General features: G+C 37.6%; 2 protein-coding genes across 8 annotated transcripts; one reads left to right on the forward strand and one right to left on the reverse strand.

The window, feature by feature from the left end:
- Positions 1 to 15,330: 15,330 nt before the first annotated feature.
- Positions 15,331 to 52,315, reverse strand: ZNF326 (zinc finger protein 326). Of its 7 annotated transcripts, none has more exons than XM_004263008.3 (12): positions 51,907 to 52,315; positions 49,935 to 49,979; positions 42,500 to 42,535; positions 42,293 to 42,404; positions 39,746 to 40,151; positions 37,189 to 37,387; positions 29,908 to 30,019; positions 27,563 to 27,710; positions 26,354 to 26,453; positions 22,337 to 22,467; positions 20,680 to 20,775; positions 15,331 to 16,394 (listed from the first exon to the last, which is right to left on the reverse strand). In XM_004263008.3, the coding sequence occupies exons 1-12, from the start codon at positions 51,920 to 51,922 to the stop codon at positions 16,035 to 16,037; spliced, it is 1,761 nt and encodes a 586-aa protein (XP_004263056.1). In that variant the 5' UTR covers positions 51,923 to 52,315; the 3' UTR covers positions 15,331 to 16,034. The 7 variants fall into 7 exon arrangements, with proteins under 7 accessions (XP_004263056.1, XP_033288279.1, XP_033288277.1 ...); XM_033432388.2 differs by having other exon boundaries at positions 39,746 to 39,887; positions 51,907 to 52,065; XM_033432386.2 differs by lacking the exon at positions 42,500 to 42,535 and having other exon boundaries at positions 51,907 to 52,066.
- Positions 52,316 to 55,309: 2,994 nt separating this feature from the next.
- LOC101288527 (THO complex subunit 5 homolog) lies at positions 55,310 to 58,980 on the forward strand. The gene is given in 4 exon segments (XM_049714504.1): positions 55,310 to 55,769; positions 55,772 to 55,919; positions 56,140 to 56,568; positions 56,570 to 58,980. Coding segments are annotated over 4 exon segments (1,863 nt in total). The 5' UTR covers positions 55,310 to 55,627; the 3' UTR covers positions 57,714 to 58,980.
- The last annotated feature ends 13,109 nt before the right edge of the window (positions 58,981 to 72,089 follow it).

Consider the following 72,089-nt stretch of genomic DNA (forward strand, 5'->3'; position numbering starts at 1 on the left):
CAAGAAATAGTATATCTTACTGTGAAAAGATATTTACTTTACTTGACGTTTGACAATTCCTTCAGTTTCACTTACTCTTTTTCTCTGATATATACAAATAAATTAAATATATTTTAAAAAGAAAAGAAAGAAAGTTTTCACACAGCAAAGGAAACCATAAACAAGATGAAAAGACAACCTACAGTATGGGAGAAAATATTTGCAAATGAAGCAATGGACAAAGGATCAATCTCCAAAATATACAAACAGCTCATGCAGCTCTATAGCAAAAAAACAAAGAACCCAATCAAAAAATGGGCAGAAGACCTAAAGACACATGTCACCAAAGAAGACATACAGATGGCCAAGAGGCACATGAAAAGATGCTCAACATCACTAATTACTAGAGAAATGCAAATCAAAACTACAATGAGGTATCACCTCACACTGGTCAGAATGGCCATCATCAAAAAATCTACAAGCAATAAATGCTGGAGAGGGTGTGGAGAAAAGGGAACCCTCTTGCACTGTTGGTGGGAATGTAAACTGATATAGCCACTATGGAGAACAGTATGGAGGTTCCTTAAAAAACTAAAAATAGAACTACCATATGACCCAGCAATCCCACTATTGGACATATACCCTGAGAAAACCATAATTCAAAAAGACACATGCACCCCAATGTTCACTGCAGCTCTATTTACAATAGCCAGGACATGGAAGCAACCTAAGTGTCCATCAACAGATGAATGGATAAAGAAGATGTGGTATATATATATATATATATATATATAATGGACTATTACTCAGCCATAAAAAGAAATGAAATTGGGTCATTAGAAGAGATGTAGGTGGACCTAGAGTCTGTCATACAGAGTGAAGTAAGTCAGAAAGAGAAAAACAAATATCGTATATTAACACATATATTTGGAATCTAGAAAAATGGCACAGATGAACCTATTTGCAGGGCAGGAATAGAAACGCAGACGTAGAGAATGGACATGTGGACACGGGGTGGGGGAAGGGGAGGGTGAGATGAATTGGGAGATTAGGTTTGACATAAATACATTACCATGTGTAAAATAGCTAGTGGGAACCTGCTATATAGCACAGGGAGCTCAGCTCGGTGCTCTGTGATGACCTAGCTGGGTGAGATGAGGGGGGAGGTCCTAGAGGGAGGGGATATATGTATACATATAGATGATACACTGCACAGCAGAAACTAATACAACATTGTAAAGCAATTATACTCCAATAAAAAAAATGCTTCTTGAATCTGTGTCTCTCAGGCTCAGAATCTGTCTTTCCAGTCCCGTTTGGCTCAAATAAACTCTTTTCTATTCCTATTATAGATTGTTTACTACTTCCATTGAAAAGAATAATGTAGAAATGTAGGTACAATTTCTGGGACCTGCTCTCAAACTGAAGATGTGTGACTTTCTTCTTTTCTTCCTCTCCACTGACTGGAATATAGACAGGATGATTGGAGATTAGAGATTGTGGAAGATGGCACAACAATATAGAGGGAGCCTCAGACCCTGACACCTGGAAGGGCACCACCAGCCTTGTATTGCCCACCTGAACTTCTACGAGAAAGACACTTCAATCTTAAGCTGCTGTTACATTTAATTTCTCTCACAGTCAACACTAAGTAATGAAACCCCACTGGGGTTTTAATTAATTTATGAATTCATTTGACGATAACTGACATCCGGACAATACTGAGTGTTTACAAACAACAACATAAACTATTTATTCAAATGTTTTACATCCTTCATTAAAATGCATAGTTTTCCTCATATGGATCTTACACTTTCCCACTGTTTATTCCTAAATAGTATATAGTTCAGATTTTTATTGCAAATAGGATTTTTTAAATTACATTTCCAATTGGCCCATACCAGTCAATAGAAAGCTACAGGTTTTTGGGGCTTCCCTGGTGGCGCAGTGGTTGAGAGTCCGCCTGCCAATACAGGGGACACGGGTTCGTGCCCCGGTTCGGGAAGATCCCACACGCCGCGGAGCGGCTAGGCCCGTGAGCCATGGCCGCTGAGCCTGCGCGTCCGGAGCCTGTGCTCCGCAACAGGAGAGACCACAACAGTGAGAGGCCCGCATACCGCAAAAAAAAAAAAAAGCAGTTTTTTGTATGTTGAACTATTAAGCAAAACTACCTCTTATTATTTCTAATAGCTTTTGACTTGAATCTCTTGGAGGTACAATCTCCACAATCACATTACCTGAAATAACGACTGCATTGTCTCTCCCTAATATTTCTAGTTCTTGTGGTTAAATGATTGTGAATGTGAACATCTGCTGAAAAGTTTCTGGTAGATGTCCTTAGTCAAGTTGAAAACGGTCTTTCTATTCCCAGCCTGACAACATTTAAATCTGGAATGAGCATTACATTTTAGGAAATATGTTTCCAGCATCTGTCAAGATTATCACATGATATTTTTTCTCATTTAATCTGCCTTTTATCAAAGTCACATTAATAGATTCCTAATGTATTGAGTTACATTAATAGATTATTTTGTATTCTTTGGATAAACCCTACTTTGCCACGACCACATTCTTTTGGATTTAATTTGCGAATGTTCTTTTCAACGATTACATTTGTTCCTAAGGGAGACTGATCTATCGTTATATTTGATAGACAACATTCTGGAATAAGGGTAATGCTAGTCTCGGAGACCAAGTTGAGAAGTGTTTCAGATTTCTGTATAATCTGGAACAGCTTAAATAAAACAGAAATTCTTTCTTGAAATTTCATTTTTCTTTTAATGAAAGCATCACAACAGTTTTCTTTTGTATCTGATTTTTACTGGTTGCTAAACCTGTTAATTTCTAGCTTATTGTGCTGTGATAATAGAATGGAGCCTATATGACTTCTTTGTGACCTGCTTTATAGTCATTTTTTCATGGTATTTGAAAATAAATTCTCTATAACGATTAAAGTTTTTGAATTGTATGATTCAAAAACTGTGTCCTCAATTTTGAACCCTTCATCTAATAATTTTTGAAAGAGCTGTGTTCAAATACTTAGCCATGACAGCAAATCTGTTTCTCCCTGTCAACAGTTTTTCATCACATAATTTGATTTCATGTTGCTGAGTGCATAGTATCTGACAGTTAATTCCCAAATCCTTCCATGTTCTAGAATTTCTAAAATGCCTTTATTGTGTACTCACTCTCAAATGATAGTTTAACTCAACATAGAATTCTGAATTCAAAACAATTTCTCTTCATAACTTTAAAAATAACAGTATCTTTTAGTATCCCAATGTACAGACAACAAGTCTGAGACCAATGTGATTTTCTGCTTGTAGGTAAATTGTTTCTCTTTAGATATTTTGAGATTATCTTTTTATCCTGGCATTACATAAATTTTGTCAGGAGTTATTTTTCAAATGTCTCCTTTTCCATTATTTTTTCTCAGTACTTAGGCTTTTTAATATGAGATCAGTCTTTCATCAGAATTTTTTTCCTATTATTTCTTTTCTTCAGCTTTTTCTGTTCTCACCTTCTGGAACTCATACACACATACACGCATTCATTCATTCATTTGAAAATATTGATCACTTACCACGCGCCTGGCACTGTGATGTATGCTGGATAGTCAATGGTGAATTCTCTCTCTCTATGGCTCCTAAACTCATCAAGCTTTATTTTAAATGGATGGTATTTACCTGGAGCGTCTATGTCTCTTAACTTTTCTCATTATTTCCACCTATTTGATCTCTTCTCATAAGATTCTGGAAGTACTCCTTAGCTCAAAATTCTAGGTCAGTAATTTGATTTTCAGTCATGTTTATTCAATTACTTGGCCTAAAACAGAGATTTTTACTTTAGCAACTATTTTTTATTTTCAAGATACTTCTTCATAAGTTTGCATTTTTTAAATTAGTGCAATCTCTCAAATCTCTTTGAAGATTATCATATATAACACTATCCAAGAATAACATATAAAACTAATTATTATAATTACTATTATTACATATAATACTAATTATGCTTACTCAAAGTTCTTTCTGTCTCCCCTGCATTACTTCCCTAGGAATTATTTCTGCTTGTTAAGGTTCCTGCCTATCTTTCATGTTGCTCTTTTCCTTCAATGTTTTTTGCTTCTAGGTTGTTGTCTAATATGAGAGCCTAGGGACCAGCAAACGTTTTCTGTAAAGGGCCAGTTAGCAAGGTATTTTAGGCTTTGAGAGACACATTAGGTATCTGTCATATATGCTTTGTTTTCGTTTTCTACAACCCTTTAAAAATGTAAAATTCATATGAAAACAGGCAGTGGGAGTCTTGCCAACTACTAGATTTTTCACTATTGTTACCTGAAGTTTATTTTCTCAGTCTGAGTGCAATTCCCTGGCAGTTTTTTATTACAAGGAACCTAGCATTCTAATTGTCAAGGAAGAGGGGAGGAAGTCAGTAGGGAAAATGGGAAATGGACAGCCACCAGGTTTTTGTTTGCGTGTTTTCTAAGTATGAGGAATCAAAGCTCCTTGTGGTACCCACAAAACACATAGGGCGTTGCCACACTTTGATGGCCCCTAGATATATCCTCTGGGAGTCTCCTGTATCAGAAGCCTCACTCCATTTGGCAAACGGCAAGCTGAGTTTGGCTTTCACTTGGAGGGAATCTATGAACCAACAGCTCTGAGCCAGAGACTAGTGTAACTACTGTCCTTTAAAAATCTGTCTTGTCGGTTGCGAGCCACGGCTATCAGTGCAGATCCCAGAGATGGGCATGGGACGCTAAGGCTGCTGCTGCCGCGACCAAAAAACCTGTGTGCAAGCACAGGTCACTCTCCACACCTCCCCTCCCAGGAGTCTGTGCAGCCCGTCACTGCCAGAGTCCCGTGACCCAGGGACAACTTCCCCGGAAGAACACACGGCGTGCCTCAGGCTGGTGCAACGTCACAGTGGCCTCTGCCGCCGCAGGCTTGCCCCGCATCCGTACCCCTCTCGCCCCGCGGCCTGAGTGAGGCAGAGTCCCCGAAGCAGCGACTCCTTTAACCCCGTCCTGTCTGAGCGAAGAACAGACGCCCTCCAGCGACCTACACGCGGAGGCGGGGCCAAATCCAAAGCTGAGCCCCGGGAGCTGTGAGAACAAAGAAGAGAAAGGGAAATCTCTCCCAGCAGCCTCAGGAGCAGCGGATTAAATCTCCACACTCAACTTGATGTACCCTGCATCGGTGGAATAACTGAACAGACAACAAATCATCCCAAATTGAGGAGGTGGACTTTGGGAGCAAAGGTATATTTTTTCCCCCTTTTTCTCTTCCTGTTAGTGTGTATGTGTATGCATCTCTGTGTGATTTTGTCTGTATAGCTTTACATTTACCATTTGTCCTAGGGTTCTGTCTGTCCGTATTTTTTTTTTTACTTAAAAATTGTTTTTTCTAAATAATTATTTTTTATTTTAATAAATTTATTTTATCTTCTTTCTCTTATTTTTTCTCCCTTTCATTCTGAGCCATGTGGATGAAAGGCTCTTGGTGCTTCAGCCAGGAGTGAGGGCTGTGCCTCTGAGGTGGGAGAGCCAACTTCAGGACACTGGTCCACAATAGACCTCCAGCTCCACGTACTATCAAACAGTGAAAATCTCCCAGAGATCTCCATCTCAACACCAAGACCCAGCTTCACTCAACGACCAGCAAGCTACAGTGCTGGACACCCTATGCCAAACAACTAGCAAGACAGGAACACAACCCCATGCATTACCAGAGAGGCTGCCTAAAATCATAATAAGGCCACAGACACCCCAAAACACACCACCAGACGTGGACCTGCCCACCAGAAAGACAAGATCCACCCTCATCCACCAGAACACAGGCACTAGTCCCCTCCACCAGGAAACCGACAAAACCCACTGAACCAACCTTAGCCACTGGGGACAGAAACCAAAAACAACGGGAACTATGAACCTGCAGTCTGCAAAAAGGAGACCCCAAACAGTAATATAAGCAAAATGAAAAGACAGAAAAACACACAGCAGGTGAAGGAGCAAGGTAAAAACCCACCAGGCCTAACAAATGAAGAGGAAATAGGCACTCTACCTGAAAAACAATTCAGAATAATGATAGTACAGATGATCCAAAATCTAGGAAATAGAATAGAGAAAATGCAAGAAACATTTAACAAGGACCTAGAAGAACTAAAGAGGAAACAAGCCAAGATGAACAACACAATAAATGAAATTTAAACTACTCTAGAAGGGATCAATAGCAGAATAACTGAGGCAGAAGAATGGATAAGTGACCTGGAAGATAAAATAGTGGAAATAACTACTGGCAGAGCAGAATAAAGAAAAAAGAATGAAAAGACCTGAGGACAGTCTCAGAGACCTCTGGAACAACATTAAATGCACCAACATTCGAATTATAGGGGTCCCAGAAGAAGAAGAGAAAAAGAAAGGGACTGAGAAAATATTTGAAGAGATTATAGTTGAAAACTTCCCTAACATGGGAAAGGAAATAGTTAATCAAGTCCAGGAAGCACAGAGAGTCCCAAACAGGATAAATCCAAGGAGAAACACGCCAAGACACATATTAATCAAACTATCAAAAATTACAAAGAACAAATATTAAAAGCAGCAAGGGAAAAACAACAAATAACATACAAGGGAATCCCCATAAGGTTAACAGCTGATCTTTCAGCAGAAACTCTGCAGGCCAGAAGGGAGTGGCAGCACATATTTAAAGTGATGAAGGGGAGAAACCTACAACCAAGATTACTCTACCCAGGAAGGATTTCATTCAGAATTGATGGAGAAATTAAAACCTTTACAGACAAGCAAAAGCTAAGAGAATTCAGCACCACCAAACCAGCTTTACAAAAAATGCTAAAGGAACTTCTCTAGGCAGGAAACACTAGAGAAGGAAAAGACCTACAATAACAAACCCAAAACAATTAAGAAAATGGGAATAGGAACATACATATCAATAATTACCTTAAATGTAAATGGATTAACTGCTCCCACCAAAAGACAGAGACTGGCTGAATGGATACAAAACCAAGACCCATATATATGCTGTCTACAAGAGACCCACTTCAGACCTAGGGACACATACAGACTGAAAGTGAGGGGATGGAAAAAGATATTTCATGCAAATGGAAATCAAAAGAAAGCTGGAGTAGCAATTCTCATATCAGACAAAATAGACTTTAAAATAAAGACTATTACAAGAGACAAAGAAAGACACTACATAATGACCAAGGGATCGATCGAAGAAGTTATAATAATTGTAAATATTTATGCACCCAACATAGGAGCACCTCAATACATAAGGCAAATACAAACAGCCATAAAAGGGGAAATTGAGAGTAACACAATCATAGTAGGGGACTTTTAACACCCCACTTTCATTAATGGACAGATCATCCAAAATGAAAATAAATAAGGAAATACAAGCTTTAAATGATACACTAAACAAGATGGACTTAATTGATACTTATAGGACATTCTATCCAAAACAACAGAATACACATTCTTTTCAAGTGCTCATGGAACATTCTCCAGGATAGATCATATCTTGGGTCACAAATCAAGCCTCGGTAAATTTAAGAAAATTGAAATTGTATCAAGTATCTTTTCCGACCACAACGCTATGAGACTAGATATCAATTACAGGAAAAAATCTGTAAAGTACACAAACAGGTGGAGGCTAAACAATACACTACCTAATAACCAAGAGCTCACTGAAGAAATCAAAGAGAAAATTTAAAAATACCTAGAAACAACTGACAATGAAAACACGATGACCCAAAACCTATGGGATGCAGCAACAGCAGTTCTAAGAGGGAAGTTTATAGCAATACAATCCTACCTTAAGAAACAAGAAACATCTCAAATAAACAACCTAACCTTACATCTAAAGCAATTAGAGAAAGAACCAAAAAAACCCCAAAGTTAGCAGAAGGAAAGAAATCATAAAGATCAGATCAGAAATAAATGTAAAAGAAATGAAGGAAACGATAGGAAAGATCAATAAAACTAAGAGCTGTTTTTTTGAGAAGATAAACAAAATTGATAAACCATTAGCAGGACTCATCAAGAAAAAAAGGGAGAAAACTGAAATCAATAGAATTAAAAATGAAAAAGGAGAAGTAACAACTGACACTGCAGAAATACAAAGGATCATGAGAGATTACGACAAGCAAGTCTATGCCAATAAAATGGACAACCTGGAAGGAATAGACAAATTCTTAGAAATGCATAACCTGCCAGACTGAACCAGGAAGAAACAAAAAATATGAACAGACCAATCACAAGCACTGAAATTGAAACTGTGATTAAAAATCTTCCAACAAAAAAAAGCCCAGGACCAGATGGCTTCACAGGCAAATTCTATCAAACATTTAGAGAAGAGCTAACACCTATCCTTCTCAAACTCTTCCAAAATATAGCAGAGGGAGGAACACTCCCAAACTCATTCTACGAAGGCACCATCACCCTGATACCAAAACCAGACAAAGATGTCACAAAGAAAGAAAACTACAGGCCAATATCACTGATGGACATAGATGCAAAAATCCTCAACAAAACACTAACAAACAGAACCCAACAGCACATTAAAACAATCATAAGCCATGATCGGGGGGGGGGGGGGGGCGTTTATCCCAGGAATGCAAGGATTCTTCAATATACGCAAATCAATCAATGTGATACACCATATTAACAAACTGAAGGAGAAAAACCATATGATCATCTTAATAGATGCAGAGAAAGCTTTTGACAAAATTCAACACCCATTTATGAGAAAAACCCTGCAGAAAATAGGCATAGAGGGAACTTTCCTCAACATAATAAAGTCCATATATGACAAACCCACAGCCAACATCGTCCTCAATGGTGGAAAACTGAAACCATTTCCACTAAGATCAGGAAAAAGACAAGGTTGCCCACTCTCACCACAATTATTCAACATAGTTTTGGAAGTCCTAGCCACAGCAATCAGAGAAGAAAAAGAAATAAAAGGAATCCAACTTGGAAAAGAAGAAGTAAAGCTGTCACTGTTTGCAGATGACATGATACTATACATAGAGAATCCTAAAGATGCTACCAGAGAACTACTAGAGCTAATCAATGAATTCGGTAAAGTAGCAGGATACAAAATTAATGCACATAAATCTCTGGCATTGCTATACACTAATGATGAAAAATCTGCAAGTGAAATTAAGAAAACACTCCCATTTACCACTGCAACAAAAAGAATAAAATATCTAGGAATAAACCTACCTAAGGAGACAAAAGACCTGTATGCAGAAAATTATAAGACACTGATGAAAGAAATTAAAGATGATACAAATAGATGGAGAGATATACCATGTTCTTGTATTGGAAGAATCAACATTGTGAAAATGACTCTACTACCCAAAAGCAATCTACAGATTCAATGCAATCCCTATGAAACTACCACTGGCATTTTTCACAGAACTAGAACAAAAAATTTCACAATTTGTATGGAAACACAAAAGACCCCGAATAGCCAAAGCAATCTTGAGAAAGAAAAACGGAGCTGGAGGAATCAGGCTCCCTGACTTCAGACTATACTACAAAGCTACAGTAATCAAGACAGTATGGTACTGGCACAAAAACAGAAATATGGATCAATGGAACAGGATAGAAAGCCCAGAGATAAACCCATACACATATGGTCACCTTATTTTTGTTTTGTTTTGTTTTTTTGTGGTACGTGGGCCTCTTACCGTTGTGGCCTCTCCCATTGCGGAGCACAGGCTCCGGACGCACAGGCTCAGCAGCCACGGCTCACGGGCCCAGCCGCTCTGCGGCATGTGGGATCTTCCCGGACCGGGGCACGAACCCGCGTCCCCTGCATCGGCAGGCGGACTCTCAACCACTGCGCCACCAGGGAAGCCCTGGTCACCTTATTTTTGATAAAGAAGGCAAAAATATACAATGGAAAAAAGACAGTGTCTTCAATACGTGGTGCTGGGAAAACTGGACAGCTACATGTAAAAGAATGAAATTAGAACACTCCCTAACACCACACACAAAAATAAACTCAAAATTGATTAAAGACCTAAATGTAAGGTCAGACACTATCAAACTCTTAGAGGAAAACAGAGGCAGAACACTCTATGACATAAATCACAGCAAGATCCTTTTTGACCCACCTCCTAGAGAAATGGAAATAAAAATTAAAAAATGGGACCTAATGAAATTTAAAAGCTTTTTGCACAGCAAAGGAAACCATAAACAAAACGAAAAGACAATCCTCAGAATGGGAATAAATACTTGCAAATGAAGCAACTGACAAAGCATTAATCTCCAAAATTTGCAAGCAGCTCATGCAGCTCAATATCAGAAAAACAAACAACCCAATCCAAAAATGGGCAGACGACCTAAATAGACATTTCTTCAAAGAAGATATACAGATTGCCAACAAACACAAGAAAGAATGCTCAACATCATTAATCATTAGAGAAATACAAATCAAAACTACAATGAGATATCATCTCACACCAGTCAGAATGGCCATTATCAAAAAATCTAGAAACAATAAATGCTGGAGAGGGTGTGGAGAAAAGGGAACCCTCTTGCACTGTTGGTGGGAATGTAAATTGATACAGCCACTATGGAGAACAGTATGGAGGTTCCTTAAAAAACTAAAAATAGAACTACCATACGACCCAGCAATCCCATTACTGGGCATATACCCTGAGAAAACCATCATTCAAAAAGAGTCATGTACCAAAATGTTCAATGCAGCTCTATTTACAATAGCCCGGAGATGGAAACAACCTAAGTGTCCATCAACAGATGAATGGATAAAGAAGATGGGGCACATATATACAACGGAATATTACTCAGCCATAAAAAGAGACAAAATTGAGTTACTTGTAGTGAGGTGGATGGACCTAGAGTCTGTCATACAGAATGAAGTAAGTCAGAAAGAGAAAAACAAATACCGTATGCTAACACATATATATGGAATCTAAGGGGAAAAAAAAGTCATGAAGAACCTAGGGGCAAGACGGGAATAAAGACACAGACCTAGTAGAGAATGGACTTGAGGATATGGGGAGGGGGAAGGGTAAGCTGTGACAAAGTGAGAGAGTGGCATGAACATATATACACTACCAAACATAAAATAGCTAGCTAGTGGGAAGCAGCCGCATAGCACAAGGAGATCAGCCTGGTGCTTTGTGACCACCTGGAAGGGTGGGATAGGGAGGGTGGGAGGGAGGGAGACGCAAGAGGGAAGAGATATGGGAACATATGTATAACTGATTCAGTTTGTTATAAAGCAGAAACTAACACACCATTGTAAAGCAATTATACTCCAATAAAGATTTTTTTTAAAAAAAATGTCTTGTCATACTATAGCCACCCACTCTCACAGCTGCCTCTAAAAATAAAGGTAATTCCTTAACTGTCATCTGTATGTGGCTGTAGCTCTCTTCTTTTCACCAAAATCTGGTTCCTTATATCTTCTAGAAATGCCTCACAGCACCCTAGTTGTGTTTCCAGTGTGTTTATGGATTTATCTTATTATAATTTTTTATCATTGTATATCTTCAGTAATTTTAATAAAACTTTACAAGACAGTAACTTAAATCCAGTATGCATTTTGATCTGGAACTCTACCCAAATTCATACTTTATATTCATCTAATAACGAAGCTACTTGTAGTTCCCTTCCATATTCCCAGTCACAGGGAGACCATCTCCCATCTCCATTAACACCGCCTCACCTCTACCCCAATATACTAACTTAAAAAAAATTTTTTTAACGGAAACAGATGAACAATAACTAGGAACATCAAGAGAGAAAAGTGGGAAGAGACTAGTATGACTGCTTCCAAGGAGCCCTCAAATGGTGGCAGCGCAGACTGAATTCACCACAGCCAAAATTGCCCCCAGCCTTGCACGCTCCCTGATTTTGTTTGCACGCCAAGTAGAGATCCAGCTATCAGGGTAGGAACTATAACTATCAAATAAAGTCAAATTATTAATTTATAACATGAACTGTAAGTCCCCCATGGACTGAAACATTTCTGCCAGCATGACTACTCCATTTTCTGTCCATCAGCATAATGACAATGGATGGCAAACTGTAATAAAAAGTTTGCTTGTCATTAATGCCCCTGAATTGTACACTCAAAAATGGTTAAAGTGGTAAATTTTATGGTATGTATATTTTACATATATAGAGAAAAAAGTCTGTATTCAAAGCAAGGACAATTTGGTAGGTGAAGCAAATGTTAAAGAATTTAAGTCTAATAACATGATAACTTGATACTATCTCTATAGTAAAAACAATCTGTCAATAAAAATAGAATTCTCAAGTATGTTTTAACATGTAATACTACCAATACTGCCTTTGTAGTTCTTTTATCTATATGTATGTCTGTGACTTTTGGGATACAAATTTCTGTAGATATTTTGTTATTTTTACCTCAATCTCATTCTTAGAAAGGATATTATATAATTATATATTATATATTATACTACTATAAAATATAAGATGTGAGTATATTTTATAATAGTGTGATATTATAAAATACAAATATAATATCTAGATGTTATAATATAGTCTTGGCAACTCTAAGAACCACTCCTGTCTCCTGAAGTAGGATCATAAATTAAAATGTTTATGGGAACAGGCAGTTAATATAAATATGTTAAGGCTGATATATAAGGCCGGAGAAGCAGACAAGGAACAAAACAAAACACGGATGCCACACTAAAAGGATTTGAATATTATACTAACTGGTAATGAAAGCCAATGAAGGATTTCAAGTAGGGGAATGAAACAAGAGAAAGCTTGTTATATGGGAGAACTACTATTCCTATGACTACAAAATGCTTGTAAGAATTAAATAATCCAGTAAGAGGGGAAAGAACAAAAACAAGACCCTTTTCTGACTCCTCAGAAGTCTATAACAGGTCATTCCAATGCTTTTGCAAAATATAATGGAGTCTCTCCCAAACTTATACCAGCTTATTAAAGGACAAAAGCTCCTGCTTTGATATGAGAGTTGCAGGCACTTAAATTTGTTTGAAGGCACTATAAATATTCTCAAATGCAATCACTGATCACTATCATCAGAATCACCTGGGATATTTGTTAAAAACATACCATCACCAAAGAATATGATCTAGTACATCTGGGACACAGATGGTCCCAAACTCTTTTACAAAAATCTAAGAACTAATATCCTTCTTTCCTCAGAAAAGCCTTTTCTAACATTTATGGTACCCATAAATGTTAGAAAGGATGAAGTGTCTGCTAAAGAAAGCTGACAGGTATAGGTTACAGAAAATGCAAAGGTCTGGAGATAGGCAAGAGTTTCATTAAAAACCAACAAAAAGCCATCGTACCTAGTGGGGAAAATGACATGATATTAAGTCGGAAAACTAAACCAGGCCTGAATGCCACGATAAGGAGTTTGGACTGACTGTACGGGAACCAAAAAAAAACCTCAGGAGACTAACGTTATCTGAATTAACATTTTTAAAAGACTATACTTCTGTGTGGAAAACTGAACCCTAGCAGGGTAAGAGTGGAAGCAAGATTAGTTAATAAGCTATTTCAATAGTTCAGGAAAGAGATGATGGTGACTTGGACTGGGGTTGGTAGCAGCAGAGGTAGAAGAGTGGGCAGATAAATTTTGGAAGTAGAAAACATAGACTTTCTTATAGATTGGAGGTAGACAGTGATAAAAAGAGAAGACTACAGGATAGTCCTTAGGCTTCTGGCTTAAACAACTGTGTGTGTTGTATATAAATTTCTTTGGTTATTAGAACTACATGTTTAGCCTTTTCATAAAGAAAACAAATAATACTTGGGTAAGAGAAGTTGAAAGGGTATTACAGATATTACATAAATCCTTATCACAAAAATATTGAAAATATAAACACTAAGGATCACAAAAATTAGTCTGCCAGCAAACTAAACTGCCCATGAATTATCTGATAAGATATATAAAATTTGAATCTCTGAATAAAGTACAATAACAAAGTACTTTATTAATACCCTGCAAATAAGCTAATCTGAATAAAGGTTTTTACATTTCTGACAAAAATTAATACTTAGATAGTCTTCATCTCTCATTCTAAAACATTTACTTAGAAGCTGTTACACAAATTCTTGTTATACAGAATTCCAAAAGTTTCACATATCAAATTACTTGGGATACTTTTTTTTTTTTAAAGCACTCCACTAGTTCCAAAACTGGTTCTATGACCCACACAGATACCAAAATCCACAGATGCTCAAGTCCGTTATATAAAATGGACATAGTATTTGCATATAACCTAAGCACATCCTTCCCTACACTTTAAATCCTCTAGATTACTTTAATGCCTAATTACAATGTGAGTGCTATATAAAATATAAATGCTATGTAAATTGTTGCCAGTGGTTGGCAAATTCAAGTTTTGCTTTTAGGAAGTTTCTGAAATTCTTTTTTCCCGAATATTTTCGATCTGCAGTTGGCTATATCTGGGGATGTGGAACCTGGGAATACAGAGGGCTGCCTGCAATTCTAATCTCAAAAGGATCTATTCTACTTTTACCTTAGCCCTTCCCCCAAATTTTAAAATAAAAGAGAAACAGGAAGGTCAACCAAATCCTATTAGCTTTAAAATCTGAACTCCTGAGCACAAAGGCTCTCTGCAGCCTATTTAAGTAAATACAGACTCCTAGATAGGATCCAAATTTCTCCCGCTTTCAACTAAACTTCTCTTGCTTGGCTCCAAATCCCTACAAGCAGATATAAATGCCTACTGGATTTTCCCAGCTTAAAGATAAGCAAATCTAGCCCACAACAATAAACCCAAATTGACCTCAAAAATCTATTTTTAAAAGCTTTGTTGTATGCAAAAAGAGAAATTATCTGTGAAATTCTACAAATGCCCATACATTCATCCCCTTAATGCCTTAAAATTACTTGATATACCCATATGTTCATCCATTCAATGCCTCAAAATTTTGAGAAGATAATTTCACTGGAAGAGTCCCCCTCTCAAAAGAGACCAGAGTAAAGATTCAAATAAGAGCACTACTTTTTTTAGTGACATAGATGGTCATTTGAAAATAGATAATCTATCAATCTTATTTTCTTTTAAGTATGAAGCATACAAGCTATAAAAAGGAGAGATTCAAGAGAGAAATAATTCTTTTTAAAAAAGTGATAGTTTGCTTCTTGCTTCTTCAGCCAAAAACAGGCATGACAAAACAACTAATAAAACTATGAAAAATTATTTGTATTCAAATGTATTTCCAAGAAGATTTCAAGATCTGACACAGGCACAGAGAAAAGGAATGAATTAAAACAAATATAGAAAGGTCAGTTACAGACTGACTTCTATTTGAAACATGTTTTAAAATATTTTAATCATACTTAAAAAAAAGTGAAGTACATTTTTTTAATTCAAGTCTTCCAATTATCTTAAAACACTTATAAGCTGAACTCATACATTAAGGCAAATCCTGATTTTATATATTCATTTAATTGATGAATTCTATTTCATTTTAAATTGCTAATCCAGGGGGAGAGTTTTTGTAAAAAACATTTTATTGCTACAAAGGGAAACATGGTCACAAAAAGGCTTCAAGCGTATCTTAACGCAAATTACTATATTCAATGTCCAATGCAGTAAAAAAATACACAGAGCACAAAATACTTGCCCAATTTATCTCTTCTAGGGTAAGTATTCAAAACATTAATGCACACTTGAATATACACTCCCAAGAGCAGCATTTAAGTTCAAATGATTAGAATAGATACACTAACAATACACATCTGTTATCCTCAACACCAATAAAGTAATAAAAATTAAGCTTAAAAATTATACAAACAATCTATGTTAGGTAGCTATAAAAACTAAACTAAAATAGTCTTACCTTCATTTTATTAAACAAATGCCAAACATTTAGAAATTATATAAAACAAATTGTAATCTGTGGAATGCATGCAACATGGGTGTTAACTCTCATTTTAAACTACTGATATTCTTACCCTTTTCCACATTGGGACAAAAATTTAAAGCTTCTTTTAAAACTGACTAATACCTTATATTTAATTTTCTTCTGGTTGGTCAACGGGGAAGCTGACAGGTTCTTCCTTTGCTTCTTCTTCCTCCACTTCCCCTACTCCCTCTCCTTCTCCCTCTCCTTCCTCCACTGCCCCTACTTCCCCCTCTCCCTCTACGTCCCCTCCTTCCTCTGTGTCCCCCACTCCTTCTACTCCTCCACCTTCTCCCACTTCCTCTACTTCCTCCACTTCTTCTACTTCCTCTACTTCCCCCACTTCCTCTTCTTCTTCCTCCTCTTCCTCTTCCTCTTCTTCAATAGGTTCATCAATCTTTTCCTCCTCCTCCTCATCTCCTTCTATTTGCTGATCTTGAGAATGATCTTGAATTTCAAAGGGATTCTCACCCTAAAAACATGAAAAACAATAGCTTTTAAAGTCAGCACATTCATTTTTTATCAGTGAAATTTTTATTTGCTATACCATTAAAAATAAACTATTTTAAACTTTTAATTTCAACTTATAACAAATTCATTTAATATTTGAGTACTTATTTCATACCAATGTGGGTATATAAATTCCTGAAGTCATTACTTTATACTCCATAAAACAAAGCAGATGAAGATTTATGTTCTACTTAATTACATCAATATTCAATGCACTACTGTTACAAGTTCTCTTTACAAAATTCAAATGAAAATCAAGCACTTTTAAAAACTCAAATGAAAATCAGAAACATATTAGGTATCATGACTTACTTTTTTAAAAAAACAGACATCTTTAATTCACTAAACGTTCACAGATACAATTTTAATATTTTAATTTATTTAAATACTTAAATTATGTATCTGGATGATGTCTCATAAATTGGAGCATATTAGAAGGCTGTATTAATGATGTAAGAAATGAAGAGGCAACGAAGGTTTTTAAAGCAGGAAAGTATAAGATGGTACTACACTTTAAGATATCCCAGGTAGGAAGATGCAGGATGAATGGAAGTAGCAAGAGAAGAAATACTAGTGAGGGGGCTACTCTAATAGCCCAGGAAAGGAAAGGGTAAAAGATGTAGTGACACTATTACCAGAATGGATAAATTAAGATGGGGAAAGAGAAGCAGGTATATGCTATATATAATTGGAATTTAAGATGTCTAAATGTCCAATAGGCAACGATAAATCTGCAACTAAAAAAGAGAAGAGACTTCAAAATAAGATATTTAGATTTGTGAATTGCCTGAACAGAGTGAATAGTGAAGCCAGGTCTTAAATAGGAAAGCCCAGGGTAGGGCTGAGGAAGTAAGTAGAAAAAAAGGGCTGAGAATAAAACCTATGGAAAAGGCTTGTACATGGGGACAGAAGTTAGAAAAGGAATACTCAATGCAGGAAGAAACCCAGGATAGTAAAATATCATCTGGCAAAACAAAGTTTCAAGAATAAGTCAACAGATCAACAGTGTCAAATGATTCAAACAGGTAACAGAAAAGAACTGAAAAGTTCACTAAAGCTGATAAATATTAAACTGAGTAAGGGTACTTAAAGGATTTATTATACTATTCCCTTTACTTTTGTATGTTTAAAATAATAAACAATAAAATGTTAAAATTTTTTATTTGAAAATTAAGTCACTGGTAATCTTAGAAAGAAGAGTTTCAAAAGTATGATGTAAATGGAAGTTGGACAGCAATGACTGCCCAAGAATGAATCTGCACAATTTCCTCCTAAGCTCTCAAAACATACAGGCCCAGACCCCATACTCCAATATTTTAATTTAATCAAGTACTGGAGCTCTTGCTAAAAGCACAAATTCCTGAATTAGTTTCAGACCTAAACTTTCTGAATCAAAGTGTCCAGGAAAGAAGTCTGGTAATCTGCATATTTAAGAAAGATTTAGGGAGATCTTTATCGGAGAAGTTTGAGAAACCCTAATTCAGAAGGTCTTTTATAAGGGGCCTGGGTAGCTTTTTTATTTGATTTTAGCTTCACAGGGAATTCTAATCACACATCTCCAATTGGGAAATACTAGATTAAAGAGTGAATAATATATAGGAAGCAAAGAGCATAATGCAGGTTAATTACCTTTTCAAATATGATAGTAAGAAAAGAGATAAGAAGGGCTAGAGTCTAGGAAAAGTCAAGTCACTTTTAGTTTAGGGAACTCATAAGCATGTCTCTTTGGGGAAGAACAGTAAGATAATAAACAGGAAAAAAAATCAGATGAAAGTAAGGAGAGAGATAACTGATGAAACAACAACATAGATGAAGGGCAAAAAAAGAGTGTTTTCCTTCACAGACAACAGTAAGGGTGAGAAAAAAGATACATAATTCTAAAGTAAAAAGGAGAAAAGTTACAGAGTTCACATCTAACGGTCCAACCTCCCTAAAGCAAGAGAAGAGATAAGAATATGGTAAGTGAAGGGAGTAAGAATGAAATCCGGATATGTGAAGAGTGGAAAGTTTGAAATAGTCACTACGGGAAGCACGTTACATTGACTGATAATAAGTAAAATTATTGTGAATTGCAGTGAAAATCTGGCAAACATAGTACTGGCATAATTCCATGATATTTTTAGCAAGAAAGACAGTAAAGCTAACCATAAATGGCAGAGTTAAGAACTGGTAAGTGGTAGAACAATTAAGTAAAGAATTTTAGAATGGCAGCACTGCATTGTCGTAAGGGCTAACCATGAGTGTCCAGGCCAGGGAGTGAAGGCAGAATAAGATGATATAGCTGGAGAAGTGGGAGAAATTGATGAACTGATTATTTCACGGGAAAAGATTAAAAAAGGTATTTTGTCATTCTGAGAGCACTTAAAGATGAAAGTGTTTTAAAGCCATGACCAGAGATGATTATGAGCAGAGGATTTCTGCAGACATCTAGAAACAGAGCAGACAGCAGGGAACAGAGCAGACAGGAATGCTGGACAAAAAATGCTGGACAAAGGACATCACTGAGTCATGTGACACCAGTGCGTCTTGAATTTTAACATGTATATAAATCAACTGCGATCTTGTTAAAATGAAGGTTCTTATTCAACAGGCCCGGATATGAACTGAAACTGTATTTCTAATGAGCTCCCAGGTGATGTCAATACTGCTGGATCCTTGGATCATATGGAGTAACAAGGTTCTAGAAGAGTTCTCCTCAGTTCTGGTACTTTCTCCACAAGATGCACGTGAGCAAGACACTCCCACTTAATAATGTCTCCCATTCCATGAAGTGACTCTAAAGTGTAGCCTGAAAACCCTACATAGAAATGCTAATTTGTATTCTTCTCTCATTAAAAATTACTTTCATACATCAATAGAAACCATTAACTTCTCAAAAGTTTGTGATAGAGCAGGATAAAAAATTTAATATTTCCTAATTTAGCTATGGTGCTTTAATCTTTCTGATGCCATATCTCCCACAAAATTGGATTTCAATTAGGGCTGCATTCACCTTTTAAAAGTGGTGTCAAGAGTGCAGTAAACAGTGCCAAATAGGACAAATCAGAAAACAGGGCCCTCAGGAACAAGCTGAAAGAACTGAGATTTATTCAGCTTGGAAGTCATCTGGTTGAGGAATAATTTAATGATCACTAAATATATATATTTATATTAGATATACATATATAACAATTTATACATACATATACAAGATATACATATATAACAATCAAATAGTACCTATTAATCACAAGAGCCAAAATAAAACTTCTTTAATTTATAAAATATTTAGTTACTAATGTAAATAACACTTTTGTAAATCTTCAACATAACAGGCTCACTTCAGTGCAGGATGATTTTAAATGAGGTATTATTTTATAAAGACTCAAAAACTAACCTTTAAAAATTTCTATTAACTTCCTGAATAATAAGTTTCTTATTTATACAATAAGTGCTCATAATATGTAAAGAAGGATTACTGGAATAATATATGTCAAAAATCCTGAGAAGCAGTAGGCCAGGTATACCTAACTGTTCACCTCTGATTTTCCTAACATGAGAAGCAAACCTCTTTCCTCCTGGCCTCCTGATTCTATGAGGGAGCTTTTTTCTGAAGCAACATATCTGATCTTCCTACTTCCCCTCCAACTTTTATCCAAGGAAGAGGAATGACTTATCTAATTGGTATGCTTAGAAAAAGAAATACAAATTGGATACATCATTCCTCTTTGGAATTTCTCTTTGCTCAGAAGACCCAAAAGAGGGGAAAGAAGGGATTGAGTTGGGCATCAAGACCCTCTTTTGCCTCTTCTTAGCAACAGAAAGGGTACATTCTACTCTGTTCTATGCCATGTGATAGACTAGGAGAACCCTGTTGCTGTCCAGCTGAACCAGTAACAGAAGTTGGGGGGAGGTGAGTCTGTCTAGGGGTGAAATACTAGACTATCTAAGACATATCCACCAAGTCACTCTTTTTTTTAAAAATCAAGGATAATATTGGGTCTGACATTTGGGTCTTCTATCAGACTCTTGTGTATCTCTCAAATGACCCAGAGCTAGAAAGGCGATGAGAAAGGAATGGCTTATTGCTCCCTCCCCCAATAAATCCCAATAATTAGGAAAAAAGGTATTTTTTTACCTATATGTACAATATTAAGTAAAATTCTCCTCATTTTGTACTATATTAAACATCACAAAGAGTTACCATATCATCATTTAACTATTACAATACTACAATATAACCTAAAGTTTTTGCACTAAAATCTTACCTTAATAAAACGTTCATATCGCGCCTTCACTATTGGATTATTTAAAATGCTTGTAGCAGTCAAGACACTCTCTCTTTTTATTTGTTCCTTATAAGCCTATGAAAAACAGAACACAGGGATACTTGAAAGCCATGCCATGAAAAATATTTCCTTAATTAAAATGACTGCATGCTCGAATCCTTAGTATTAAATGACTTATTTTCTGGCAAATTAAGCTATAAAGCAACAACAGCTACTGTGACCACAATCTAAATCATCTATGAATTAAAACAATGAAGATTCAAAAAGCCAATCAACTTCAGCAAAAAACACTTAGTCACCAAACACTCTAAGTCCGGGTCTACTAAACGGTTGCTTTCTCTCCTTTTCACTCTACATCCAACTCCCCCAGCCCCAGCTACTCCAACTATTCATTTTCATGCTATCAAAAAAAGAAAGACTAATTTTTCATACTGCTAGAGTCTTTCTCTGGGCTGTAAATAGTACAAGAATGTATTATACAAAGGAGGAAAGGTAATAAAATGGAATGTCTAATTGCCAAAAAGGTGTCAAGGGAATATCAAAAAAGAGAAAGGACAAAGATTTAAAAAAAGATTGTACGTGCTCAAAGTGGCTAAAAAAATCTGAGTTAAATGAGGTTCACGTCAATACAAAATATGAATTTAAGACTCAGGAATGCTCTATTTAAAACTTAAGTCTTTAATATTTGAATTTTTAAATTTGCTTTTCAAATAAACTAATTTCTCACAAAGTAAATATTTTTATTTGAAATAAATTTGACTAAATAAAACTAACACAGAAGCAGAAATATACTAATCAAGAAGAAAATAGTAAATTTTTCCTAGAAGTTTTGAGTAAATTCTACTAAAAACATAACAATACATAGTAACTGGTAATCCTACTTTTTAAATTTATTTTTCCCAGTCATCAAAATGTATGCTATAATCAAGTCTTTCTTTTTTGTTCTAAAATACACAAACACACACTCATAAAATCATTTTGTACCACGTTAAAAAAACGTTAACAAAAAAAAAACGTTCAACAGCTATGATTTCCTGAATACTTACTATGTGCCAGGCACTACTTTAAGTGCCTTTTATATATATATATATTTTTTTTTTTTTTTTTTTTTTTTGCGGTACGCAGGCCTCTCACTGTTGTGGCCTCTCCTGTTGCGGAGCACAGGCTCCAGACGCGCAGGCTCAGCGGCCATGGCTCACGGGCCCAGCCGCTCTGCGGTACGTGGGATCTTCCCAGACCGGGGCACGAACCCCTGTCCCCTGCATCGGCAGGCAGACTCTCAACCACTGCGCCACCAGGGAAGCCCTTATATTTTAATTAACCTAATCCTTAATCAGTCACATAAGAGAAGAGAGATTATCCATCCTCATTTTATAGATAAGGAAACTTAGACAAAGAAAAGTTTATTACTTGCTTAACACATGTATGTACTGAACCAGGATTCAGAGAAGTCTTGCTCCAGAGCCCACAATACTACACTTAACCACTATATTACACTAAGTACCTTTACAGTAATTCACTCATGAGATTAATTGGATTGTACACAAGTAGGTAGGTGTGAAAACAACAGCCTTTAAACAGCAATAAGGGATTAATGAACAATTCAATGCCTTCATTAAGACAAATTAAAACTTGCCTGCTTCCCTTTGATATGATCAGGAGATTTTAAGTGCTGCTGAACTGAGCTATGTAAAGCAGGGATATACACACTGCAAGCACTGCAGTGAACAGTCTCTACTTTCATCATGTGATCATCTGCAGTAACACCTACAAAAGAAATACAACTATTAATAAGAAAAGTATGATTCACATACTTCTGACAAATCAAGTTTTCACTATTTCATTTCCATGATTATTTATGCCCCTTATTCCAAAAAAAGGATCAGAGTATATAGGTAGAGTTCTTTTGCCGTATCTCATTCATCTACATATATAGATTGAAAACTATATGGATAAAAGATTAAAATTATAAAGTATAATTACATTATATTTCCTAATCATGTTATATACACTGATGCTCTGAGGTCTATAAGTCCAACCCCAAAAAATATAATATAAAAAAAAAAAGCTGATTTTCTAGTAAAATAAGAATTTCCATGCTTATGAATGTGGGTGGGTAGGGATCGTAAAAATATGTCAAAATTGTATTCATAAGGAACAAAAACATATGTTAGATCTTAAAAATGGTGACTGAGGCGTATTACAGGTGAAGGCTACTTTATATGTTTTTAACACCTATTTTATTTGTTGATTTCTGCACATCCCAATAGAGAGTAGCAGCTTTGGCTACCTGGCTTATCACTGTATGTTTGGCTCTTAGCAACAGTGCCTGACACATAATAGGACCTCAGTAAATATGTTAAATTAATAAGTTATATGTATATTCACAGGAATTTTCTTTAAATGCTGCACATGAAAAACTGTTGGGAACACACCAGTTTCCTTGGAATTATATCACTTTTAAAGAACCATGTATTTTTTTATGTTGAAAAAATTGACTTGGCTCTTCCTTTGGGCAACTGAACTTATCATGTCATTCGATTAAGAAAACAGTAGACAACATGTAGCTTCAATTCAATAAAAAGATCCCCATGATCTTATATTTCATTCTTGAAGTAACATTTTAAGGTACTAGTTACTGTGACCATCTGTATCTGCTGGTTGCACATCTGCAGATTCAACCAACCATGGCTGAATTTTTTTTTTTTTTTTGCGATATGCGGGCCTCTCACTGTTGTGGCCTCTCCCGTTGCGGAGCACAGGCTCCGGACGTGCAGGCTCAGCGGCTATGGCTCACGGGCCCAGCCGCTCCGCGGCATGTGGGATCTTCCAGGACCGGGGCACGAACCCATGTCCCCTGCATCGGCAGGCAGACTCTCAACCACTGCGCCACCAGGGAAGCCCCATGGCTGAATTTTTAAAATAGAAAATATTTAATACTCCAATAAAGATGTTAAAAAAATATATATATACATATATATATTTAAAAATAAAAAAGGTAGAAAATATTTTAAAAATTCCAGAAAGTTCCATAAAGCAGAATTCCATGCTGACAATTATTTACACAGCATTTATACTGTATTAAGTATCATAAGTAATCCAGAGATGATTTAAAGTATATAAGAGGACATGTATAGTTTATATGCAAATACTACACCCATTTTATATAAGGGACTTGAGCATGATGGGTTTTGTTATCTGCAGGGAAGTCCTAGAACCAATCTCCGTCAGATACATAAAGACAACTGTCTATACAAGGGAAGGATATAAGAGAAAATGGCACTTTCCAGGAATTACAAGTAATTCAATATGGCTGGGGCACAGACTATAAAGAAGGGATGACAGGGAAAAACAGCAGCGCCTAGATTATGAACAGCTTTGTGTGCCATGTCTAGGAATCTGAACTTTATTCTGTGGAGGATGGGGAAGCCACTGAAAATTCCTGAAGTAATAAAATCATGCAGTAAAATTAAAGATAAGAAAAACTAAAAGTAAGGAAACTGGTTAGAAAGATACTGTAACTGCCAAAAGAACAGATAAAGCTTTGAACAAATTCAATATTTAAAGAGGAAGTAAAGAACCAGACTTGGTACATATTTAAAAGATAGAACCGACAGAACACAATGCTACAGACATAGTAAAGGTGAGTACTAAGATTAACTTCAAAGTTCTGGTTTTGATGATGGGGCCACTTTCCAAGATGAATGAGGAGATATTTGTTAAGTTTTTGTTTTGTTTTCTTTTGGGGGTGGAGGACGCTCAAGGGGAGGATAAATTTTTTGGGTATGTTCACTTTGTGAGACTGCTAAAGAGAGATATCAGTAGGCAGTTGCATGTAGGAGATTGGAGTTAGAAGAGACCTGTACTTAAGATATAGGTCTATAAGTAATCAACATATAGATGTTGATTTAAACTCTGTATGTAAATTAATTCATCAGGAAGATATATAAGGAGAGATGATAATGGGACTGACAATACTGAAAAATATCAACTTCCAAAAGCTTAGTAGAGAAGGAAAAGCACAAAGAATAAAAATGACAAGGGGGGGCTTCCCTGGTGGTGCAGTGGTTGAGAGTCCGCCTGCCGATGCAGGGAACACGGGTTCGTGCCCCGGTCCGGGAAGATCCCACATGCCGCAGAGCAGCTGGGCCCGTGAGCCATGGCCGCTGAGCCTGCGCGTCCGGAGCCTGTGCTCCACAACGGGAGAGGCCACAACAGTGAGAGGCCCACGTACCGCAAAATAAAAACAAAAACAAAACAAAACAAAAATGACAAGGAAATAAAGAAAACATCAGGGCACTGAGATACCACAGAAACCAAGGGAGGAAACAGATTCACAAAGAATACAGTTATCAGTGGAAAATGTTGCAGAAGAAAGATAATGATTCAAAAGAACATACTGAAGTTGGTGTTGGTAACCTCTGTCATAGCAGTTTCAGTAGACTAATGGTAGCAGAAACTTGTCTGCTGTGAGTAAAGTAATAAATGAGAATGAAAAAAGAGAGACCAGTGTGGACTATGCTTAAAGAAGTGTGGTTGTTTAAACAGAAAGGCAGGTTTTAAAGGAACTAGTGTCTATGCTTTTTTCTTCTCCTTTGGGGCTTATGAGAAGGGATAAGAGAGACAGAGGACATACAGAAGTACAGGCGGCCCTCTGTATCCATGGCTTCTGCATCCATGGACACTGGAGAGCCAACTATGGGACTTGAGCATCTGCAGATTTTGGTACCCGAAGCAGGTCCTGAAACCAATCTCTCTTGGAACCTAGGGACAACTATATCTTCCATGTGGAGGCAAAGCTGAGTTTTCCTCTATGAAGGAAATGAAGTGAAAGACCTAAGGGCAGGTAGTGATAAATTTGTAAGCATGAGAACAGGAATCAAAGGATTCCATTTCTGATAACCCACTCAGGCCTACCACATATGACTATGTACTATATCACTCTATTGCAGCGGTCCCCAACCTTGTTGGCACCAGGGACCGGTTTTGTGGAAGGCAATTTTTCCATGGACGGGGTGGAGGGGGGATGGTTTTGGGATGTTTCATGTAATACATTTATTGTGCACTTTATTTCTATTACTATTACATTGTAATATATAATGAAATAATTATATAACTCACCATAATGCAGAAACAGTGGGAGCCCTAAGCTTGTTTTCGCTTGTCACTCACTGATAGGGTTTTGATATGTCTGTAAGCAATTGATTTATTATGGTCTCTGTACAAACCTCTCTGCCAATGATAATCGGTACTTGCAGCTGCTCCCCAGCACTAGCATCACCACCTCAGCTCCCCCTCAGATCATCAGGCATTAGATTCTCACAAGGAGCGTGCAACCTAGATCCCTCGCATGCGTAGTTCACTGTAGGGTTCGAGCTCCTATGAGAAATCTAATGCCGCTGCTGATCTAACAAGAGGAGGAGCTCAAGCGATAACGCAAGCGATAGGGAATGGCTGTAAATACAGATGAAACTTTGCTCACTTGCCCACCGCTCACCTCCTGTTATGCAACCTGGTTCCTAACAGGACACAGACCAGTACTGGTCCATGGCCCAGGGGTTGGGGACCCCTGCTCTAATGGGCATCATTTACACTGAAATAGGTATGTAAAATATATATGTAAATTTCTAAATTAATTTGTTTAAATACTTACCTTCCATGACATCTTTTTCAATTATTTTGACTACTTCTGTTTGATTATTTGTCTGTTGCTTACGAATAGATGTTTTCTTGAATTTATTTACCATACATTCCTAGAAAACAAAATAGAAAGAATCCAAAAAGTTTTCAGTGAGCACATAGTATAGGCCTAGCACCATGCTTGGCCTATGGAAGATAACAATACCTGTTATATAAGAACTAGTAAATGTTCTCAAGGAGCTTACAATTTAGTTGGAAAGACTAATACAAAGTCCCAGGAAACTACAAAAAGTATTTACTTTTCAAGATGTATTTTAGGTACATAGAGAGAGAGAGATCGAAGACAGCTGATAGGCAAGAGATCGTCTCAGGACAGGTGAATATGAAAGTCCTAAATAACAGTTAGGAACCCGTTAAACAAAATTACAGAAAGAAATTTTAATTAAGGTACACAATTCTGCAAGGATATAGAGGAGTAAATGATTCCTGTACTTCTAACCTTCTAACAGTTGCCCAAACTAATTGTATGTACAGTTAGCAGTCCAGATCCAGCCCTGGCCCCAACTATCCACCCTTTCTCCAAGCCACTTCTGCCTACACCATCACGCTGGGGCCTTCCACTCAATAGTGTCATCTGTTTAAGTGTGAGTGTGTTCAATTTCCAATTTTTGTTAGTTCACTGAGGGGAGTGTCTTTGTCTTCAGTGCCTGAACAGCACCTTTCGTAAGTATTCAAGAAAAACTGTTGAACTGATGATCACATTCTGATAATATAAAGGACACTAATCAAACACGAGGCTCTGGCTCTGAATTCAGACTTCCATTTATTGAAAGTCACTGAACTGCTCTGAGCATGATCTTTTAGGATAAAGAGGAGTTAGTATAAGGCTGAAATGAAATATGAAGAAAAGTACCCAACACAACACCAGGTACACAGAAGACTGTTAATAGATGATAGCTGATTCTGTATCAATAAACAGCTGTTAAAGGAATTTTTTCCTGACACCTCTGCCAGAAACTACTGTGAAAAATGTACTCTCAAATAACAAATCTAAAATCTATGAAAGAGGAATCCACGTCTACTTCTGAGCTAATTTTAAAACAACTCTTTCTTTAAGTGAATAGTAAATTAAATTCTTAGAAACATAAAATGGGAAACTATGAAAATATAAGAAATTCAAATGTCAGATAAAGTGCTTCTCACTTCAGAAACAGCTACTTACATGCAAAAATTCCATAACTACTTTATCGAATTTGGTTTGTTTTTGAATATGATCTAATGTTTCCTGGTGTGAAGAACTTTCCAGATGCAGTTCAATATCTTTTTCTTCAAATGTTCGAAATTTACAAAATGAACATGTGAATGCCATTCTGTAAGGGAAAAAAAAAGTTTTTCTTTAAATATTACCTTATTTACTTAGAAAGAGTTCATAAGACTATACCAATGAAATTAATTTTCCCAGCATAAATGATTTCCTCTCTTCCATTTAATGGTTGATTTAAATTTAGCTTAAGTCAGAAAAAGATAGTATCTAAGTACCTGTCTGGACACTGTTATTATACCAATTGGCATCGCTGGCCCACACTGGAGCTTCTGGGTATGAAAGATGGATCAATGAATCTACTTAATCTAATCCTAAACTATCCACTTCAAGTCTAGATCAGTTAGAAAGCCAGAGCAAACTTCAAGCAGTATCAAGTTCCGAAGTTCTACTACTTATTTTACACTCTGTTCCATCCTCAAGCTTCCAAACCACTGAAGTAGTGACAACAAAGCCAGGTGGAACATCAGACAACCATAATTCTCTCTGTTAGAGCTCTTGGATGATCAAAAGTCCTGCCCTGTAAAAATCACTTCAGGATAACTAATCAGCCTGGACTGGACAAATGCACTCATTTAGAAGCTCAGGAGGCACTCCAGAATGAATTTTCCCTTTTTCTGCCATTTAATTATTCCTACCTCATATATTCTTGTTACTTCCTCTTCCTCGAATTACAACACTAGTTTCCTAATTGGTTTCTTTGCCTCTAGTCTCCATTTTCCAACTAATTCCTTACAGTACTATTATACTTATTTTCCTGGGTAAGAGTATAGGATCTGATATCTACTGCTGGGTTTATTTCCTAGCACCCTTATGTGACCTCAGGCAACTTAACTTATCTGGGCCTTAGTTTTCTTATCTTAGTAAGATTAAAACCCTCATAGAGGTGTTTGAGCATCCTCAGATTTTGGTATTTGAGGGTCGGGTGGGGGTCGGGTAGGAGGGGTGGTGGTCCTAGAATCAATCCACTGTGCGATGACTGTAAATATCAAAAAATCATTCCTATATATCTTTTTTTTTTTTTTTTTTGGCTCTGTTGTGTCTTTGTTGCTGCGTGCGTGCTTTCTCTAGTTGCGGTGAGCAGGGGCTACTCTTCATTGTGGTGCGTGGGCTTCTCATTGTGGTGGCTTCTCTTGTTGCAGAGCACAGGGCTCTAGGCGTGCGGGCTTCAGTAGTTGTGGCACACGGGCTCAGTAGTTGTGGCACACGGGCTCAGTAGTCGTGGCACACAGGCTCAGTAGTTGTGGCTCGTGGGCTCTAGAGCACAGGCTCAGTAGTTGTGGCGCACAGGCCTAGTTGCTCCACGCCATGTGAGATCTTCCCAGACCAGGGTTCGAACCCGTGTCCCGCACACTGGCAGGCAGATTCTTAACCACTGTGCCACCAGGGAAGTCCCATTCCTATATATCTTTGATCAAACCTTTTCATTTGACTCTCAGGAATTTTTTCACATCCAAATTGATGTATCTGCCTTTTCAAGGAAACAGGTTTTTGTTTTTGTTTGCTTAAACACAATACTTTATCGATTCTAAGACATATTTTTCCTTATTGCATCTCGGAAATCAGTCTGTATCATAAAATTAATGACATATCACAATCTCTTTTGGCCAGATAGATTATTGCTTGTGCATGTAAAATATCAGGAATTCCAGTTTTAAAATCTGTAGAGTGATTGTCAGTGGCTTGAAAGTCCCAAGGACAATTATACAGCATTCTTTTAGATCCTGACAACCAAATAGCTATGGGAGAGGTGGAGAGTAGCAAATTGAATATGTCAATATCCTTGAGACAGGAATCAAACATAGGCTAACTATACACAACTACAGCACCAGCTTAAGACACCAATAACAGCTTTTTAAAAAATATCTTTTCTTTTTTTACTTTTTTCCAGTTTTATTGAGATTGACATATAACATTGTGTAAGTTTAAGATGCACAACGTAATTATTTGATACATGTATCTATTGTGAAATGATGAGCACAATGAGTTTAGTTAACGTCCAACACTTCACTAGTTATATTTTTTTTCTTGTGCTGAGAACTTTGAAGATCTACTCTCTTAGCAACTTCAAATATATATACAGTATTGTTAACAACAGTCACCATGCTGTACAATATATCCCCAGAACTTATTTATCTTATAATTGGAAGTTTGAACCTTTTGGCCATCTACTCAATTTTCCAACCCCCAAACCCCGGAAACAGTGTTTTTATGAGTCCAATTTGCAGACTCTACTAAGCACAAACCTGTATCCATCTCCATATTTCTCACTGTTTTTTTCTCTTCTGCGCCTTTGTTTCTCTCGCCGAGCCTCAATTCGTCGCTTTTCTTCTTCTTCATTTTTAGGATCTGTTTTTGCTAGGGGATCAGACAAAAGAGTTAAAAATAAAAATCATTTTTCCATTCTCCTTTTCCAGTCCCCAGTTCATAAACTATAGACATACAAGATTTACTTGACGGTCATTATCTAAATTGAACTCACCACAAAAATCAGAATTTGAGATTACCCAGCATTTCTGAAACTTCATTCATGTGAATAACATCATCATGAACTTTGCCTATTTATTTCTCACCTATGTTATTATCTGCTACATATTTTTCTGTAGATCTGCTCATTTTTTCTTATCCTCATTTTAAGCAATAATATCCACATCACCTAAAATAATTTTGAATACCACACTCTGGGAAACACGGAAATAACCTGACCTTGCATGAATGTGGAAAAACAATGAGCACTAGAAAGAGAGCCTTGGATACAAAAACTCATTTATTATAGCAGCTCTCCCAAAATTTCTTAAAATGTATAAACTCTAAAACAAAAGCAGATTCTTCCTCTTTTTCTCAAAACATGCCTTAATGCGAATACACAGTACAAAATGCACTATTTTAACCATTTCAAAGTGTACCATTTAGTGGCTTTAAGTGCATCACAATGTTGTGCAACCATCACCACTATTTAGTTCCAGAACTTTTTAATCACTCCAAAGAGAAACCCCATACCCATTAAGCAGTCACTAATGCACCTGGTAAAACTACCAATCTGCTTTCTGTCTCTACAGATTTTCCTATTCTGGATATTTTATATAAACAAAGGATACAATACGTGGCATTTTTTTGTCTGGCTTCTTTTATTTAGCATAATGTTTTCAAGGTTCACCCATGTGTTGTACCATGTATCAGTACCTCCTTCCTTTTTATGGCTGAATAATATTCCACTGTGCGAATACACCACATTTTTTTCATCCATTCATCTGCTGATGAACATTTGGATTCTTTCCACCTTTTAACACTTGTGAATGATGCTGCTATGAACATTTATATACAAGTTTTTGTTTGAATACTTCTTTTCAATTCTTTGAAGTATGTATCTAGGAGTGGAATTGTTGGTTCATATGGTAAGTCTACGTTTAATCATTTGAGGAACCATCAAACTGTTCCCCACAGCAGCTGCACCACTTTACATTCCCACCAGTACTGTATGAGGGTTCTAATTTCTCCACATCCTCATCAATACTTGTTATTTTCCTTTTTTTATATTTTTTTTGCGGTACACGGGCCTCTCACTGCTGTGGCCTCTCCCGTTGCAGAGCACAGGCTCCGGACGTGCAGGTTCAGCGGCCATGGCTCACTGGCCTAGCCGCTCCGTGGCATGTGGGATCTTCCCGGACCGGGGCACGAACCCGTGTCCCCTGCATCGGCAGGCGGACTCTCAATCACTGCGCCACCAGGGAAGCCCTCCTTTTGTTATTTTTAAGACCATCGACTTCACATGGTGTGAAGTGGTATCTCATTGTATTAAAAGAAAAAGGTTCTTTCTTATGATACAATTAACTTTAGACTTACAAAAAAAAAAACCTCATCTGCCCTCAAACTTTTCCTTTTATACATTGTTTATCCTTTTGGATTACCTTTGGAAAAATATCTAATACAAAATCATGAACACCTGGGGATTTCATAAACTTAACAGTAAGCAAATATTAAGTACTTGCTATGCATACAGTGGGATGTTTCAAAACTATATAAAATACCTTAAAATTAAATATCTAGATTATTTTTCATCTTTTTTTTTTCTTTTTTTTTTTTTGGTGGTACGCGGGCCTCTCACTGTTGTGGCCTCTCCCGTTGTGGAGTACAGGTTCCGGACGCGCAGGCTCAGCGGCCATGGCTCACGGGCCCAGCCGCTCCGCAGCATGTGGGATCTTCCTGGACCGGGGCACGAACCCACGTCCCCTGCATCGGCAGGCGGACTCTCAACCACTGCGCCACCAGGGAAGCCCTATTTTTCATCATTTTATAAGAGCTTAAATGTACATTATTATTTTATTAACCATTTTCAATATCCTCCTTCAGTTCCCCTCAAATCCTCACTCTGTATAAAATCCACTTGTACATGACCTTAAACTAGAAGCAGTTCCATTTCCCTTCATGTGCTAAAACTACGATATATGTTGTACCTCTATCCAAATGACTGAATACGGTTCCTTTCCTACTTCTTTTCGACAAATCATATAGTCTATATACTACAGTGTAGCAAGACTTCTTACTCCTAAATATTCAGCAGACATCTTTCAGAATGCCCACCTCATGCCTAAAAGTGAAAGCCTGATTTGACTACAGGATTTTGGCTTCATTGTTAGTTATACTACACTGCTCTCTCAAGTTTTGCTAAAAAGAAAAAAAAAGTTGGGTCACATATAGCCGCTTTAGTGGCAAATCAGTTTCTGATTCAAACTTTGCAATATTTATTTAACTATACCTGCAAAATATATCTTTGAAATCTATCCCAAGAGGATCAACTGAATTGCCTAGTCTAGAAATATTTAGAGTACACAATTCAGTAAATAGCAATCTATCAACTAAAACAGTATAAAAGTTATCCTTACTAACACACACTCTACCTATTAGCAGGTTTCCTGAATTCCAGAATATTGCTATTTTTTACTAAATAATACAGATGTCCCATGCAAAGCATGGCAGGAAAGTAGATTTAAGAATAGTATTTAAACCGTTCCTGAGTCTTGTATTAAAACTTATAATTTTAAGGAAAAAAATCCAACATTTGCAATATCAATTATTTTTTCAAATATGATACATTAAAATGTCTGTAATGTTGTAATTAGATTAAAAAAGACACTATCAAACTCTCAGAGGAAAACGTAAGCAGAACACTCTATGACGTAAATCACAGCAAGATCCTTTCTGACCCACCTCCTTGAGAAATGGAAATAAAAACAAAAATAAACAAATGGGACCTAATGAAACTTCAAAGCTTTTGCATAGCAAAGGAAACTATAAACAAGACGAAAAGACAACCCTCAGAATGGGAGAAAATATCTGCAAATGAAGCAACTGACAAAAGATTAATCTCCAAAATTTACAAGGAGCTCATGCAGCTCAATATCAAAAAAACAAACAACCCAATCCAAAAATGGGCAGAAGACCTAAACAGACATTTCTCCAAAGAAGATATACACACTGCCATCAAACACATGAAAGGATGCTCAACATCATTAATCATTAGAGAAATGCAAATCAAAACTACAATAAGGCATCACCTCACACAAGTCAGAATGGCCATCATCAAAAAAATCTACAAACAATAAATGCTGGAGAGGGTGTGGAGAAAAGGGAACCCTCTTGCACTGTTGGTGGGAATGTAAATTGGTACAGCCACTATGGAGAACAGTATGGAGGTTCCTTAAAAAACTAAAAATATAACTACCATACAACCCAGTAATCCCACTACTGGGCATATACCCTGAGAAAACCATCATTCAAAAAGAGTCATGTACCAAAATGTTCAATGCAGCTCTATTTACAATAGCCAGGACACGGAAGCAACCTAAGTGTCCATCAGTAGATGAATGGATAAAGAAGATGTGGCACACATATACAATGGAATATTACTCAGCCATAAAAGGAAATGAAATTGAGTTATCTGTAGTGAGGTGGATGGACCTAGAGTCTGTCATACAGAGTGAAGTAAGTCAGAAAGAGAAAAACAAACACCGTATGCCAACACATATATATGGAATCTAAGAAAAAAGAAAAAAGTTCATGAAGAACCTAGGGGCAAGACGGGAAAAAAGACACAGACCTACTAGAGAATGGACTTGAGGATATGGGGAGGGGGAAGGGTAAGCTGTGACTAAGTGAGAGAGTGGCATCGACATATATACACTACCAAACGTAAAATAGCTAGCTAGTGGGAAGCAGCCGCATAGCACAAGGAGATCAGCTCGGTGCTTTGTGACCACCTAGAGGGGTGGGACAGGGAGGGTGGGAGGGAGGGAGACACAAGAGGGAAGAGATATGGGAACATATGTATATGTATAACTGATTCACTTTGTTATAAAGCAGAAACTAACACATCATTGTAAAGCAATTATACACCAATAAAGACGTTAAAATATATATATATATATATATATATCTCTTAGTTTTAAAACTGGATGTAAAAAATTTGAAAAACTGGACTAGAAAAACTTGGAATATTCATTCATTACAATGATCTTAACCTCCTCCAGTCCCAACAAGATTAGGCAATCAAATATTAATTCTAAAGAAGAGAGTAATTTTTGCCCCCTTGCAATATCACCTAACTTGGAAAGATAAAATGCTTTTCAGTCATCAAGGCAAAAGTAAAATAAATATAAAAAGCAAAAAATAATTCAGTGTACAGTCAAAAACAGGCAAAGTATTTGTTGTATATTATTTTGTTATTATGTTTTCACAAAGAATGCTGAGAAAGACATTTCCTTACCTTTTATTTATGTATCCTCTTGACAATCTAATTTGGTCAAATGTACTTGATTTCATTTAGAGATACATTACAAAGTTAAGTAAAATACAATGACGGAGAAAAGAAACAGAGTAATCTGGCTCTGAACTTTTTTTTTTAAGATTTATTGAGATATAATTCAGTATAAACCATACGATCCACCCATTTAAAGTATGTAATCCAATGTTTTTTAGAACATTCACAGGTATGTGCAAACATTACCATAATCAATTCTAGAACATTTTCATCACCTTACAAAGAAATCTGGTACCCTGGTATTACTCCCTACACACCCCAGAGCCCAAAGCAACCACTAATCTACTTTCTATCCCTATAGACTTCTGTATTCTACACTTTCAAATGAAAAGAATCATATTATGTGGACTTTTGTGACTGGCTTCTTTCACTTCATTAATCTTTTCAAAGTTCATCCAAGTTGTAGCATGTATCAGTACTTCACTCCATTTTTATGGCTGGAAACTATTCTACCATTCTATTCTGTATGGACGTACCACATTTTGTTTATCCATTTATCCACTGATGAGCATTTGGGTTGTTTCTACCTTTTGGCTACTATGAACAATGATGTTATATGTATCCGTACACAAATTTCTGTGCAGACATATGTTTTCATTTTTCTTGGTATATACCTGGGAGTGGAACTGCTGGATCATATGGTAATTTGTTTAACCATTTGAGGAACTGTTTTCCAAAGTGCCTGGACCATTTTACATTCCCACCAGTGGTATAAGAAGGTTCTGATTTCTCCACATCCTCGCTAAGACTTGTTATTACCTTTTTGATTCTAGCCATCCAGGTGAGTATGAAGTGGTATCTCATCGTGGTCCTGATTTAAATTTCCCTGCTAACTAATTGTTGGGAACTTTTTCATGTGCTTATTGGCTATCTGTATATCTTTTTGGGGAAAATGTCTGTTCAGATGCTCTGCTCACTTTTTTCAATTGGGCTATTCGTCTTTTTATTGAGTTTAAAAATTCTATATATTCTAGACGCCAAGTCCCTTATCAGATATGTAATTTGCAAATATTTTCTCCTACTCTGTGAGCTGTCTTTTCACTCTCTTGATGGTGTCCTTTGAAGCACAGAAGTTTTTAATTTTGATAAAGTCCAATTTACCTATTTTTTATTTGGTTGCTCATTCTTTTAGTGTCATATTTAAGAATTCCTTGCCAAATCCAAAGCCATGAAGACTTACCCCTGTTTTCTTCTGAGAGTTTTATAGTTTCAGTCCTTGCATTTAGGTGTTGCATTTTAGCTTGTGCATGTAGCAATCCAGTTGGTTCCAGCACCATTTGTTGAAAAGACTATTCTCTCCTCATTGAATAATTTTAGCATTTTTGCTAAAATAAATTTGACCATAGATTTATGAGTTTATTTCTGGACTCTCAATTCTCTTCCACTGATCTATATGTCTGGCCTTGTGCCAGTACCACTCTGTCTTGATTACTGTGGCTTTGTAGTAAGTTTTGAAATCATGAAGTAATGAGTCTTTCTATTTTGTTCTTCTTTTTTTAGGATTGTTTTGGCTATTTTAGGTCCCTTGCAATTCCCTATGAATTTTAGAATCAACTTGTCAATTTTTGCGAAGAAGTTAGGTGGCATTCTGATAGGGATTGGGCTGAATCAGTAGATCAGTTTGGAGAGTATTACGATCTTAATAATGTTAAGTCTTCTGATCTATGAACATTTATTTAGTATTCCATTTATTTAGATCCTTAATTTCTTTCAACAATGTTTTATAGTTTTCAAAGTATAAGTTTTGCGGTTTTTTAAAATTTATTTATTTTATTTATTTATTTTTGGTTGTGTGGGGTCTTCATTGCTGCACATGGGCTTTCTCTAGTTGCAGCGAGAGGGGGCTACTCTTCATTGCAGCGTACGGGCTTCTCATTGTGGTGGCTTCTCTTGCTGTGGCGCACAGGCTCTAGGTGCGCAGGCTTCAGTAGTTGTGGCATGCGGGCTCAGTAGTCGTGGCTCGCGGGCTCTGGAGCGCAGGTTCAGTAGTTGTGGCGTACGGGCTTAGTTACTCCACGGCATGTGTGATCTTCCTGGACCAGGGCTCGAACCCGTGTCCCCTGCATTGGCAGGTGGATCCTTAACCACTGCACCACCAGGGAAGCCCTACACTTCTTTTGTTAAATTTATTTCTGAGTATTCAATTCTTCTTGATGCTAAATGAATTAAATTGTTTTCTTAATTTCATTTTCTGACTGGCTCTCAATTTCTAACACTGTAAAAATGGAAATGATTATCTCTAAGAATAATCATGTCCAGAAGATAATGAACAAATTAATTTTCTAGAAGAATGCACAGCTTTTCCTGGTACCAAGGACCATGAAAAATTTCTTGCCTTTGACCTCATGAAGGGGATTCTATGTAATGTAACATACCACTTCTTCAATAATATATCCAACAATAAATATAACACCCAAGAAAGGAGTCTGAATCAAAATCATGTGTGAGGTCTTTTTAAAAATATAGACATTCTGGCTCCACCCTAAATCAAGATGTAGCGAAGAGGGGTGAACCAGGGCATGTGAATTTAAAAAGTATCTTTTGGTAATTTTGATATCCATGACTGATTAGGGCATCTGCAGATCTGATTTCTACAACTGTAATTATTATACTGTTTCTCTATATAAATGTGAAAAATTATCTAAATGCACTGAGTTAAAAAAAATTAAAAGTACCTTGAACCATAGCAAGGTTATGTTTTCTTACTTACTGGGTGATTTGCTGAGGCTCATCTTCTCCACAGGTTTTGCTAGCTTGGGTTTCTTGATAAAGGTTCCACCAGGCTTATTAAATGGTTGCATCATTTTTCTCTTTATTCCTCTTGCAGCAGTAACTGTCACATTGGTGGGTTTGTTTTGATAGTCAACAACAATTCCAGGTCTATGAATGCTTCCAAAATCACTCATATGCTGCAAATTTGTGAAATCAAGAAATATTAGCACAATATCCAATGATAACGTATGAATTCATATATAATTTATGTTACCTATCTAAAATTTTTCACCTGAAAATTCCTCAGAATGTAACTAAATTTTACAAGTCCACTCTGAATAAATACATTGAAAAACTTTGTAAATTATTACATGAGCTCAAATCCATTGAATTAGTATTTTTATTTCCAGAAGAACATATATGAATATTTCCTGTTTTTTGATTCTTACAATTCAAAATTACTTGAGATCATAAACAACATATGTGCCTGTCAGAATATTACCACTTGTACAACTCTCTGACAACTCCTCTTCAGAGTTCCTAATCGATGTTTTCCCATGAAAAGACCTTAAAAGAAATCTTTATTTTACTAAAACCTGGCTTAAAACTAAGATACACAAAGCAGACCATATTTGAAGTTTGAAGTAAAAAAAGATCCAGAAATGATTTAGGATTTCTCCCTGTTGAAAAAGGGATGAGAAGGCGAGATGGAACATTAGTATGAAATAGGAGAGTTAAAGCATAACCATGCATCAACTTCCAAGACACACTTCAGATAAAGAATTGCATCTGACGTTCCATTCACATTCTTACCTAGAGAAACATATTCTGACCCAGAAGCCCAAGAAGCAAAAGTTTACAGACGAAGAGTCATGCAACCAAACGACTCTTTGTGTCCCTTCCTCTTCTCCTGTCGTTAACAAAATCCACTACACCAAAAGGCCACATGTTCATAGAAATTTACTCTACTAACCCTACTTTTAGAAGATAAAGATTGAGGAGTAATCTGAAGAGAAGGATCCAATGGGAATTGTACAAGTGAAGATTAAAAAAGAAAGCCCTATTGGTTCATCTATGTCATTAACAGGAAGAAAGAAAGAAAAGTCCATTCCGACTAGAATGGTGGAAACAAAGAACAGGAATACCTGTTTTTCTATCATGAAAACAAAATTGATATTTGAAGTCTCATTGAGAAAAAAATCATTTGCCTAATGGAAAACGTTAAGAGTTTTCCAAATTTTCCAACTGGAATAGATTTTCAATTTCAAAACCCAAAGCCTATTATCCCAACTATTTTCAATTAATCTACAATCATGAAGCATGGTAGAATAGCAACATATCAGTTGCTTACATTTGTATATTATGCTTAGGAATACCTATCTAACCTAGTAGACTTGAATAAATTAGTGTTTCCAGGTAATTTACATAGTCACATCAGAAAAATCTTCATCAATTATCCATTAAAGGTGCAATGCATTTTACATAAGTAAAGAGTAACTGTTATAAATGCAAAATTTCTACACAAGTATGACAAACTACACTGATGTACCAAAGGCTAGTGAGCAGTTAAAAATATGTGCCCTACAGCATTTTTTATCAGAAGTACTTTCCTCTGCAAACAGAATATTAAGAGCAACTGACTTAAAAAAAATAAAACACTCCTCATGTTATAGCAAAAATACAATATTCTTTATAGGATCAAAGTGCATAGTAACTCCACAATCTACATACCCTTACTAGGTAAAATTTCATGTCAGTCAAGTTACCTGAGAATGTAAGGCATAATCTTTATACTATATATCCTGAAATTAAATACTTGAAGACTAGTATATTTACTCATTTAAGCAGTAATTTACAAAATATTACTTCCTAGGAAGAAGCCGTAGACATGTTTATACAGGGAGGAAATTATTTCTCAATAGTAAAACTAGTGACACAGGTAAAACAGAACACCCAGCAATAGGACATACTGTAAGACACTAAGTTAGCAAAATTATACTGACCACAAATCATCTACAACCTATTATACATATCAACTTCTTCACCATGTAAACATGGCTAAGCTACCCTCAACTATCACCGATTTTTAGTCTCTTGTGTTTAATGTGAAATATGAAGCTTTGAAGAAATTCTACGTGCTAGAGTTTAGCAGCAAAGTATACACATTTTATCATACATTGCACCTTTAACCTACTCAAAAACTCCAGAAGGGTTCATTACCTTTACATAATCCAAGAACTGTCCCACTAGCAAAATTGCTAGTGTTTACAAGGAAAAATGCAACTCCTTTTAACCCCTTTTAGACCAAACCTAATATCCTCACCTTTTTAATAAAGGGAGATTTGGCAAAACTTTATGAACAGTCATCTCACACTGCCACGTATTTTCTGAGGTGGAAAACTTTTATAGGCAACCTAAAAATTATGCTTAGGACTCAGCTTTTCTTCAAAATACACTGGGATGAACAGTGTTTATTCTAGTTGAAAACCATGGTCTTGAAAGGGTTTAAAAGAGTGACTAGTGAAAAGAATCTGAAAAGATTCTGTTGTACTTACTCCTCGGCCTCGGCCTCTGCCTGTTGATGGTCCTCCAAAAGCATCATAGTTTCTGCTTCCAAACGTACTTTCAGGATAAGCAGGCGTTCCTCTCCCCCGAGAGCCTACAGGTGCAGGCTTCATATGGGGTGAAGAAAAACTGCTGTAGGAAGAGTAATTCTCTCTTCCTCTGTCCTCCATAAACCCAGGCCTCAATTTTGAACGGGAGTAAGGTGCTTCCCAGCTAGACCCGCCCTGGTTTCTACCTCCGAAAGAGTCAAGGCTATTCCGGTAGGAGCTCTCAAATCGACCACCATAACTACCTCCGAAGCGGCTTTGTTCGGGTTCATTAAAACCATAGCCAGATCTGTACAGATCTCGCCCACCCAGAGAAGACCTGGAGTCGTAAGACTCATAAGGTCCAAACCTGGAAGAGTTGCACAGTGAGGGAAAAAACAAAAGTAAGCTTACTAATGTTAGACAATTCAAAAGACAAATTATCAGATGACATTTATCAACTAAAATTCATTTATACCATACTGGTTTGCACAGTTCTACTTTTGTTCACACCTGATTAGGGCTGGGCAGTTCAACATGAGACCAGATAGAAAGCTATCTGAGTCAGTGTTTAAATATGAATTGAGTTAAGTAAACCTTAGCTTAAAAATCTGCTTTTTGGCAGCTTTCTATTTTATTAGAAAGAAAAGATTTGTCTGTCATTATTTAAGCCCAGCCCTAGTCTTGGGAAAAGTCATTTGTTAAAGTTCACAAACTACTCAAAACTTTCTTTGAATCCATCCCTAATACTGGAAAATACAAAATATTTACAACATTTTGGCTTTCAATGGGGACACAAATTGAAGACTACACAGATGTAGGCTACTTGTGACACAGAAGAGATCCATTTGCACCCCCAATAATCTATATGACAAAACTGCTTCATTGTGTCTACAGCAGTCAAAATTGGGAGAGTTATCTGGTTATGAAGTTTGGCAACCTGCCAAACTTTGGTTAAGGTCAATAATCAATCCTCAGTCACTTTTTACTTGTAGACTAATAAATCTAACAAATCTAGAAGGATAAGCACATAAAATAGAACATAAAAGTAAAAGACCACCAACATATACCCTCTGCATATGAATTTTCAAGGCAGATTAGAAAGAATACATTTTATAAGGTCTTCAATTGTTTGAAAAATTATTCCCTATTATCAAAAAATTATTCCCTAGTATCACATAAAATTATCACATAAAGCTACTCTAAAAAAGGGAGTGTACAGTCTCCTCAAGGTTTTAATAGAGTCAACAGAAGAAACAAATCATCTTACTTCTCACCGAAGCATGGATTACAGAAGTCGCTTATCTTACAGCATAGTTTTATAAAGGCCCACAATTACACGAGATAAATGATAACATCTACATAGTTTACGCACATTACATTTACAATGTAATAGGGCAGGAAGAGATATGGTAAAACATTTAAATGTGTTACATTACTTCAATTATTTACAGATCACTAAATAGAAGGTACTAGTTACTTCTGAATCCTAGTAACCATATAAAAATTATTCCTCTTTTCAACTACATTTTTCAAAACATCTATCACGTAAGCAAAATTGTTGTAACTATTTTCTTGATTTTTCTCTACTATAAACCATAATGGCACACTTGAAGCAGAAAAAAGAAAAGTAAGCATCATTCAGTCCATCCTTAAGGAATCCAGATCCTTCAATTTATGAAGAAGGACAATACTTTCTAATGTTTCCTAACTAGTTTTACTTATATCTAGTAGGAATCTTTGTGCCTCAAAAAGTAGACCCCCCTTGACCTGAAATGTGGTCAACCCTAAAGCCTGTAGGAGTTCAACTAGGTTTAAGCTTTACACAGCATTGACAGTGAAACGTAAGTACAACCTAAATTCTACTGCATTAAAATAAGAAAAGGTATCATACTCATGGCTTTAATATAATGTTCCTAGTCTAGAGCACAAGTGTTTCTGGTATAAGCAGTACCTGCCAATAAATAATCTAGACATGATTTAAAGAACACTTTTATTATTACAATATGCTCTTGTAACTTACTTTAAAATTAAAAGAATAACTATTTTAAATGTTTCTTAGAAACTGAATGTTGCTAGACTGGTTCAGTTAAACCCATTCTAGTCAAAGACTGCTTTGCTGCTTTATAGAGTACCCCACCGTAGTAAAGATTTTTGGAAATTCATAAGAAAAAGCTTCACAAATAATATTTCCAATAACATTTTTATATCATTTGTTCAGGACATTCTGATTGATAAGCAGTTAAAAGTAAAAGAAGAAAAAAAAATGCTCACTGCTAAAGACAGAAAATCTTACTCTATTATAATGAAATGATAAAGGTTTTCCTGAGATTTTCCTAATGTCTGCCAGTGATGCTGAGATAATTTTTAGAACCATTAACACCTTTCAACATTTAAGGTGATTCTAAATAGCAAAGTTCAAGTAGCGCCACATGCCTAAGGAATAGGAAATTAGAATATCCAGAATCTTACAGTCATCTAATTATTTGGCCAAGTGATGAAGCAATTTACCTGCTACCCCCACCACCACCACTGTGACTGTCCATGCCATATGACTGGTTTAGGTAGGAGTCCATGGATCTTTGACCCCCACAGGATCCATGGCCATAGTCACGATCCATCCCTACAAAGAGTTTAAAAAGAAAAAAATTAAATGACGCTCACCTTTACTGGCACTCAAAAGAAGTATTTTTAGATAAATATCCTTGAATGTCAGACCTCCATAAGATCCGGGGCCATAATCACGATCCATTCCTAAAAGAGTCAATAGCAAAAGGTCAGTAAGATACCATTCTCTTCAGGAATCTTTGCATAAAACACAAGATATTCATATCAATCATCTGAGATGATAATTCATCATTAACATTTAAGCTAAAGTCACAACAGACACTGAAGGAAAAAACACACAGATTATAATCTACTGAAAAATCAGATTTGCTAATGAAACCTAATTTTTCAAAGAAAAACATTATCAACTAAAAAGTTCTATATTAAAATTATCTTCAATATAGCCAATGTTTATTTGACTAGGGTACTACCATAAGGCCCTGTGTTAGGTGCTACATGGTACATAATTAATAATTCCTATTCTTAAGAAAAGCCAGTATTTAATAACATCAAAAGGAAAAATTTTTGTTACAAGTATAGTCTTCTACATCTAACTCCTCTCAAAATGTCTAAAAACTCAGAAGCAGCCACATTTTAAATTAGCCCAATTGAAATTAGTTCATACAGTAACTGAAATAGGTATCTTTAAAAAGTAAAATCAGAGTAGGGCCAATCTGTGGTACTGTGCCTATAAATATTTAAATCCTCAAATACTTTGAATAAAGGGAATGAATGTGAATTCTAGCAATACAGACACTAAAAAAATTATGATACAATCGAGGCACTTAAGTATATTTTATTACACTGTAATTCCACTTACATCCCAACCTCTGACATGAAAAACAAATACAACAAAAGAGGTAATAAAATGAATTTACTATGATTATAAAATTGAAAAAATTTAAAAACCATTCAGAATGTGTTTCCTATAAAGTCCTTTAAGATCCTTCATTTATCACCCTCTCCAAGTTTTATGCACTAATAAATGTAAGAATATACACGGAGCAAATACATTAATTTTTATTTTTTAAAAACGCTGAATTTTAATTATAATCATATAAATATGATTTCAGGTCCTAATTACAAAATCTTGCAACTTTAAACCTGAAAGCAACCTAAATGATCAAATTTAATCATTTCATTTTATAGATTATGGAACTAAAAAGTCCAAAGAGATGAAATGATTTTCCTAAAGTCTCATAAATAACCACCCCTCTAGTTTCGTGCTGTCGCTTCTACATGAAACACTCTCTTCTACCACCCCAAATATCAGCTTGTTGAAATTTTCTAATCTTTTAAAGTCCATTTCAAATACTAATCCTTTCAAGAACATTTTTACTGATGTTGTCTCAGTTGATTATCATCTTTCTTTTGAATGTCTACAAAACTCTGTAGCTCTTACATGGTATTTATGATACTCTGCCTTATACAGTATTCTGCTATTTGTGGCCTCATTTTTTTTTTTTTTTGGCTGCGCCACACAGCATATGGAGATCTTAGTTCCCCAACCAGGGATGGAACCTGTGTCCCCTGGAAGCGTGAAGTCTTAACAACTGGACTGCCAGGGAAGTCCTGTGGCCGCATTTTAAATGTACACTAGACTTGTGGTCAGGGTCTGATTTTTCACAAATTTTTTATGCACCCTAGGACAGCAGTTTTCAATAGCCTGTTGATTACTGAGAGTTGCCAGGACCCCTTCAGAGGGTCCACAAGGTCAAACTATTTTTATAAATAGTACTAAGATATTATCTGCCTTTTTTCACAGTGTTGAAAATTTTTTTGCACTGAAGATGCAAAAGCACTGGTGGATAAAACTGTTGGTGCTATAGCACAAATCAAGGCAGTGACACCAGACCACACTAGTAGTTGTACTGCACACTTGCAGTAAAAAATAATAAAAATGCCATCATTGCTTAAAGAATGTCCTTGATGAAGCAGTAAGAGTTATTAATTTTATTAAATCATGACCTTTGAGTACACTCTCTTTATGATATTCTGCGCAGTAAAATGGAAAGTATACGTAAAGCAATTTTGCTGCATATCAGTGCATAAAGTTCCATTAAGTGCCATAGTTCTCTCCAGGAAAAGCCACTGAATTAGCCACTTTTTACAAGGAATACTATTTTTACTAAAAGGAAAGACTGACATTCAAAAACTATGGCTTTCAGACTTGAGCATCTGGCAGACACTTTCTCAAAAATGAAGTGAAACTCACTTCAAAGAAAATAGGTAACAATATTTGTTGCCAAAGATGAAATTCAAGCTCTCACGTGAAAATCAGAATTTTATAAAACTTGAGCTTGACAGCTTCCCAATACTTAAAGGTTTTTCTGATAAAGTTGATACTAGTATTACTGAATATGACTTTTTACACTGTACAATAAAATCTGTCAATATCTGGAAAATCTGAATAACTCAATAAACCAGTACTTTTCAAATAACTAATGCCTGATATTACAGGATCATAAATCGTAAAAAGATCCATTCAAAGTGCAAGGCATACAAATGCATTTTAATATAACAAAAAGTTTATCAATATACAGAAAGTACTGAGATATTTTACATTGTTTTTTGTTCATACTAAGACTTCAAGTCAAGTTCATACTAAGACTAAGACAGCATACCTCAATACAGACTCTCCACACTGCAAGCGCTCAATAGTCATACATGGTTAGTGTCTACCATATCAGATAACACAGTTCTAAACTGATAAAATAGTTATCTGTCTTTAAAGTTGGTAATTATACAATATAATTTGCTCATATCTCATATAGGGGACAATTTCAACATTAAAATAAAGTTTTCAAAATAAAAAGCTTTCCTCTAAAGGCCTCTTATTAAAATGTAATTTTAGAGTTAGGTTCAGTTAGGTACACAAAACAAAAAAACTTGTATTTTGTTATTTCTGCTCATTTCTATTTTGAGTCAGCAGAGGCTGCCTTTGGATACTAAATCTTTCAGTTTTTTGATTCTGTGTGTTTTTATTTCACTACAGAGTCATAAATTACTAACATTTATTGCACACTCACCTTGTGCCAGGCACTGTGGAGTACACAAAAATTAATAGAGCTACCCTTATACAGCAATGACTTGGGCTTACTGTTCATACTACTGTTACTATTCAGTTAATTAAAAAGGAAAAGAGGAAAAGTATACGTATTGCATATAATCAGTGTGATTATAGGGATATAGATTCTATAAGATGACCATTTATATATAAACGATATTCTTCCAGGTTACCAAAGGAATTTAAAAATCACTTTAAAAATAAAGTTGTAAGACTATAACATACCTTTACTATTAATATTAAATAAGAACAAGGATATACTGTACAACACAGGGAATACAGCCAGTATTTTACAATACCTATAAATGGAATATAACCTTTAAAAATTGTGAATCACTATGTTATACACCTGAAACATATAGTATTCCATCAACTATTTCTGAATAAAGAAATACATTAAATGAAAGTAACTCACTCAAAAATTAAACGGACATATTTTAAATCAAATCTGTTCTATTGCTTTGATTATCATATAAATGATAAGCTCAACAAATGTTAAAACTCATGTATAATTAAATCAAAAGATAAGAGCTGTGGAGTAGTATGAAAAAACAACTGACTTATGATCAAAATAACTAACAAGTTGTATGACACTAAGTCATGAATGAGACCACTTTTTACCACCTCCACACTACTAGCATCATGATGCAGGCCACCAGCATCTCTCACCTACATTATTGCAACAGCCTCCCAACTGGTTTTCCTGCTTCCACTTTTGCTCCCTTTCTGTTTATTGTGAAGAAAATAGCTAGAAGAATTCTGTTAAAATGTAAGTCAAATTGTTCAATGCTCAGTACTTTCCAATGGCTTCCCATCTTACTCCAAGTAAAAGCTAAAGCCTTAAGATAATCTATAAGGCCCTACACCAGTGGCCCTTACTCACGGGCAATTTTGCCCCCCAGAGGACATTTAGTAATGTCTGAAAACATTTTTGGCTGTCACCAAAATGGGTAGTGGGTGCTACCTGCATCAAATGACACAGGCCAAGGATGCTGCTAAAACATTCCACAATGCACAGCACATTCCCCCAACAACGAAAAATTATCTAGTCCAAAATGCCAACAGTGCCAAAGTTGAGAAATCCTGCCCATTACCTCTTAACTTTATCTACCCCATTGCCTCTTAATTTCATCATCTATGGTCTCCCCTTACTCCACTCTAGCTATACTAGGTCCCTTGCTGTTCCTAGACTACAACAGGCATATATCCATTTTTGCACCTGCTATTCCCTCTGCATGGAATGCTCTTCTTCTGTATCTGTGTTGCTCACACCCTCAACTCTTTCAGGTCTTCACTTTCTATTGCTTCCTAGATATAAGCAAATTGTCTTTGACTTTCAATGCCTTCTGGCTACACCTCACTATTCTAACCTTGTTTTAAGATTACTCAGCAAAAATCATCTGCTGTAGTCAAGCTCATCTTCTTAAGTCTCTCTGAAGCACAGTGTACTCAGCCTTACCTTTGTTCCTGCTTTCCCTCTACCCAAAATGCTTTCCCTTTTTTTGTCTGCTATTTATATAAAAAGAATTATTTTAAAGCAAGAAGGAAATATGAAGACACTGGAAATACAACTTCCTTCCAAGAAATTTGTAGCTTGACATGTTTTCCAGTGTCTTCTACTTCATTTCAGTCGCTGGAAAATACAACACTAACAATCAATGCATTGTTGGCTTCAACTGGTAACTACTACACACCTTTTATTTCCTAAAGTCTACAGCATTCTTCCCCTAGATAGCTTCATGGCTTGCATCCTCACCTCCCTCAAATCTATGCTCAAAAGTTACCCTTTTAGTGAGGCTTTCCCTAGCTTATCTCTTTAAAATTGTAACACATGCGCGCGCGCGCGCACACACACACACACACACACACACACACACACACACACACACACACACACACCCTGCCCTGTGTTATTATTCTCCTAGCAATTGCAATAGTACAATATATATTACTTCTTGTTTACTGTCTATTTCACCCCACTAGACTGTACACTTCACAAAGGCAGGAATATTTGTCCATTTTGTTCACTGCTATATTGATAGCTCCAAGAACAATATCTGATACATAGCACTCAATAAATATCTGTTGAAGTCAAATTACATCCCTGAAATTAAGTTCCTCATTTATAAAATGTAGATAACTCAGACCTCAAAGTGGTGTCAAGCAGTGGTGTTTACCTAAAGCTGCATTCCAAAATCATTCAAAGTAGTTCTTTAAAACCTACATAGTTGGGACCATTTACCCTAAAAATTAAGATTCAAGGGGACTAGAGTATGACCTAAACAGATACACTTTGAGACAGCTCCACAGGGAAGTCTAACAATCACCCTTAAATGAGAACCACTGTTGGAACTAAAATTAAGAGAAAAATAAGTCATAACATTAGTAAAAAACTAATTTGGAAAGATATATACACCCCCATTTTCACTGCAGTATTATTTACAATAGCTAAGATATGGAATAACCCAAGTGCCCATCTATAGATTAATGGATAAGATAATGTGATGTGATATATATGTATGTATATACATGAAATATTACTTAGCCATGAAAAAGAATGGAATCTTGCCATTTGCAACACGGATAGACCTTGAGGGCATATGCTAAGTGAAATAAATCAGACAAAGAAAGATAAATATTGTATGATTTCACTTATATGTAGAATCTAAAAAAACCAAATCAAATCAAAACAAAACAAACAAAAAAGCCAAGCTTGTGGATATAACAGATTGGTGGTTGCCAGGGAAGGGGGGTAGGTATAGGAGTGGGTGAAATGGGTGAAGGGAGTCAGAAGGTACAAACTTCCAGTTATAAAATAAACAAGTCATGGGGATGTAATGTATAGCACAGTGACTATAGTTAGTAATAGTGTATTGCATATTTGACAGTTGCTAAGAAAGTAAATCTTAAAAGTTCTCATTACAGGAAAACTATGTATGGTGATAGATGGTAACTAGACTTATTGTGATCATTTCACAATGTATACAAATATGGGATCATGATGTTGTACACCTGAAATATAATGTTATATGTCAATTACACTTCAATTAAAAATAAAGTGCATGTTTTAAAAAGAAGGTCATAACAGTAGTAACAGAAATTTCTGAAACTCTTTTTGCAACACTGTACATTAAGAAAATAAACTTCTGGCCCTCTATGATTCTGCATCTCAAAGCCCTATATTTAGGCATTAAATTCAACTCTCTCTTACATCCTACTGGAGATCATGGCCTTCTATTATTCCAAACCTCTTTGCTGAAAGTAGTAGTCCTACTGACTCCAGTTTAAAATCCTGGATTCATTTTTATTCATCCTTCTCAATTTTCTACTCACTACTAGGCAGCCTGAAAGTTCTGCTAATTTTCTCAAGAAATAGATTAATATTTTTTAAATTACTATCATCACCTCCCAAGTTCAAGGTCTAAAATCCTTACAACTGAATTTACGAAACAGCCTTCTTGATAATTTTCCAGTTTTCAATCTGACCTACATGTGGATGCAAATTAAACTTCTTCTGGTAATTTTATTATATCACTCTGCTGCTCGAAAATATATTTTTCAGCACTCAATATACATTGACTACTTCCTATATGTTTAACCTTTTTAGTCAACATCAAATTCAAAGTTTCTCTAAATTCTTAGAGACGATAAATAGAAATTAACTGAATGCTAATTATTCCCATAAAATGACATGGTCTTCTTTACGTAGTAGTACATTTACTTCAGTTTTATTTAGTGAATATATTACATCCTGTACAACAGTTGAATTTTACATTTCTCTGGCAATTAGGATATTTAATTCCACTCCCTGGTGTCATTCATATAATGCTTTTTAACCTCTTTGAATTGTTCCATGTTCTTTTTGTGTTATTATCCTGACTGGTAAAGCCTTAACTCTAATAACTATCAAAACACCACCCCAATTGTATGCTGCATACCTCTTATGATTTTACCTAGCTCTGTAGTCACAACTCTTATGTCAATAAACAATCAGGCTTCTTTATGTGCTCCTCTAGACAGTTCTTTATATACTAACACATTTGGACACATTAAAGCAAATGACCTCAAAAACAAGGTCAAAATGTTACAAAAGAAGCAGTATAAAACAAAGCCAATAATCCACTTAATCTACTTTACTCAATACCAAAACCTCTAATTCAACAAAAATAACTCAGCTAGCTGCTTGTTAAGTCCTCACTCAGTTGCAGTCAGGGCCTTTTGGAATAAATTAAAGGATTCATAATTCAAATAAAACAGAGTCAAATTAATCTCAATAGCCCTAAGTTTTTCTGATCCCAAATTATCTAACTCAAATAATATATATATTATAACAACATTAACGCTGATACATGAAGAGACCAAACAATGCCTGAAACAAGGCACAATTCCCTTTTTACACTGGTACTTTATATGGATGAAGAGAAAAACTGAAATGCATTCCCTTAACTTATTTCAGAGCAAATGAAAGAGGATACTCACCATTAAAGCTCTGATAAGTATTTCTGCAAGCAGAGTGAGTGTAATCTATGAAGACACATTTAACAGAAAGGAATTAGTTCAATATTAGCAAAAATCTGAAATTATATACCCATCTACTAAAAACAAACACAATTTTTAAAATGCCATTAATGCAATTATCTGCAAAATAGGGTGTAAATAATTATAAATATTTCATATGGGAAAATACATATCCCTTTCTTTTCACTATCTCCCCAAATGGCAAGTTTATCATCCAAATAAATCATGGTAATGTAAAAATTAGTTTATAAAACCTGATATATAATAACATCCAAAAAAGGGGATCCAGTACTGATTTATATGGAGTAACAAAAAGGAAGGCAAATATGTATCAAATAATGCAAAAAGCAGGGACATCTGAGAATTGATTCTATGTAATATATAATTTTTTCCAAGTTAATATTTCTTTTAGCACTTAATTTGCTCTCTAAAGATTTCAAGATCTTATCTGAGAAATGTATATACATATATGTATATATGTGTGGTGCTACATCTACCCAGGATGTGGCATCACCACCAAAAAATCATATTGATAATTTCTCTGTCAAAACGAATTCGGCAATTGTTAAATCCTTTAGTTAATTTTACTAATAAATACTGAAAGAAAAGAATTTAACAGACTGGTCATTTGGATACAACAGAATCCAACTACACTACACAGGATTAGTCAAAGTCCAACTAAAACAAAAAAAACACCAGTGTGCTACTGTTAATATCTAAACTTCCTGTTTCAAAGTAACTTAAAACTATCCACAAAAAGGTTATTCCAATCCCCTTTCATATACTTAGATTTGATATCTTTAACTCTTTGTGGCATGAAATCAAATCAAAGATCAAAAGATCATTTAGTCGGACTCACAGCACATTCAAAGATAATTCTGGGGGTTGGGTTAGAGGCTTAGAACTAGGTAGTGAACTGATTTTATTTAGAAATGCCTGGTTACTCAGGACTAAATTCAGTTTATTCACACCCCTTCTCATGTCTCCCTAAAGCTGTCATTACGTACTCATTTTACCTTGACACCCGTTCCTATAAAGTTGGCCAAGATTTGAAGACAAGTTGAAAACCAAATTAATTTTACTTCGTGAGCCTATGAAAATGCTTTAAAGAACTGGCCTGAGAGACGACTGAAAGGTACTGCTAAAATACGGTTTATTTAAACAGCAAGTCCAACACAGGCGGTTGTGCACAGGTCTGAATTTGAAGGGCATGTGATGCTGTGCCAGAATTCTGACTAACTTAAGTCCCATCCATACACCGTCCAGAGAAAAATGCTTTGGTTCACAGACATATTTCAAATTAGGGATTAAGGCCCAGGCAATGTTTGTTGGTGGATAAATATCCCAGTTTGCTAACCAGAAATACCTTACTTTCCATTCTGGATAGAGATCTACTTATACTTATCACTTACAGATGCCCTTTAAACTCATCTTAAACTAAGACAACCAGGCACACGACCGTGAACAAGCCTCTGAAAATCCTATCTGGTGAGAAGTAACCTGGGTTTGGGCATTGACTAAAAGGACGATCTGGGTCGCTGCCCACGTCGCGAGTGCGAGCCGCGGCAAAGGAGGCCCGCTTGCCGCTTAGCCCGAGACCGGGAAGTTGGAAGCGTCCGGGCAATTTCCACGCAGCGGGGCGGGGACCAGTCTGGGGCCGAGTCCGGAGGCCGCGGCGCTTTAGGCGCGTCCTTACCCACACCGAGGCCGGCGCGGAACTCCAGGGTCGCGGGCCACAGCGGGCGCCGGGCCGGGGGATCGGGCGCGCGGGTCCCCACAGAGGCCGACTCCGGGCACCGGGCCCGCGGCGGGCGGGCGGCCTCCGGGCCCGCAGAACAAAGCCCACACGGCCATCTTGAGACGGTAAACAGACCCCCGGGGCAGGCCACCCCGCCTCCCGCCGCCGCGGCGACCAGCCAGAGGCCGCGCTTACCGTCCTCGAAGTCCATGGCGGAGGCTCGGGGCCGACGGCCTCGGCGGCGCTGGGCTGAGCTGTAGCGGAAGGAGAGCGCCCGTGACCCGCGGTTACACACAGCCAGTAAACGCGACCAAGAGCGGCGCTACCGGCCCGGGAGCCGCAGGCCACAGCGAGGCTGGGAGGCGGGGCCGGCCGGCGCTGCCGGCCGTCGCAGCGCGGCCTGCGATTGGCTGGCGCGGGCTGGTGGGCGGGCCCTGGAGTGGGGGCGGGAAGCAGGTCTGCTGTCACGCTCCCAGGTGCTGACCCTTTAGGAGCGGACGAGAGGTAAGGAAGGTGGAAAAAAAAGGAGCCCCACAGACTGCCCGGGGTCGTGGGAAAGAGAGCTGGGTGTTCTGGAAGGTCTGGCTGCGGCCCGCCATGTTTGATTCTGGCAAGAGCGAAAGGATCTGGTTGGAATACCTTCCTCCAGCCCGAACTAATGTATTATACCACGTGCCGACATTTTGCTTTTTATTGGCTGGTGATGACTGATCGGAAAATGTTAAAATCCTTATGGAGTTTCTGTCGTGGAGACGCAGAAGTCCAGGACGTTTTTAGAACTCTGTGAGCAGAGGAGAACAGATTGCTAAATAGGAAACAATTATGAGTATGATCCAAGACAGGCCATGATCAAGTTCTGAGTTTCAAGGTGCAAAATAAAAGTAAAAGTTAACAGACAGGGAAGATTTGTGGCAGTAGTCATCCAGAACTGGAAGAACAACAACGGGCAAACACACATACTTATTAACATTGTATTATTGTCACTTTGGAAATAGAGTTGCGGACAGTGGGCAAAGTCATTCACCCACAAGGCAATGTGGAAAAAGACAACTGTTAGGTCATTCTAACCCTGGAGCAGCTTGAACTCCAGGTTAGAAAACATTTTTTTAATAGCGCAAATGGTGTTAACAATGAGTTGATCACAGGATAGGAAATCATGAATCAAGCCCTTTGCCCTTCTTTGGGGTCCAAGCAATTGTGGGAACCAAGTTCCGAGAAAGCAGCCCCTAGAAACAGGACTTAAGGAAAAACTCACAGGTATACTATGTTGCATTACTGTAGCCCCAAATCTGGGCAGGGCACTGTTTCTTCCTCATCACTTTCCTTCTCCACCCTGATTGATTCACCCAGTTCTCCACCCTTTTATTGTTTTCTTCTTTTTTTTTTTTTTTCCTCCTATACATGTTTTCTATTCACCGGAGTAGAACATGTTGAAAACTGAACTCATGATTTCCTTCCTCAAACCTGTTCATCCTCCTTTATTCTTTCATCTGTGTTAGTGGCGTCATGAGCAACCACCCACTACTAATCCCAGCCAGAAGCCAGCAACTCATCCAGGCTACTCCCCTTCTCCCATCCTCAATCCGTACTGAAGTCTCTCATCTGCTTACTACCTCCTAAAATGTCTTAAATTTGCCCCCTGCTCTCCAGCTCACTGCACTACCTGAGTTAGACTCTCATTATCTCTCTCCCAAACTATTGCCATAGCTTCCTAAGTAATTTCTCTGCCTTTCCACCTTGACCTTCTCAGGCTCCTCAGGGCCACGGTGATCTAAAGGCAAATCTGAACATATCATGCGTCTCTATCATGGATTAGGTGAAGGCAAAGCTCCTTAACATAGAGCACATCCAGCAGGATCTAGCCACTGCCTGACCTGCCATCTTCCTACATTTCTCCCTCCTCCACTCTCCCCTACTCTTTCCGTTTTGATTGGCAATTTTAAGCTACTTGCAGTTCCCAAAACACCCCAATGCTTTTTTTTTTTTTTTTTCGGTACGCGGGCCTCTCTGTTGTGACCTCTCCCGTTGCGGAGCACAGGCTCCAGACGCAGGCTCAGCGGCCATGGCTCACGGGCCCAGCCGCTCCGCGGCACGTGGGATCTTCCCAGACCGGGGCACGAACCCGTGTCCCCTGCATCGGCAGGCGGACTCTCAACCACTGTGCCACCAGGGAAGCCCCCAATGCTTTTCATGTCACTGAACTTTTGCTTAGGTTTTTCTCTCTGTTTGGAACACTCCCTAGTTAACCCTTCTCATCCTCAAAACACAGTTCAGAATTTATTTCCTTTAAAAAAACGCTCCCACATCCCACCCCCACCCCCTAGACCAGTACTTCTCAAATATTAATGAGCATATGATTCACATTCAGTCAGTCTGTGTTGGAGTCGGAGAGTCTGCATTTCTCACAAGTTTCCAAGAGATGTTGCTGCTGGCCGTCGAACTAGACTTGGAATAGCAAGGCCCTGGGCCCTGGGCTCTATTAAAAGCCCCTCCTCTGAGTTCCCTGGACCAACCTCTGCTCCAGCACTATCTTCCTTGCATCAGATACTGTTTGGCTTTATGTCTCTCCACGTTAAAAGTCTTTTGAGATTAGACCTAAGTCTTCTTTGTATCCTAAGTGCCAAGCACATAAGTTTAACAATTAAAACTGAGCTCTCCCTGAGGTTTTCAACTTTTTTTCTTGTTATCAAGGCAAAGGAATGATTTTGTAATCTGAGGTCTTCAGGTCTTGGCATAAGTGAAAGGAAATAAACATTGGGTCACTATTTATATTTGTGTATCATGTGCACACACGCATATGTACGTGCTCACACACACACACACACACACACACACACACCTTACTCCCCTGAAAGAGAAAACTGCCAGACAAGGAACTCCTAACTCCAGAAGAAACCTGACCTCAGCACAAACGCCTGGAGAGCCAGAATACATGTGTCTCTTCCCTCCTTCCTTCCTCCTTCCCAAATAGGAAGTGTTCTTGAAGAGGCAGATGGCAGTGCCTGAGACACCCCATAATACTTGAGAGACTATCACATCATCCCCTAATTCACTTATGGAACAAATATTGGATAAGCACCAACTATGTGCCAAACATCCTTTTCTTCATTGTTGTCTCTTTCCTTCCTCCCAGGGTCTGTACTTTGCTAGGCTCAGATTTTTACCCTGAGGGGCCAATGTTTTGTACAAAGTCTTATATCATTTCATCCTCCACATATTTCGCAAGAGGTAGAAGGTTGGTAAACGCCAGACTGGCAGAGTCCCTTGGAAAATAAAAGAGAACAGGGTGTGTAAGACAAATTAAAAAGAAAGTTACTCATCCAAGAACACATAATGAGTAATTGCTGGTTCCATATTTTTAAAAAAAATTTTTTGAGGTATAGTTGATGACAATATTATATAAACTGGTTTCATATTCAGGATAAATATTATATAGTCATGCTTGGGTCTATTGGTGTATGGATTCAACCTTGTAGACCCAGCATCATCATCAGGGTCCTCAGGTTAAAAAGGGGGCATGGGAAGGGGTTTGCTAACCTATCATTTGCATAATTGCACATAATGTGGTAAAAGAAACTGCATACCAAAAGAAGTGATCAAGAAGGCTTTAGAGATTCCTCACTTTGTTCTATGTTTTAGGCCTTCCTCAGATTAGAAAAACTCCATTAGTTTCATATGCATTTCCTCCCCCCAAAATGGAGGTAAAATTTAAAATGCAAAGTGCTTTCAAAACGTAATAATTGCTCTGTGGTGCGCGAGCCGCGGGAAGTGGCTCGCTGGCCGGGACAGGTCGGGGTGCAGTGTGCCCTGCTCTCAGATCATCTTCATTGCCTGCCCCAGTGGAGCACCTCCTGCATTAATGTTCACAGCCACCTCTGAGGTCTCTGCTGTTTCCTCCTGACTTCACCAAACAACCATGTCATCGGAATCGAGCAAAAATCGAAAGCCCAAAGTGATCCGAAGTGATGGAGCTCCAGCTGAAGGGAAGCATAATCGTTCTGACACTGAACAGGAAGGTAAATACTACAGCGAGGAGGCTGAGGTGGACCTGTGGGACCCTGCAGAGACTATGAGCTGTACAAGTACACGTGCCAGGAGTTGCAGAGGCTCATGGCCGAGATCCAGGACCTGAGGAGCAGGGGAGACAAGGATGCGGCAGTTGAGATCGAAGATCGGAGGATCCAGAGCTGTGTGCATTTCATGACTCTAAAAAAGCTTAACCGGGGCCTTCCCTGGTGGCGCAGTGGTTGAGAGTCCACCTGCCGATGCAGGGGACACGGGTTCGTGCCCCGGTCCGGGAAGATCCCACATGCCGCGGGGTGGCTAGGCCCGTGAGCCATGGCCGCTGAGCCTGCACATCCGGAGCCTGTGCTCCGCAACGGGAGAGGCCACAACAGTGAGAGGCCCGCGTACCACAAAAAAAAAAAAAAAAAAGCTTAACCGATTAGCCCACATCAGGTTGAAGAAAGGAAGAGATCAGACTCATGAGGCTGAGCAGAAAGTGGACGCCTATCACCTGCAGCTCCAGAACCTGTTGTATGAGGTGATGCACCTGCAGAAGGAGATCACCAAATGTCTGGAGTTTAAGTCAAATCACGAAGAAATCGATCGGGTCAGCTTAGAGGAGGCTCCTCCAGATATCAGCAAGGCGGAAGTCACCATGGGAGACCCTCACCAGCAGACCCTTGCACGTCTGGACTGGGAGCTGGAGCAGCGGAAAAGCCTGGTGGAGAAGTACCGAGAGTGCCTGTCCAACAAGGAGAAGATCCTTAAGGAGACTGAAGTAAAGAAGGAGTACCTGAGTAGCCTCCAGCCTCGTCTCAACAGCATCATGCAGGCTTCCCTACCGGTGCAGGAGTAACTTTATGCCCTTCGACCAAGCTCACAAGCAGTATGAGACAGCCCGACACCTACCTCCTCCCCTCTATGTCCAGGCCACTGTGTATGGGCAAGACAAGCGCAAGGAGATGCTGAAGAGGCACCCGCTGTCCGTCATGCTGGACCTGAGGTGCAAAGATGACAGTGAACTGCACCTGACTTTCTACTACCTCATGAACCTCAACATCATGACGGTAAAAGCCAAAGTGACAACCGCCACAGAACTGATCACCCCCATCAGTGCAGGTGACTTGCTGTCTCCTGACTCAGTCCTGAGCTGTTTGTATCCTGGGGATCATGGAAAGAAAACTCCAAATCCAGCCAATCAGTATCAGTTTGATAAAGTTGGCATCCTGACTTTGAGGGACTACATACTTGACTTAGGGCATCCCTATTTGTGGGTGCAGAAGCTGGGTGACCTCCACTTCCCCAAAGAGCAGCCCCAGCACACTGTGATCGCTGACCACTCTCTGAGCGCCAGCCACAAGGAGACCACCATGAAACCGCTGAAGACCAGGGCGCAGTCCCGCCTGGCCCGCCACAAGTGGTTTGCCTCCCTGGAACACGGCATTGTGCCAGTTACCAGTGACTGCCAGTACCTCTTCCCTGCAAAGGTTGTCTCTCGCCTGGTGAAGTGGGTGACGATTGCCCATGAGGATTATACGGAGCTGCATTTTACCAAAGACATCGTGGAGGCGGGACTGGCTGGGGACACCAATCTCTACTATATGGCACTTGTGGAAAGGGGCACGGCTAAGCTCCAGGCTGCCATGGTGCTGAACCCCGGCTACTCCTCCATCCCACCCATTTTCCAGCTCTGTCTGAACTGGAAAGGGGAGAAAACCAACAACAACGACGACAATATTCGGGCCGTGGAGAGTGAGGTCAATGTGTGCTACAAGGAGCTGTGCGGCCCCCGGCCCGGCCACCAGCTCTTGACGAACCAGCTGCAGCGTCTGTGTGTGCTGCTGGACGTCTACCTGGAGACGGAGAGCCACGATGACAGCGTGGAGGGGCCCAAGGAATTTCCCCAGGAGAAAATGTGTCTGCGGCTTTTCAGGGGCCCCAGCAGGATGAAGCCGTTTAAATATAACCACCCTCAAGGATTCTTCAGCCATCGCTGACCTCCCACTCGGCCTGTTGTTTCCCCCCAGACCCAACTGCTGTGCCTCTGCTTTCTGCTCTGGTGCACATGTGGCTCTTTTTTTTTTTTTTTTACATCTTTATTGAAGTATAGTTGCTTTACAATGGTGTGTTAGTTTCTGCTTTATAACAAAATGAATGAGTTATACATATTAAAAAAAAGTAATAATTACCTCCCTTCCTTAGGTACATATTATATAAAGTTTACATTTCTAGAAAATGAGGTTTATTCCCTTATAGGGGCTCAATTAAACCTCTGAATTATTGCCACTCATTTTATCTATTAGTGTGTTATAGTCCATCATAAATTTTAATTTCCTAAGTAAATTGAGAGCAAGCTGTCTGTGACATCTGTCAACCCCACTGATGGCCAGAATTGATTTGGTGGATCTGCCCTTCTGGAAAGGTGTCCTCTTTCTTCCTGGCTCTGCCACATGTGTCTGTCCCAAAGCTGCATGCTTCATTGAAGAGGATGATTTTCCTAGATAGAGGAGGACAAGGATCTATCCGGAGTCAGGTTCTTCTGCTGGAATATCCAAGGCATGTTAAGTAGGTTATCCTGCCTGGGATAGATAATGAGCCACTTGAAGGTGGAGATTTCATCTTTATGTCTCCAGCCCCCTAGCACAATACCCCTGGCACATGGTAGACTCTAAAATGTTTGTGGAATAAATAAAAAGGAAACAGACCCACAGTCAGATCCAATGTTAAGATAGATTCAATTCTACATTAAGGCTACACATATTAATAAAAATACAGACAGGCAAAATTCAAACTTGCACACATACAACGTAACTCCCTTCTTTAGAGTCCTTACTAAAACACATAGTTTACAAACAGAAAAAAGGCTCAATCCTGGGAAAGCCAGTAGAGGGCACCACATACCAAATATAGTCAAAATTCGGCTGCAGAAATTGAGCACATGTTCTAGATACTGCTGGTCTGAGTGTTCCAAATAGAAACAGGGTAGAGAATATTCCTGTGGGCTGGTGCTCTACAGGTACCTGAATTTCTATTCTGGTTTAATTGTGGATATAAATTTCCCTGTTTGCCTCATTTCACTAGGTTTCATTTTTAGAGATAACTTTTAAAGGCTGAATCAAAGGATGAAAAAGCTTATTGTAATGGTATATTTGAAAAGCAGGATATGAAATTGTGTATGGAATCTGACAAGAGCAATGTCAATAATTTTTTTTAAAAGACAAAGTATGAAAATAAAATGGAAAGAAAAATCCCAAAACATGAACAGTGACTCTTTGTGTGATGACTTTTTATATGCACAGAGACATACCTATTTGTTCTCCTATAGTCTCCAAATTTCTTGAGCACTTCTATAATGTAAAATATATAGTTTATATAAAACAAGTTGTAATATTTATTAATAATTAGGGTTTATAAAAATTTCTCCTTAGCCAAATGTTATATTTCATTTTCATAGTAGATATAGTTACTGTTAGGGGTAGGGAAAGGAGCAGCTATTTTCCACTTAAGTAAGTGGTCCTCAAGCCTGTCTCTACTCTAGAATCATCTGGGCACTTTTAATAACTTCCAGTATCCAGGCCTCACTTTGGAGATTCTGATTTAATGATGAATCTAAAACTGTCACCAATGTTGATTTTCAAGACACTCATAAGAGATGCTGTTGGAATAAGTTCCCTTCTGTTTCAGTAACTTGTATTTCTCAAGGAGATGTTGACTCTAGAAAAAAAAACTTTATAGATTGAGTAACCACACATTAGCAGATCGATCCCTGTGTGTGAAATGGTATAACAGCTACACCCTGAATCAGGGCTGGTACAGATGCATATACATCTTTCAGCTCTAAAATCTGGCTTGGTTCCAATATTCCCTCTAACTACCCTGCATCCTTGGGAGGTAATTAGCTAATGACAGTAAAGGCTTTTAAACTGAAACATGTATAATGCTAAACACAGGAAACACACAATGGATTTCACTGACTGCCAATACTTCTCAACCAGAGACAGTTGCTGCATCTTTCAGCCAGGTTCTCTTTTGCAGCTGAAATCTTCTAATCTTTATTTCTACAAACAGAGTTCTCTTTTTTAAATGCCTTTCCTACAAATCAAAGACCTAAGAAGATTACCCCTTTATTCTCTCAGAAGTGAGGTTCCTGCCTCAACAAAACACCACATAGTAGTATGGTTTGGTGTGAATGATGTTTAGGCAGATGGGTTTGCTTGGATCACTGAAGTCAAAAGGGGTCATACTGGGTGGTCCAGTATCAGTCCTGACACCACCCTACACAGCATCTTTGGCTTTAAAGCAAATGATTTGTGCACATGGTAATAAATCAAGTAGTATAAAAGAACTTCCAGGGAAAAGCTAGAGCCTTTCCTCTTTTCCGTGCTTAGTTAGCTCCAATCCCTTCTACAGAGGAAAACTGGTTTTATCTGGAGTGAGATCATTCAGTCTTTACTTCCAGTGCATTCTATATCTCTCTTCTTGGATTACCAACTTTAGTCAGTGTCAGTCAATTCACAGTATGAAAATCAGAATGTATCTCATACTACTCTTCTCTTCCCAATGTTTAACAGCAGTAATAGTGTTTTATTTCCTCCATTGGAACTAAACGTTTACATTTTTTTTAAGTAAATTTATTTATTTTAGGCTGCATTGGGTCTTCATTGCTGCACGTGGGCTTTCTCTAGTTGCGGCGAGCAGGGGCTACTCTTCATTGCAGCATGCGGGCGTCTCATTGCAGTGGCTTCTCTTGTTGCGGAGCACGGGCTTTAGGCGCGTGGGCTTCAGTAGTTGTGGCACGCGGGCTCAGTAGTTGTGGCTTGCAGGCTCTAGAGCACAGGCTCAGTAGTTGTGGCACATTGGCTTAGTTGCTCTGCTGCATGTGGGATCTTCCCGGACCAGAGATCGAACCCGTGTCCTCTGCATTGGCAGGTGGATTCTTAACCATTGCACCACCAGGGAAGTCCTAAACGTTTACATTTTTGAACAAGGACTCAAATTTCTATTTTTTATTAGTGTATCTATGGATTTCCTCTATAAAATGAAGGTATTGATCCCCCTTCCCGTTCCTCCACTTTTCCTTTCCCTTTTTTTTTGTTAGCAATATTTAACCACTAACAAAATTGTTAATATTTACATTCAGTACTGCTATCATGAAAAATTCTTTCCTACTTTATCTATAGGTTGACTTTAGAAGTTAATAACCTATATACTTCCTTCCCAAGGGGACAGTATGAAAAGGTGGGAGCAAGGGGAAAATTTACACTGGAGAAACCTGGCAAACATTACCTCAACCAGGTTATCAAGGTCAGAAAGAGTGATAAGTCATGTTGATAGTATGTACCCTTGATTTGATGTGACAAAAACGGCACTTGACCTTTGTGGTCTTCACTACAAAACCCGTAACACCAGTCTAATCATAAGAAAAACACCACACAAATCCCAAATAAGGGACATTGTATAAAATACCTGACTAGTACTCCTCAAACTCATTAAGGTCATCAAGAATAAGGAAAGTCTGACAAACTATTACAGCCAAGAGGAGCCTAAGGAGACATGATGACTAAATGTAACGTGGTATCCTGGATGGGGTCTTGGAACAGAAGAAGATATTAGATAAAAACTAAAGAAATCTGCATAAAGTATGGATTTTAGTTAATGATAATAGATCATTACTTGTTCATTAATTGTAACAAATGGATGATACTTACATTATAAGGTGTTAATAATAGGGGAACTCTGTAGTGTCTTTATAATTTTTCTATAAATCTAAAACTGTTCTAAAAAATAAAGTTTATTACAATATAATAAACAATGGAAGCAAGCCAATATACTGCATGTATTTTATTATGATCAATATAAGCATTGTTCAGTGTTATATGCTAGGATGACATTTTCCATGGACCCAATGTTATAAACCCCGGGTCTCTCAAATGTGGCTATTGCTAGCATCAAGGGCTAATGGATCGCTTTTTCTTACAGTCTATTAACTGCTTATATTCATGCCTAGTTGTAGTTTACTTCATATGTGGTCTGTGACTTTTGTTGTTCTGAATTTGTTTTTTCTCAAGATTCTGTCACTTTATCTTGTGTATTCTAGCCTGTGGCATTTTCTGCCAATTCAACCATTAATCCTCCCCTTTCACTTTTTATCTTTTAGAAATTAGTTGAAATCTCCAGTCCATGGGCTTCTACCCATTCCAATCACATACTTTTGGGGGGATACTTGTTTACTTCTATTTCAATGGAGTCATGGGGGGAAGTAGGTTCCTATAGGCTTACTCTCCTGTCTTAAAAGGGAAACTTACTTTACCTTTCATACAGTTTCATCCATCCTTACTAAGAGCATACTAGCTGAGTTCTGGCTCAAAGAAGTGAAAAGCATGTGGAGTATGGCCAATATGCAGTCCTTAAGGAGAAATAAGTAGTCTTCCTGCCACAAGATATTTCTAGAAGCATGTTACTATGATCAATCCAATCCTCTTGTATTTGTTTTTAAACAAACACATGACTGTAGGAAAATGAGTTATTTTAAAAGAAAGGTGCTTGTATCTTTTTTAGCAGACCCCTACAAAAAGCACATGCTGCCGTGCATTGTCTTAGATGAGGCAAAGAATTACAGAAGAGATTCATAGTTGTCAAGTCTTTTTTTTTTTTTAGTTGTCAAGTCTTGAAAGGTACTGGAGATCATCTAGCTCTAACCCAACCCCCTGACTTTTCAGATGAGGACAAGAAGGCCTAATGAAGTTTAGGTACTTATCCAAGGTCACTCAGCTAATAAAAAGAAGCAATAAGACTAAAAAATGAGTAAGTCTAATCCAAGGAGCTTTCTGACACACTCCTCACCCTGAGTCTTGAATAGCTATTTTCCAAGTGCTTCTCTACAATCTCCTCCCCTCCAACCACATCTTTTTCAGAACTCTAAACAGGGGCACAGAGAGAAGGACGGGATGTAGTGGGAGGAGAAGAGGATTACAGCTGGGAAGGGGTCTGTCCCTGCTTTTTTTCCAGAAATCTACCTGCCCTGGCTGGGATCAGTGAACAAAACTTACTAACTCTGGAGATATATCCTTCCCCCTCTACTCCCTTCCCTACCCCAAAACTGCCTGGGAGAAGGAGAATACAGATGGCACAATCTGGCCCTAGTTGTTTTAACAAAATATGTGCCCTAGCCCTAGGAATTAATCATCACTTTCACAAGAGGTAGCGGATGTTCCTATTTACATAGTACACCAGTCTCCCCAAAGTTTTCTTTTCATCTATGTTCTTGCCAATATGAATTACTAAGGGAAGAAAGGTCATAATTTTATGATATTTAGTTTGGCAATTGATATGAGGCAAAAGGAATTTTTTTTCACACCCTTTAATTTCTTTGTTGTTTTTTGATTCAGGAAATTAAAGAGGAGAAAAAAATGTTCATAGTACATCTGACTGTTTATTTAATTTTTAAAGCACAAAGTGATGAGAAAGCGGTCTTACTCCATGTCCTACGGTTGTCTTCTATAACTCTACTCAGACATTTTCCCTCATGACAACTGTGAGAAAACATCTGGAGGATGGAACTGGAGCACCTATTAACAAAGCCATATTTGACCATCAAAAGCCATGGCGCTGACCAGTCCTTCTCATCAGGAAGTTTGCACAAGCTTCTTAGATAGCCTCATCCATCAGAGGGCAGACAGAAGAAGCAAGAAGAACTATAATCCTGCAGTCTGTGGAATGAAAACTGCATTCACAGAAAGACAGACAAAATGAAAAGGCAGAGGACTATGCACCAGATGAAGGAACAACATAAAACCTCAGAAAAACAACTAAATGAAGTGGAGAGAAGCAACCTTCCGGAAAAAGAATTCAGAATAATGATAGTGAAGATGATCCAGGACCTTGGAAAAAGAATGGAGGCAAAGATCGAGAAGATGCAAGAAATGTTTAACAAAGACCTAGAAGAATTAAAGAACAAACAAACAGAGATGAACAATACAATAACTGAAATGAAAAATACACTAGAAGGAATCAATAGCAGAATAACTGAGGCAGAAGAATGGATAAGTGACCTGGAAGACAGAATGGTGGAATTCATTGCAGTGGAACAGAATAAAGAAAAAAGAATAAAAAGAAATGAAGACAGCCTAAGAGACTTCTGGGACAATATTAAATGCACCAACATTCACATTATAGGGGTCCCAGAAGGAGAAGAGAGAGAGAGAAAGGACCCAGGAAAACATTTGAAGAGATTATAGTCAAAAAATTCCCTAACATAGGAAAGGAAATAGCCACCCAAGTCCAGGAAGCGCAGAGAGTACCATACAGGATAAACCCAAGGGGAAACACGCTGAGACACACAGTAATCAAACTGGCAAAAATTAAAGATAAAGAAAAATAATTAAAAGCAACAAGGGAAAACAACAAATAACATACAAGGGAACTCCCATAAGGTTAACAGCTGATTTCTCAGCAGAAACTCTACAAGCCAGAAGGGAGTGGCATGATATATTTAAAGTGATGAAAGGGAAGAACCTACAACCAAGATAACTCTACCTGGCAAGGATCTCATTCAGATTCGAGGAGAAATCAAAAGCTTTACAGACAAGCAAAAGCTAAGAGAATTCAGAACCACCCAACCAGCTCTACAACAAATGCTAAAGGAACTTCTCTAAGTGGGAAACACAAGAGAAGAAAAGGACCTACAAAAACAAACCCAAAACAAGTTAAAAAATGGTAATAAGATAATCACCTTGCATGTAAATGGATTAAATGCTCCAACCAAAAGACACAGGCTCACTGAAGGGGTATTAAAACACGACCCATATATATGCTATCTACAAGAGATTCACTTCAGACCTAGGGACACATACAGACCGAAAGTGAGGGGAGAAAAAAGATATTCCATTCAAATGGAAATCAAAAGAAAGTTGGAGTAGCAATACTCATATCAGATAAAATAGACTTTAAAATAAAGAATGTTACAAGGACACTACATAGTGATTAAGGGATCAATCCAAGAAGAAGATAATAACAATTATAACTATATATGCACCCAACATAGGAGCAGCTCAATACATAAGGCAAATGCTAACAGCTATAAAAGAAGAAATCGACAGTAACACAGTAATAGTGGGAGACTTTAAGACCTCACTTACACCAATGGACAGATCATCCAGACAGAAAATTAATAAGGAAACACAAGCTTTAAATGATACAATAGACCAGATATATTTAATTGATATTTATAGGACATTCCATCCAAAAATAGCAGATTATACTTTCTTCTCAAGTGCATACGGAACATTCTCCAGGATAGATCACATCTTGGGTCACAAAACAAGCCTTAGTAAATTTAAGAAAATTGAAATCATATCAAGCATCTTTTCTGATCACAATGCTATGAGATTAGAAATAAATTACAGGAGGAAAAAATGTAAAAATCACAAACACATGGAGGCTAAACAATACATAACTCAATAACCAGGAGATCACTAAATAAATCAAAGAGGAAATAAAAAAAAACAAACCTAGAGACAAATGACAATGAAAACACGACGATCCAAAACATATGGAATTCAGCAAAAGCAGTTCTAAGAGAGAAGTTTATAGCAATACAATCCTACCTCAAGAAACAAGAAAAATCTCAAATAAACAATCTAACCTTACACCTAAAAGAACTAGAGAAAGAAAAACAAACAAAATCCAAAGTTAGCAGAGGAAAGAAACCATAAAGATCAGAGCAGAAATAAATGAAATAGAAACAAAGAAAACAATAGCAAAGATCAATAAAACTAAAAGATGGTTCTTTGAGAAGATAAACAAAATTGATAAACCATTAGCCAGACTCATTAAGAAAAAGAGGGAAAGGGCTCGAATCAATAAAATTAGAAATGAAACACAAGAAGTTACAACAGGACACCACAGAAATACAAAGCATCATAAGAGATAACTACAAGCAACTCTATGCCAATAAAATGCACAACCTGGAAGAAATGGACAAATTCTTAGAAAGGTATAACCTTCCAAGACTGAACCAGGAAGAAATAGAAAATATGAACAGACCAATCACAAGTAATGAAATTGAAACTGTGATTTAAAATCTTCCAACAGGGGCTTCCCTGGTGGCACAGTGGTTGAGAGTCCACCTGCCGATGCAGGGGACAGGGGTTTGTGCCCCGATCCGGGAAGATCCCACATGCCGCGGAGCGGCTGGGCCCGTGAGCCATGGCCGCTGGGCCTGTGCGTCCAGAGCCTGTGCTCCACAACGGGAGAGGCCACAACAGTGAGAGGCCCACGTACAGCAAAAAAAAAAAAAAAAAAATCTTCCAACAAACAAAAGTCCAGGACCAGATGGTTTCAAAGGGGAATTCTATCAAACATTTAGAAAAGAGCTAACACCTATCCTTCTCAAACTCTTCCAAAAAATTGCAGAGGAAGGAACACTCCCAAATTCATTCTACAAGGCCACCATCACCCTGATAGCAAAACCAGACAAAGATGTCACAAAAAAAGAAAATTACAGACCAATATCACTCATGAACATAGATGCAAAAATCCTCAACAAAATACTAGCCAACAGAATCCAACAACACACCATGATCAAGTGGGATTTATCCCAAGGATGCAAGGATTCTTCAATATATGCAAATCAATCAATGTGATACACCGTATTAACAAATCGAAGAATAAAAACCATATGATCATCTCAATAGATGCAGAAAAAGCTTTTGACAAAATTCAACACCAATTTATGATAAAAACTCTCCAGAAAGTGGGCATAGAGGGAACCTACCTCAACATAATAAAGGTCATATACAACAAACCCACAGCAAACATCATTCTCAATGGTGCAAAACTGAAAGCATTCCCTTTAAGATCAGGAACAAGACAAGGATGTCCACTCTCACCAACATAGTTTTGGAAGTCCTAGCCACAGCAATCAGAGAAGAAAAAGAAATAAAAGGAATACAAGCTGGAAAAGAAGAAGTAAAATTGTCACTGTTTGCAGATGACATGATACTATACATAGAGAATCCTAAAGATGCCACCAGAAAACTACTAGAGCTAATCAATGAATTTGGTAAAGTTGCAGGATACAACATTAATGCACAGAAATCTCTTGCATTACTAGACACTAACAATGAAAAATCTGAAAGAGAAATTAAGGAAACACTCCCATTAACCACTGCAACAAAAAGAATAAAATACCTAGGAAAAAACCTACCTAAGGAGGTAAAAGACCTGTACTCAGAAAACTATTAGACACTGATGAAAGAAATCAAAGATGACACAAACAGATGGAAAGTTATACCATGTACTTGGATTGGAAGAATCAATATTGTGAAAATGACTATACTACCCAAAGCAATCTACAGATGCAGTACAATCCCTATCAAATTACCAATGGCATTTTTTACAGAACAAGAACAAAAAATCTCCAGTTTTGTATGGAGACACAAAAGACCCCAAATAGCCAAAGCAATCTTGAGGAAAAAAAACAGAGCTGGAGGAATCAGACTCCCTGACTTCAGACTATACTACATAGCTACAGTAATCAAGACAGCATTGTCTTGATTTGCTTTGGCACAAAAACAGAAATATAGATCAATGAAACAGGATAGAAAGCCCAGAGATAAACCCAGGCACCTATGGTCAACTAATCTATGACAAAGGAGGCCTAATATACAATGAAGGAAAGACAGTCTCTTCAATAAGTGTTGTTGGGAAAACTGGACAGCTACATGTAAAAGAATGAACTTAGAACACTCCCTAACACCATACACAAAAATAAACTCAAAATGCATTAGAGACCTAAATGTAAGACCAGACACTATAAAACTCTTAGAGGAAAACACAGGAAGAACACTCTTTGACATAAATCACACCAAGATCTTTTATGAATCACCTCCTAGAGCAATGGAAATAAAAACAAAAATAAACAAATGGAACCTAATGAAACTTAAAAGCTTTGCACACCAAAGGAAACTATAAGCAAGACGAAAAGACTTTCTCCCATTTCTGTCAGAATGGGAGAAAATATTTGCAAACGAATCAACAAAGGATTAATCTCCAAAATATATAAACAGCTCATGCAGCTCAATATTAAATAAACAAACAATCCAATCAAAAAATGGGCAGAAGACCTAAATAGACATTTCTCCAAAGGAGATATACAGATGGCCAAGAAGCACATGAACAGCTGCTCAACATCACTAATGATTAGAGAAATGCAAATCAAAACTACAATGAAGTATCACCTCACACCAGTTTGAATGGGCATCATCAGAAAATCTACAAACAACAAATGCTGGAGAGGGTGTGGAGAAAAGGGAACCCTCTTGCACTGTTGGTGGGAATGTAAATTCATACAGCCACTTTGGAGAACAGTATGGAGGTTCCTTAAAAAACTGAAAATAGAATTACCATATGACCCAGCAATCTCACTCCTGGGCATATACCCAGAGAAAATCATAATTAAAAAAGACACATGCACCCCAATGTTCATTGCAGCACTATTTACAGTAGCCAGGTCATGGAAGCAACCTAAATGCCCATTGACAGATGAATGGATAAAGAAGATGTGGTACATATATACCACGGAATATTACTCAGCCATAAAAAGGAACGAAATTGGGTCATTTGTAGAGACGTGGATGGACCTAGAGACTGTCATACAGAGTGAAGTCAGTCAGAAAGAGGAAAACAAATATCGTATATTAACGCATATATGTGGAACCTAGAAAAATGGTACAGATGAACCGGTTTGCAGGACAGAAATTGAGACACAGATGTAGAGAACAAATGTCATGGACACCAAGGGGGGAAAGCAGGGTGGGGGTGTGGTGTGATGAATTGGGAGATTGGGATTGACATGTATACACTAATATGTATAAAATAGATAACTAATAAGAACCTCATGTATTAAAAATAAATTAAATTAACTTTTTAAAAAAGATGCAGATCTGAGGAGAAATGAACTTTATTTTGGATCCATGGCATTATGGGGAATAGGCCAGTGAAATGCAGAACTGAAACTTTACAAAAGTTTTAGAGTGATTTAGCTAGAGGGGATTGCTGAGATTAGCAAAGCAAATGAGGTTTCTCAAGAGAGATGAAGGGCCTATTCTCCCACTGTTATTGAGAGCAGAAACTAAAACTAAGATCTTCTTTGTATATTAAAAGCGTCATTTCAAAATTAAGTGACAGATCCTGTTTGAGGGTCTAGAGTGGAATCACAAACAAGCTACTCAAAAGCTAATTTACCTGTAGAGATTGGTTTCTTTGGACCTTCAATAAACTTTGGGCTATTTTAAACTTACTCAAAGTCATCGTCAACCTTAAACAATCAAAATCTACATACAAATTCTTATGCTTTAATCCTCTTGCACACCAGGCAGATCTGTCAACCTTAGCCTACAGGCACACTCCGGTGGAGCTGGGCACCTGTTGCTGCCTTTAAATGACTCCAGTTTACTGCCGCATCTGAGTGTTTCAGCTGTGTGATCCACCTGGCCCCTGTAGGTATTTGAGTTTGCAGTTCTTGGTCTAGTGGTACTATGTCAGCTTTGGCGACAATAATAACAGCACAAACAGTAACAATGAGCAGTACTTAGTGCCAGGCCCTGTTCTAAGCATGCCACAGAGATCATTCACTATTTGAGGGAGTTATAGAAAAAAAAAAAACTTGGACTAATATGCTATCACCATCCCTCTGAATCCCTCATTGAAAATGCACTACCCCTCAGTAGGAGCCAGCTCTGTGAGGCACTGAGACCTCACTCTGCATGCCTCCATTGATTCTCATTAATTTATCTGAAAATGAAGGACAGCTGTGACTCAGCAAAATTTCTTATTTATGAGGGACAGCCCTCGTCTCCCATGTCAATTTTTCTCCTTCCTTCCAGATTCTTGTCTTTTGAGCTATACCTTGACAGAGAGATAGAAGGTTCAATACTAGAATCTTCTAATTTTTTACTTAAGAATATTGGCAAATGTAAGTTCAAAAAATACGTTTCTACATTGAAAAAAATATTTTTGAGGCTGAAATGAAATATTTGAAAATCTCGAAGCAGTTTACCCTCAAAACCAATGAATACCTAAATAAGGATAGTGAGACCGTTTTATAAAAGCTATTTAAAAATAAAGACTGTATGGTTGAGATGCAATAGCTGGTTATTATAGACCTATTAAAATAGCATGGAACATTAATGTTCCATGTGTTAAATATTGGTGTTAAAAGTATTGGGGGAAAAAAAGGTATTGGGGGACATGTTGGGAAATCAGAACATAGATTGGGCAGTAAATAATCTTAGGGTGCAACAATTTAGATGCACTGTTAAGTTAATGTTATTGATGACATACAATACAGCTCTTTTAATGCGCCAAAGGAAACTCACAGAATGAGTGAAGTGTGGGTGGTAGTCAAAGCATACAGGCAATATCATCTGGGGTTTGGATCTGCGCTCTGCAGTAAGTTGAATGAATTTGTACCGTTTCTTTATAAAGTGGGGATAACAGTGGTGACCAATTCACAGGGTAACGGTTGTGAGGATTAAATGAAATAAGCCATTTAGCACAGTGACTGACATAGTAAGCGCTCAGTAGATGTTTTTATTATTACTCTTGACAGACTTTTGTAGATTACTCATTTAGGGGAAAAAATCATTCTGATATAAATGTTCATCAGAGATCTGATGTATTCCTTTTCCCCTGCATTTCCCAAGTCACATTTTAAAAAAAAAAGAGCTTAAGATGGCATTTAAACTTCAGAGTCACTGCATGAGGGCACATTAATATAGCAAATTCTATTACCCAAGGCAATAAGAAAATGGGGTGTTTCAATTAATACAATACTCTAATCAACACACAGTTAACAATTTCCAAGGAATTGAAATATTGTATGCACTCAATACAAAACCTACACTAACCACCATTTAATTTCTCTCTCTTTCTTTCTCTCTCTTTGGATGTTTAAAAAAAAAATAATTCATGAACTTTATTTATAGTTAAAAACTTTTGCTCTTTGGAAAACACCATTAAGAAAATAAAAAGGCAAACCACAGACTGGGAGAAAACATTTGCAAAGCGCACATCTGACAAAGGACTTGTATCTACAATATATAAATAACTCTTACAATGCAATAGTAAGAACACAACCTAATTATTTTAAATGGGTAGCATATTTCAAAAGTTGCATCATAAAATAAGATCTACAAATGACTAAAAGCCCACGAAAAGACACTCAACACAATTAGTCACCAGGGAAATGCAAATCAAGGCCACAATGATATACTGTTACACCTCCAGTAGAATGGCTAAAATTAGAAAGTATTGGCAAAAATATAGGTAGCTGGAACTCTACCATACTGTTGGTAGGAATGTAAAATGGTATGACTTTGGAAAACACTTTGCAGTTTCTTATAAAGTTCACGCCCCAGAAAAATGAAAACATATGTCTACACTAGGACTTCTACATGAATGTTCATAGTAACTTTATTCATAACATCCAAAAATTGGAAGCACTTATTCATCAACAAATGAATGGATAAGCAGAATGTGGTATATCCATACAATGAAATACTACTCAGCAATATAAAGAAAGAACTCGTGATGCAGGCAACTACATGGATGACTCTCAAAAACATTATGCTAAATTAAAGAAGCCAGACTCAAAAAAATACATAGTATATAATTCCACTTACATAAAGTTCTATAAAATATAACCTAATCTACAGCAACAGAAAGCAGAACAACAATTGCCTGTCGCCAGGGTTGGGGTGGAACGTGAGAAAGTTTTTTGAGGTGATGAAAATGTTCTATAGCTCGATTGTGGTATTGGTTACATGGGTGGATGCTTTTGTCAAAATTCATTGAATTGTACACTTTTAATGAGGTCAGTTTATTGTATACAAATTATATTTCAAAGTTAATTTTAAAAAGAAGCAATAATACAGTTTATCTTTAAAAAATATTCAGAGAACTGCTAAGATGTCATTGTAGAATTAATTATAATTGCAAAGAATAGGAAGAAACTAAACATTAATCAACAGACATTTAGTAAAATCAGTTATAATGAAACTATACTATAAAACACTGTGCAGGGCTTCCCTGGTGGTGCAGTGGTTGAGGGTCCGCCTGCTGATGCAGGGGACACGGGTTTGTGCCCCGGTCTGGGAAGATCCCACATGCCGCGGAGCGGCTGGGCCCGTGAGCCATAGCCGCTGGGCCTGCGTGTCCAGAGCCTGTGCTCCGCGGCTCCACAGCAGTGAGAGGCCCGCGTACCGCAAAAAAACAACAACAACACTGTGCAACCATTTAAAAAGTTGAGGTAGGGCTTCCCTGGTGGCGCAGTGGTTGAGAGTCCGCCTGCCGATGCAGGGGACACGGGTTCG

Source organism: Orcinus orca, chromosome 1 (genome assembly GCF_937001465.1).
Source record: "Orcinus orca chromosome 1, mOrcOrc1.1, whole genome shotgun sequence".
Classification (NCBI taxonomy): domain Eukaryota; kingdom Metazoa; phylum Chordata; class Mammalia; order Artiodactyla; family Delphinidae; genus Orcinus; species Orcinus orca.

Coding starts and splice junctions, on each gene's coding strand:
- ZNF326 (XM_004263008.3), bottom strand. Junction 22,468..26,353: donor TGAAAAAGATGTCATGGAAG/GTAAGTATTTAA, acceptor TTTCTTTTGTAG/GTGTTACTGCAGATGATCAC. Junction 20,776..22,336: donor ATCATATCAAAGGGAAGCAG/GCAAGTTTTAAT, acceptor TGTTTTTCATAG/GCTTATAAGGAACAAATAAA.